The sequence below is a fragment of the Myodes glareolus genome, chromosome 3 (genome assembly GCF_982192425.1).
Source record: "Myodes glareolus chromosome 3, mMyoGla1.1, whole genome shotgun sequence".
Classification (NCBI taxonomy): Eukaryota; Metazoa; Chordata; class Mammalia; order Rodentia; family Cricetidae; genus Myodes; species Myodes glareolus.
Genome location: NC_142028.1, coordinates 61,191,911 through 61,262,600, shown reverse-complemented (window position 1 = coordinate 61,262,600; position 70,690 = coordinate 61,191,911). Strand labels below are relative to the sequence as shown.

Sequence of the window (70,690 nt, the reverse complement as noted above, 5' to 3'; positions counted from 1 at the left end):
TGTGTGGTATGTATGTATGTGTGTGTATGCTGTGATGGTGTGGTGTGTATATAAGTGTGGTATATTTGTGTAGTATGTGTGTGGTGTTATGTGGTGTGGCATGTGGTATATGTATGGTGTGCCTAATGTGTGCGCGTGTGGTATATTGTATAGAGTAGTATTTGTGGTGTAATGTATATGCGGAGTGTGTGTGTGTGCATGTGTGTGCGATGTATGAGTGTGTGGTGTGGTATATGTGTGTAGTGTGTGTCTATGTGTGTGTATGTGGTGTGTGATATATGTGTGTGGTGTGTGCCTGTGTGTGTGTGTGGCATGTGTGCAGTGGTGTGATGTTATGTGGTATGGCATGTAGTGTGTATGGTGTGTTTGATGTGTGGTATGTATATATATATAGTGTGTGGTGTGTGTACGTGTGTGTGATGTGTATGTGGTATGTGTATGTAGTGTGTGTGTGTGTGTGTATGTGGTGTGTGTGTGTATGTGGTGTGTGTGTGTATGTGGTGTGTGTGTATGTGGTGTGTGTGTGTGGGTGTATATGTGGTGTGTGTGTGTGTATGTGGTGTGTGTGTGGGGGTGTATATGTGGTGTGTGTGTATGTGGTGTGTGTATGTGGTGTGTGTGTGGTGTGTGTGTGTGTGTATGTGGTGTGTGTGTCTGTAGGTCAGACGACAACTTGGTGAAGTTGGCTCTCCCAGTCATCTTTACATGGGTTCTGGGGATCAACTCAGGCCATCCAGCTGCACAGCAAGTGACAAGTGACATCCTTAGCCACGTAGCTGACCACCCCATCCTACAGGGCCTTAAACTTGGTGTGGATGGGAGGCTGGCCCCGAACTACTGACCTTTTCCCTCTGCCTCCTACTGCCTCCTAACTGCTGAGTTTGTACACGTGGATCTTGCTTTTTTGTTGTTGTTTTTTAAGATTTATTTATTAAATATATAGTGTTCTGTCTGAAGAGGGCGCCAGATCTCTTTACAGATGGTTGTGGATTACAATCGCTGGGAATTGAACTCAGGACCTCTGCAAGAGCAGCCAATGCTCTTAACCTCTGAGCCATCTCTCCAGCCCAGATCTTGCTTTTTGTAACAATCCTGCCAAAATTTACATACATCTGTGCTATGGGATGGTCCTTCTAAACTCTGGGAATGTGTTGTTCTCATTAGTTGATAAATAAAGCTCCTTTGGCCTATGGCAGAGCCAGGTGTGGATACAGGAGAAGGGTGGAGTCTGAGAGACCCCAGCCAGCCACAGAGGAAGCAAGAAATGTAGAAAATAAGGTAATAAGCCACATGGTAAAGCTAGTAATAAGCTTGAGCCATCAGCCAAGCATTTATGATTAATACATAAGTCTCTGAGTGATTATTTAGAAACGGCTGCAGGATGGGGTAGAACGGAACGAAACCTCCGATTACACACCCTGGTGCATCTTAACATAGCTGCTTTGGGGAAAATAGTTGGCATTTTGTATTGAAATGATACGTCATTCATATACTGTGACCCAGGACTCCAAACCAGAAAAATGTCCTAGGAAATGTACAGTGTACCAAAGAATATCTACAAAACATTCAGAGCTGGCCTTGCTGGCTCACACCTCGAATCCCAGAGCTCAGGGTACAGAGGCAGGCACATCTCTATAAGTTCGAGGCCAACCTCATCTACACAGTGAATTCCAGGACAGCATAATGAGATCTTCTTACACACACACAGAATAATGATTTCAGAATAGACATATACTAGAAGCAATTTAAAAGTCTATCAAGGAGCAGGTGAGGTGGCTCAGTGGAAAAGGCACTTGCAGTTGGACCTGAGGACCTGCTTGGATCCCTGGAACCCACACAGTAGAAGAGGGCTGACTTCTTCGCGCTTGCTCTCTCTCTTTCTCTCTTTCTCTACACACGCACGCGCGCGCGCGCACACACACACACACACACACACACACACACGCCAAATTAAAATGTAAAAACAGCCAGGAAGTAGTGGCACACGCCTTTAATCTCATCACTTGGGAGGTAGAGGCAGGCAGATCTCTGTGAGTTTGAAGCCAGTCTGGTCTACAAGAACTAGTTCCAGGACAGGCTCCAAAGCTACAGAGAAACCCTGTCTTGAAAAACAAAAACAAAAACAAAAAAGTAAAAACAATAATCAGAACACCTACCCCTAGTAAAATGCATAGATTCATTTCTTTAAAAACTATTTACTTCATTCCTACCTATCTGTGTGTGTGTGTGTGGGGGGGTGTTGTGCCCATGAGAGCAGGCGCCCACAGAGTCCAGAGGGGATGTAAAAGCTGGAGCTACAGACTGTTGTGGGCTGCCCAGCACAGTGCTGAGGACTGAACTCAAGTCCTCTGCAGGAGTAGTACAAGCTCATAACCCGCAAGCCACCTCTCAGGCCCCAGGGGAGAGATTTTTTTTTTATATAAACAAATTTGTTTTCTGTGAACGTGAGCGCACGTGTGTAGGTCAGAGGACAGCTTTCACCCCTTTGTTTTCACCTTCCACCGTGCTTTACTCCAGGTTAGCTGGCCTGGCAGCTTCTAGAAAATTCTCTGGTCTCACCATAGCAGTCCTGGGATTACAGCTACATCAGCTTGTTGTTGTTGTTGTTGTTGTGGACATCAAGTTTAGGTCTTCAGCCCTGAATTGACTTTATAATTGTATCATGGAATATTAAGCAGTATGAGAACAGGTCAGCTATGCTTCCTGACAACACAGACTGATGAAAACTAACACAGAACAAACAAACAAACAAAAAAACCCAAAGCTTATCTGAGATGACCTAGTTACATAAAATTTAAAACCAGAAAAATCCAAATTATACTGTAGGACCTGAATGAACTAGGAAGAACCATGAAGCTATAACGGTAGGTAGAGAACACTGGAAGAAAATGCATGATTCTCCTCGGGAGAAACTGAGCCCTATGGCTGAGACACAGGGACACCCACGGTGCTGGCAGGGTGTCGGGTCTTGGTCTGGGTGAATACAGGGCAGGTGTCTGTCTCATAATTACAGATTATACCATATGTTTATGTCTAATGCATCTTTTCTGTGCATGGGTTCTACTTCATAGTCACATTTTTAAACATCTTTTTTTTTAAGATTTATTTATTATGTATACAACATTCTGCCTCCATGTATGCCCGCATGCCAGAGGAGGGCACCAGATCTCATTACAAATGGTTGTGAGCCACCATGTGGTTGCTGGGAATTGAACTCAGGACCTCTGGAAGAGCAGCCAGTGCTCTTAACCACTGAGCCATCTCTCCAGCCCCTTAAACATCTTTTTAGATGACGAGGGCTTATTCTGGAGCTCAGGTGTGGCACTCCCGCCTCAGCCTCTTGAGTGCTGGATTGCAGGTGTGCCCTGCCGTGTGGCACTGTATTAGTCGGCTTTCTGCTGCTGGGATAAGAACACTAGGACCCAAAGCACCTTATGGAAGCAAAGGTTTATTTGGGCTTATGGTGCTGGAGGGATAAGAGTCCCCGGTGGCGGGGAGCGTGGCAAGCGGCAGGCGTGGTGTCAGGAGCAGGAAGCTGCTTCAAGCTCAGGCACTACAGGGAGCAGGAAGAGTGAGACTATAGACACAGAAAGCCCCCCTCCTCCTCCAGTGACCCACTTCCTTCAGTAAGGTCCCAACTCCTAAGGGCTCCACAACCTTCCCAACAGCGCCACTCACTGGGAACCAACTGTTCAAACATCTAAGCCAACAGGGGACATTTCTCACTCCAATCAGAGACTCTTTTCTGATTCTTCCCCTAAAGAGACAACAGGACCAGACTCTTACAGATGTTGCAGCTCCCCTCCCCCACATGCAGGGAGGATATTCTCATTTACATTTTTGTTTGTTTAGTTGGTTTGGTTTTCCGAGACAGGGTTTTTCTGTGAGTTCCTGATGGTCCTGGAACTCACTCTGTAGACCAGACAGGCCTCAAACTCAGAGATCCACCTGCCTCTGCCTCCCAAGTGCTCGGATTAAAGGGGTGCACCATCACTGCTTGGCATACACTTAAAGAAAAAAAGTTGGTTGTGGTGGCGCACGCCGGTAGGGTTTGCTGAAGGAGGCAGAGGCAGGAGGATCACGAGTTCGAGGCCAGCCTGGGCTACACATTTAAAAAAGAAAAAAAAAGTTAGTGTCACAGAAGACGGACCTTGCACCTTCATCTGGGTAACACAGTAGAGCCGGCCCTGAGTGCCTGAGAGCAGGATTGGTCCCACTCCTGCTGCCTGCTGCAGTGGTGAGCTAGCCCTGGGAAGTCCTGGAGAGTCTGCCCTGGTGGTGTCGATGAGGGAAAGCTGACAGGCTGACCAACCCAGCCACCACCCAGCCCAGAACCAGGACCATGAGGTCCCGCCTCATCTGTGAACTGCTGGAGCATACGAAGGGGCTGGACCTGCAGATCCAGAGCTGTAGGAGCTCCGTGACACAGGGCAGCAGCAGGACATTCAAGAGGAGTCCCAGTGAGGGCCCAGTCTCAAGGGTGTAGCAGAAGCCAGAGGCTTAGAATCAGACCGAGGACTCGTTGCAATGGACACTTACGAGTAAAGGATGTGCGGACTGAAGGGCACACCGTGGGACTCACTGTCCCACACTACGGCTTCTTTTCATTTTCCTTTTTGTATGTAAGTTTGTTTCTGGTTTTCTGGTTTTCTTTTCAATTTTATTTCATTCTGCAGGAGAGGGGAAGATTGCAAGGGCAGATTTGAAGGGATGAAGAAATAAATGGGATCTGGATACATGAGGTGAAATCCACAAGGAAATAATAATAATAATAATAATAATAATATAGTTTTATATTGCAAACCAGGCTGGCTCATAGCCATTTGTATGTAACTCCAGTTCCAGGGGATCTGACACCCTCTTCTGGTCTCTGAAGGAACTAGATACACGCATGGTGCACATACACATGCCATCAAGTACTCATACACATTAAAACATAAAAGCAAGCTGCTTTACTCAGGCACACGCCCGTAATTCCAGCACACAGGAGGCAGAGGCAGGTGGACCTCTGGGTCTGATGCTAGCCTGGTCTACAGAGTTGTAGCAGGTAAGAGGTTCTTGGACACATAGATAAGCATTAGAGAAAGCAGAAAAAGTTAAACACAAATGCTTGTCTCTTCAAAGGAAGATGCTTACCTGTCTTCTGCTTGGAATGCTGGGAAAGAATGTGGTGATCTTTACTATGTGTAGGGCCAGGTTTCACCTGAATCCCCCAGTGTTAGTATTCAGGATCTGTACTGGACCTTCTTAGTCCTCCCCTGCAGTCACTAAGAACAGTCCCTGTGTACATTGGCTACGTTCCCTTTTAAAAGGCGGGCTTTGGGGACTGGAGAGATGGCTCAGTGGTTGGGAGCATTGCCTGCTCTTCCAAAGTTCCTGAGTTCAATTCCCAGCAACCACATGATGGCTCACAACCATCTGTAATGAGGTCTGGTGCCCTCTTCTGGTCTGCAGACATACACACAGAATATTGTATACATAATAAGTAAATAAATATTTTTTTAAAAAAGGCGGGCTTTGGGGCTGGTTTCTCGCCTTTTGGCCTCATTAACCCCTGGTACCAGGCAACCATGGCTCTCTCAGGCTCAGAGCCCTTGGTCCCTGCTCTGTGTTTGATAAATCACTGAGAAGCCTGTGCCATTTTGAAATCAACCCTCTCTGAATTCCTGGGGCACCAGGAATTACAGACTCTAGGGTCTCCTCCCTTATCTGCCTCACTCATGGGAACATTGGCATCATCTATACCTCCAGCTTTAGGACTCAGTGCCCCATATAAGGGCTTCTAAACTTGTCTTCACAGTCAGATCCGGTCCAAACACCCCTTAGATATTGCTTTCTGACCCGCTCTCTTCCACCTGCAACACATCTGCTTTCTCGTTCACTGAAGGCTTCGCCTTCCATTCAACACTGCAAATTGGGTCTCTGGCCAGGTTATTCGCCTCTGACCACTCCGCTGGATGTGAGGCTTCATTTCTCAAGCACAGTCCTCTCCTCGCCTTCTGGCTTTTCTTGATGTCTGGTACCAGGTGACTGTGTCTCTCTCGGTCTCAGAGCCTTGGGCCCCTATTCTAGCCCTGGGCTCCCAAATCAAATGCACCACACAGCGTGTACAGTGGGTCATGTTTTTAGCTACAGAAAGCAACCAGAGATGAATGTTAGCAAAGGGCTCAACCATAGCCATGAGGCTGTGGTTGGGGGCTGGAAGGAGAAAACTCACCACCGAATGTGTTGGTGTGTGTAGAGGTTGGTGTTCAGGCAGATAGAATGCAGAGCTGTTGTAGAGAAACCTACCTGGTTCTGGAGCCCAGGGTTCCATGTTTACTCAGCCAGCCCGCCCGTGGGAACATGGAGAGTCTGGCTGAGTCACAAGCACCAATGTTATGGTTTAAATAAAATGTCACAGGTCCCTGAGTGATGGCAGTGGGCAGTGGGCCATGAGACCACACCACAGGTCCACTGGGCGGCAGGCAGCAGGTCTCGAGACCACGCAAAGGCAGCTGGGTCCCAGGAAGGGGGCCCCCAAGTGGCCTGTGGGCCATGAGGGCCAGCCAGTCCTAGAAAGGGAGCCGTGTGGTAGGTGAGAGACCGAGATGGATAGGCACATCATGCAGAGTGAGGTTGGATATTTATTTAGTGGGTTATGGAAGGGAAGGGTAGAGGGAGGGAGAAGGGGGACGAGGAAAGAAATAGAAAGAGAGAGAGGTAGAGGGAGGGGGAGAGGAGAGGACCCATGGTAGCAGCTACATCTTTGGGAGAGAGATGGAAAGGAAGGGACTCAGGCTGCAGGCAGGAAGGAAGATCTGCCTGCCTCAGCGGTGGATGGGGAAGTGGGAGTGGGAAGGGCTTGTCTCTTAAAGGGACAGGACAGACCATTACCCCTATGGCATCATGGCCACAAGTCAGGATTTTAAGTTCTCTTTGGTTGCTTTCTGATGTGTCTAAAATTGATTTCTTTGTAAACTTAAAGTTCTTGTGAGCTCCAGGGAGTCGACTTGGATCCACCTTGAAGGGCATTTCCCAGGCCCAAGGGGCATTGAACAGTTTCACAGAGCCAGATACTCCAGGACTTGGGCAGCACCCCAGCTTTCTCAGGTCTCCCAAAGAAGATCAGTGCCCCCCCATCAGCAGGAAGCAGTCTCCTCATCCCCACCTCACCTGCTACCCCTTCCTAACGCCCCACCTTTCTTTTTTTTTAAAGATTTATTTATTATGTATACAGTATTCTACCTTCATGTATGCTTGATCTTATTACAGATGGTTGTGAGCCACCATGTGGTTGCTAAGAATTGAACTCAGACCTCTGGAAGAACAGTCAATGCTCTTAACCACTGAGCCATCTCTCCAGCCCAACGCCCCACCTTTCTATAATAAGCAATAAAGAGAGGAATGTTAGCATTCAGGCATCTGCACTGGTCTGCCCTGGGGGTCCTCACAAGATACATCCTCAGCTGTAGCCACTAAGAGCACCTCCTGTGCACATTCACTACGGTCCCTTTTAAAAGGTGGGCCTTGCCTCCCTCTCCCTTCCTCCCTCCCTCTCTCCCTCTCTCCCTTCCTCCTTTCCTCCCTCCCTCCCTCTTTCCCTCCCTCCCTCCCTCTCTCCCTCCCTCCCTCCCTCCCTCCCTCCCTCCCTCCCTCCCTCCCTCTCTCCCTCCCTCTCTCCCTCCCTCCCTCCCTCCCTCCCTCCCTCTCTCCCTCTTTCCCTTCCTCCTTTCCTCTCTCCCTCCCTTTCTCCCTCCCTCCCTCCCTCCCTCCCTCTCTTCCTCCCTCCCTCTCTCCCTGACACCACTCTTGTCCCAGGGACCGTCTCTGCCCCTGTCTCTGCCCCATCTCTGCCCCCATCTCTGCCCCCCGTCTCTGCCCCGTCTCTGCTCCTCTACCCCCTTCACTGTCCCCTTTTCTGCTCCTTCTCTCTCCTCTTCCAATAAACCTTCCAAGTGAGCCCTGTTGCGTGACATGACTTCTCTTCGTGGCATTTTTAAATAAATTACAACACCCAGGATATTGTGTTTGTTTAGCCCAGACCCCCCCACCCCAGATCTTTAACATTGGTTCTCAGCTCATAAAAACCATCCTTATGCGAAATGTCACTGTGTTTTACAACAGCCTAAGTGACTTCCATGTTATGTTAGGGCCAGGCCACTCCTGACTTCCACAGGCGTCAGGTTTACCTCAGACGCCCTCCTTAGGCCCTTATCCTGAGCACCGTTTCTAAGTCAACAGAGCCCAGCCCTATGAAAGAAGCCACCATTACTCTGTAAAGAGTTCACTGTAAGCTTTGCTTTACACACAGGGTGGGGTTAGTTGTCGTCAGGAAACTTTTCCAAAATTATGCTGTGCTGAAACATGGCTAAATTAAGCCAGTACTGGATAGCTAATGTTGGGCTGAACCAAGCTTCATTCTTGCCTCTTCTCGGATCAGTTCTCTGCTGGCCGTGATGCCTGCAAGGACCCCTCACACACAGTGAGCACAAGGCCAGCCAGGAGATGTGGAGTGAGATGCTTTTCCAAAAATACAAAACCAAAATAAATAAATAAAATAAAAGGAAAAACTCAGAACAACAGGACAGACAGGGCCCTGGAGTAGCTGCATCTCTTCTGAAGTTTGTACTGTCCTGCAATCAGAAAGGGGAAACCTCACCAAAAACAAAACAATAACAACAAAAAGCCGGGCGGTGGTGGTGCACGTCTTTAATCCCAACACTTGGGAGGCAGAGGCAGGCAGATCTCTGTGAGTACAAGGGCAACCTGGTCTACAGAGTGAGTTCCGGGGCAGCCAAGGCTGTTACACAGAAAAACTCTGTCTCAAAAGAAACAAAAAAAAGAAAGAAAGAAAGAAAAAAGAAAAGAAAGGGAAAACCTCCCTGAGGCTGAGACATTGCTTTGAATTTTGTCCTAAAAACAAAGAAAATAGATGGTGACATCACAGATGTTTCCTGAATTTTAAGTTTTCTGACTTATTTATTTGAGGCAAGGTCTTACTACATAGCCTTGGCTGGCCTAGCACTTGACACATAGACCAGGCTGGCCTTGAATTCACAGAGATCCTCCTGCCTCTGCCTTCCAAGTCCTAGCACTAAAGGTGTAGTCCTCCACACCCAGTTTTATTAATTTATTTTTGAGACAGGCCTTTATGTAATGTAAGCCTGCTTTTAACTCCCTGTGTAGGCAAGGGCCACCTTGGACTGCTGGTCCCCTAGCCTTCATCTCTCAAGTATTGGGGTTACAGGAATGCATCATCACACCCAGTTTTATGAAATACTGGGGATGAAACCCAGGACTTCCTACATGCTAGACCGGCACTCTACCAACCAAGCTACAGCCCCAGTCTGTTCCTAGCTCACTAGAAGCTTCTTGTCAGAGGCTGTACTTTGGTGAGCAGTCAAGGGGGGCAGACCTTCTTTTGTACACAATCCAGCCTACCCAGAGGAGGGAGTGGCAGTACCAACCTAGCATTCTCTTTCCCTTCCTCCCAGGCACTGCCCTGGGCAAGAGCAGAATTGCTGCAGGGCTGCAGGGCTGCCCCTCTCCCCTTCCACACGGAAACAGTCTCCTCACTGCCCTGGCCGAGCCCCTAGAGGCCTTCTTCTCTTCACTCAGGGAGACGCTGCAGGAGCATAGCAATTGCTTAGGGCTGGGGCTGACTGCTTGCGGGGGCCATCTGTTCACAGGCTGTGGGGAGGCACAGAGCTGTCTGAGAAATGACCTCGAAGGCTCATCCTTGGGTTGCTTGGCAACTAGCAAGCAGGGACTGGTGGTTTTCTGTCCCTCAAGCGGGTGGGGGTTGGGGGGCGGGGACAGCGCCTAAACAGATTTCCCTGGGATGAGGGTGTGAGGCAAGGTGGAGTGAAGGACCCAGGGCCACCTGTAGAGCTGACACTTCAATTGCTTGGCGTCACAAAATGCACCGTGCCCCGTGCTCCCGCTCTCCAGGTCATTCTGAAGAGCACAGGGACACTGCTCTCTGAAGATCCAGCCTCACGCAGAGATCCGACGCCAGTTAGTGCTTTTGCCTGTGAGTTCCAGAAGGCACGGAGAGATGCAGCTGGTTCCTGCTGAGCTGTGCGGTGTGTGCCCGCTCCAGTTCTCCAGCCTTAATCAATTAGGCCTGGAGATCAGGCTAACGTGCAGGTGGAGGAGGGGCAGCTGAAGGCTGCAGGAGGGACCCAAGGGAACGAGTCACCTGCTCAGCAGCTCCCTGAGCTTCTGTCCTCATCTTTGGTCCCTCAGACACAGGGTCTGCCAGACACACCTGACTTTGTGCCAAGGTCAAACAACACTCAGACCTCACGGGGTCCCAGGGGCCCCAGCAGGCTTCCAGTTGCTACTGGGGCCACCAATACGCAGAGGCTGATGGGCGTGGTGACACGCATCTTTAATTTCATAATTTGGGAGGCCTAAGCTAGCCTCAGCTGTGAGTTTGGGGCCAACCTGGGCTATGTGAGACCCTGTTTCAAACCAATCTGCATCTCGTCTTGAGAAATACTGGTCGAGTGTATGAGAGACAAGGAAACCCACATCCACATCTGGGTTCAGCTATGAATGGCGGAAATGTGGAATAACAGAGACCTCGATGAGGTAAAAAAACAAATGTCCATCCCTATTTAAATGTCTAGGAATGCAGGCTGGGTGTGGTGGTGCACGCCTTTAACTCCAGCATTCCTGAGGCAGAGACAGGCAGAGCTCTGTGAGATCGAGGCTAGCCTGGTCTACAGAGTGAGCCCCTATCTCAAAAATATAAAAAAATAAAGCAAAAGAAAAGCAAAGGAATTCAGTCCAGGAAGACATGACAACACCATCCTTAGGGACCTCCTCTGTCTTGCTCCCAAATGGTCCGTGTTTGCCTTCTGTCACGTGGTCCAAATTGGCTACTTCAGCTTCAGCATCGAGAAAACACTTCAGCCAGCGGGAAAGAAGGAAGAGAAAGAGAACGTGAATCTTCTTGTTAAGAGAAATTCCTGAATTACACTTTGCCTGCCACTCCATCTGCCAGAACTCAGTCATTTCAGTCAGATCTACCGCAGATCCATTGCAAGGGAGGAGTAACGTGGCGCGCGTGCGTGTGTGTGTGTGTGTGTGTGTGTTTGTTTTGTGGTGTGTGTGTGTGTGCGCACGGTATGTATGCTTTGTGTGTGTGTGTGTATGTGTGTGTGTATGATGTGTGTGTGTGTGTGTGCGCGGTATGTATGCTTTGTGTGTGTGTGTGTATGTGTGTGTGTGTGATGTGTGTGTGTGTGCGGTATGTGTGCTTTGTGGTGTGTGTGTGTGTGTGTGTGCGCGCGCAGTATGTGTGCTTTGTGTGATGTGTGTGTGGTATGTGTGCTTTGTGGTGTGTGTGTGTGATGTGTGTGTGTGTGCGGTATGTGTGCTTTGTGGTGTGTGTGTGTGTGTGTGTGTGTACGTAATGTATGTGTTTTTAGCTAGTAAATGATGATTTCAACACAGAGCATTCAAACAGCTGCACCAGTGAAAGGGAAAAGGTGAGAACCAAAGAGAATTTCTTTCCGGTCAGGCACAGGAAGCAGTTGTTGCTCTCAGGAGGCCAAGAGGTCAGTTCTTTCAAGGTCCCTGCAAGACCAGCTGGACTAGCCTTTGCTAGACCCAACAGATTGAAAGATGACCTTTGAAGTCAGGTGTGGGGAGCGCGTAGGTAAGCTCAGCACTCCAGGGGCTGAGATAGGGAAGCAGCAAGTTCAAGACCAGCCTTGGCTACATCAAGAGACCCTGACTCAAAAGAGCAAATAAAAGGAGTGAGGGAGATGGCTTAGTCAATAGAGTGTTTACTTTATAAACTCAGAGACCTGGTTAAGATCCCCAGAACCCACATGAAAAGCAGGGCATGTCTGCAATCCCAGTGTGAGGAGCCGGAGGCAGGGGCTATTCCTGGAGTTTGCCGCACAGTTAGCCTAACCAAACTGGCGAGCTCCAGGCTCAGCGAGAGACTGTCTCAGAAAACCAGCTGAAGTGCGGTTAAGAAAGGCACCCAAGGTTGACCTCCGACTTCCATATGTTTGTGCAAACACATGCACACATAATCACATGTATGTGTACACACAAAACACACAAAGACACAAAGAGGAAGATGCACAGAAGGTGCAGGCCTTGCTACAAATTCCAGAGCTGGCAGCGTCAGAGCCGAACTCCAAAGCTATACATTTGAAGTGCAAGGCTTAGATTCCCAACACCCTTCAGAAGCCGCTGGTCCCACCCAAGAGTCTGTGTGCTGAGAAGTGCAGAACCTGACCAAGCTGATGGCCCATGGCTAGCGTCACAAGGCCATGCTGTGTGGGCTCGAAGAACTCAACCAAGTGCTGAACACAGTTGTCCAGTGTGCTCTGGCCCCAGATCCCCAATGTACCCCTCTCCTCAGTGACCCTGCACAGCACAGAATAGAAGCCCTTATATCCAGAAGGAGCGAGAGAGTGATGGAAGAGGATGGAGGGCAGAGGTCCCAGGTTCAGTTCCCAGCACCCACATGGCAGTTCACAACTCTCTGTAACTCTAGTTCCAGGGGATTCAGCAGCCTCTCCTGACCTTCCCAGGTACCAGCCACACACATGGTGCGCATATATGCACGCAGAAAACTGAAATAAATAAAATAGATAAATACTTTTTAATTAAAAAAGAATGACATCAAGCTGGTGGTGGTGCACACCTTTAATCCAAGCACTTGGGAGGTGGAGGCAGGTGGGTCTCTGTGAATTTGATACCAGCCTGGTCTACAGAATGAGTTCCGGGACAACCAGGGCTACCCAGAGAAGCCCTGTCTTAAAATAATAATAATAATAATAATAATAATAATAATAATAATTATTATTAAAAAAAGAATGAAAGAAAAGCAAAGCATGAATGTGTGCCCTTGAGAGGGGGCTTCCAGATTGACTCTTCTCCTCCGTGTGTCCCTGGTCCAATGGGAACTGAAGAGCTGTGACGGTTATGGGAGCATGCCCACACTCATGCCAGCTGTGAGAACTATATAACCCTTTCGGGCACGGCTGACACAGTGGGCACCAGATGCCAGTGCCCAAGGGAAGACTGAACTCTACTGCTCGAACCTTTAGACAATGACAAAAGCCATTTTTTTCATTTTTATTGAGCTCTGCTCCCCTCTCTGCCTCCCCCTCCTCTTTAACCCTCTCCCAAGGTCCCCATGCTCCCAATTTACTCAGGAGATCTTGTCTTTTTCTACTTCCCATGTACATTAGATCTATGTAAGTCTCTCTTAGGGTTCTCATTGTTGTCTAGGTTCTCTAGGATTGTGATTTGTAGGCTGGTTTTCTTTGCCTTATGTTTAAAAAACACTTATGAGTGAGTACATGTGATAATTGTCTTTCTGGGTCTGGGCTACCTCACTCAAAATGATGTTTTCTAGCTCCAAGATGCTGTTATTTTTTTTCTGCTGTGTAGTACACTATTGTGTAAATGTACCACATTTTCTTTATTCACTCTTCGGTCGAGGGGCACTTAGGTTGTTTCCAAGTTCTGGCTATGACAAACAATGCTGCTATGAACATAGTTGAGCACATATCCTTGTGGCACGATCGAGCATCCTTTGGATATATACCCAAAAGTGGTATTGCTGGGTCTTGAGGAAGGTTGTTTCCTAATTTTCTGAGAAATCGCCACACTGACATTTAAAGGGGCTGTACCAGCTTGCATTCCCACCAGCAATGCAGAAGTGTTCTCTTTTCCCCACAACCTCTCCAGCATAAGTTGTCATCAGTGTTTTTGATCTTGGCCATTCTTACAGGTGTAAGATGGAATCTCAGAGTTGTTTTGATTTGCATTTCTCTGATGACTAAGGATATTGAACATTTCTTTGTGTCTTTCAGCCATTTTAGATTCCTCTGTTGAGAGTTCTCTGTTTAGGTCTGTATTCCATTTTTTATTGGATTATTTGTTCTTTTGATGACAAATATATTGAGTTCTTTGTGTATTTTGGAGATCAGACCTGTCTGATGTGGGGTTGGTGAAGATCTTTCCCCATTCTGTAGGCTGTCGTTTTGTCTTGTTGACCGTGTCCTTTGCTTTACAGAAGCTTTTCAGTTTCAGGAAGTCCCATTTATTAATTGCTTCTCTCAGTGTCTGTGCTGCTGGGGTTATATTTAGGAAGTGGTTCCCTGTGCCAATGTGTTCAAGTGTACTTACCACTTTGTCTTCTATGAGGTTCAGTGTGACTGGCTTTATGGTGAGGTCTTTGATCCATTTGGACTTGGGTTTTGTGCATGGTGATAGATATGGATCTATTTTCATTCTTCTACATGTTGATATCCAGTTATTCCAACACTATTTGTTAAATATGCTTTCTTTTTTCTATTTGATATTTTTTCTTTTTTCAAAAATCAGGTGTTCAAAGTGTGTGGATTAGGGGGCTGGAGAGATGGCTCAGTGGTTAAGAGCATTGCCTGCTCTTCCAAAGGTCTTGAGTTCAATTCCCAGCAATCATATGGTGGCTCACAACCATCTGTAATGAAATCTGGTGCCCTCTCTGGCCTGCAGGCACACATGTAGGCAGATATTGAATGCATAATAAATGAATAAATATTTTTAAAAAAAGTGTGTGGATTAATATCCAGATTTTCTATTTGGTTCCATTGGCCCTTCTAATGTTTTTATGCCAGTACCAGGCTGTTTTCAGTACTGTAGCTCTGTAGTAGAGTTTGAAGTCAGGGATTGTGATGTCTCCAGAAATTCTTGTATTGTCCAGGATTGTTTTGGCTATCCTGGGTGTGTTTTGAGTACCGTTCTTTTGAGGTCTGTGAAGAATTTTGCTGGGATTTTGTTGGGCATTGCATTGAATCTGTAGGTTGCTTTTGGTAAAATTACCATTTTTACTATTTTAATTCTACCTATCCAAGAGCATGGGACATCTTTCTACTTTCTGGTGTCTTCTTCAATTTCTTTCTTCAAAGATTTAAAGTTCTTATCATATAAGTCTCCCACTTCTTTGGTTAGAGTTACTCCAAATTTTTTTTTTTTTTTTGGTTTTTAGAGACAGGGGTTTCTGTGGCTTTGGAGCCTGTGCTGGAACTAGCTCTTATAGACCAGGCTAGCCTTGAACTCACAGAGATCTGCCTGTCTCTGCCTCCCGAGTGCTGGAATTAAAGGCATGTGCCACCACCGCCCAGCCATTTCTCTTTCTCAGCCCATTTTTCATCTGTGTACAGGAGGGCTACAGATTTTTTTGAGTTAATATTTTATCCTGCTACATTACTGAAAGTGTTTATGAGTTGTAGTAGTTCGTTGGTAGGATTTTTGGAGTCGTTTATGTAAACTATCATATCATCAGCAAACAGTGAGAGTTTGACTTCCTTTCTGATTTGTATCCTCTTGATCTCCTTTTGTTGTCTTATTGCTCTAGCTAGGACCTCAAGAACTATATTGAATAGATAAGGAGAGAGTGGACAGCCTTGTCTTGTTCCTGATTTCAGTGGAATCACTGGGAGTTTCTCTCCATTTAGTTTGATGTTGGCTGTTGGCTTGCTGTATACTGACTTTATTATATTTAGGTATGTTCCCTGTATCCCTGCTCTCTCCAAGGCCTTTATCATGAAGGGATGTTGTATTTTGTTGAAAGCTTTTTCATCATCTAATGAGATGATCATGTGGTTTTTATTTTTCAGTTTCTTTATATGGTGGATTATGTTGACAGATTTTTGTATGTTGAACCATCCTTGTGTCTCTGGAATGAAGTCAACTTGATCATGGTAGATGATGGTTCTGATGTGTTCTGTCCCCCTGACCTGGGTCTGAAACCTGGCCTCTATAAAAGTAGCTGTTTTCCTGGACAAGTTATTCAACTCTGTGACTCGGTTTCCTCCTCTGCAGAATGGGACTTTATGAGGGATGAGCGTGTTCAATGGGGTGTGTAATTGCCCAGGTTGAACATACACAGGCTGTGGTAAATGCTAGCCTGCTCTCACTACTATTTAGTCCTGTTTTCCCCTTCCTCTCTCCTTAGGACACACCCAGCAGCCTCCACTTCTCCACACATGTATCCTAGGCCTCTGCTTCTGACCCCAACACCCCCCACACACACACCCCACACCACACAGCTCCTGACAGCACCCAAAGGCAGACAGAGCAAAGCCTCCCCTCAGATCTTTCTTGTTTTATGAAGGGCTGTGCATGGAGGTTCTTTCTGGACTCCTTCTTCTGGCTCATCAGTTAAAATGGGTTTTATCTGCCCCAAATGAATGCCTGGTGGAAAAGCTGGGAACATCACAGTTACACAATAACCAAACAAAATTAGGCTTCCTCAGCAATGACGAGCAGTTCCCCAACCACACATGCATCAGAATTGCCTATGAGGCTAAAACCGAATGTGCTGGGCCCGACCCCACAACCCTGATGGAACAGGTCTGAGTGTGGACAAGAACTTCCATTTCATGGCTGGCGTGGTAACAGGCTTTTAATCTCAGCACTCAGGAGTCAGAAATAGGTGATCTCTGTGAGTTCAAGATTAGCCTGGTCTACATAGTGAGATACTGTCTCAAAATAATAAAAATATAGCCAGGTGGTGGTAGTGTAGGCCTTTAATCCCAGTATTTGGGAGGCAGAGATAGGAAGATCTCAATGACTTCAAGGCCAGCCTGGTCAACAAAGTGAGTTCCAGGACAGCCAGTACTGTTACATAGAGAAACCCTGTCACAAAAAAACCAAAATAAATAAATAAACTTATAAATAAATAAACATTATATTTCTTCCAAGTGTCCAGGTTCTGCTGCTGCTGGTGGTGGTCCAGGGATCACAGCTGGAGATTCTGGGGTGAAAGGGGTCAATGCTGTGGCATAAGCTGCAGGCTGTACCTGGAGACTGCGGGGCAAGATGCTGCAAATCCAGTTGTGGTCCCCACTCTCGGGGCTCACGTTCACAGGCCCCTCCTGTTCCTGATGCCACTGATGATGTCGCAAAGCCACTGCCTTCATTTCTGTCCTGGAATTGACAGAATTGAGTGAGAAGAGGGGGGAATATTTTTTCCTGACTGCGGCGCAACAGAAGACACTGAGCTGTAGCCTGAGATGCAGGAGAAACTGAGAGAGTTGAGGCGGGAGCTGAGGTGGGGCTGAGGTGGGGCTGAGGTGGGGCTGAGGTGGGGCTGAGGTGGGAGCTGAGGTGGGAACTGAGGTGGGGCCAAGGTGGGGCTGAGGTGGGGCTGAGGTGGAGCTGAGGTAGGGCTGAGGTGGGAGCTGAGGTGGAGCTGAGGTGGGAGCTGAGATGGAGCTGAGGTGGGAGCTGAGGTGACACATGTAGCGGCTAAGGCAGAGACTGACCTGGTAGCTGAGGCAGGATAGACTAATAGGGAAATGTAAATGGTTGGGAGGGAGTGTGGTCCTTACTCCCAGAGTCTGGTTGACCCCAACCAAGAATGCTCAAGTCTCCCTTATTAACTCTAAACCTACAATTTTCTAGAAATCTTGCCAGAAACCCCATTTACAGTAACAGGAGCCCCAGCCGCTCCACACAGCCTGAGTGTCTCCTGCCTCTATCTTTCCAGACAGTGACTCCAGTCGGCACCTGAATAGAGAATGGGAGGGGGGGCCTAGGAATCCATTAAACAGCACAATTCCAAACTTTCCTAAAGCTGGTGTCATTGTCAGTCATGAGAGGACAGAGCACAGGCCCAGCTCCCTGCTGTCACCCTCAGCAGCCTGAGGAATTCCGCTAGGCTTCTGGGGACCTCGACTCGGTTCAGAGCAGGATTTGTGACTTTGGTGCTGAGAGGAATTTGAGACTGAACAGTTTTTGAAGCAGAGTTAAAAGTTTTATTATAGATATTTTTATATAGGCTTCAGCACAAGGGGAAAGGGGAGGAGAGATGCCCAGGAGAAACTAAGACGTGACCAGGTCGGGGTATGTGCCTCTCAGAGGAGAACAAGGGGAAATTAAGCGTGCCGAGCATGGGTGCAGGCTTCTTCAGGGAGAGTTGCGACTGATTTTCTTAGTATCCACCATCTGCACCATTTGGTGGCTCTCACGCTACATCTCAAAGGGTTGCTGAGAAACTTTTCTGACTCTTTTAAGTGAGCTCAGTGAAGTCGCTCTGGAGAGGCCTTAGAGAGAATTGTAATCTGAGACAGGGAAACCAAGAGCCCCTAAGGTCACACAAGGAATTGAGAACTCTCTAGTGAGATTCTAGGGCAAACACAGGTTCCTAACTGGGAAGAGAGAAGGGACCTGGGCAGCTGGAATTCTTGCTGTCTGTTGGTAAAAAACTTCAATTGGATTCCAGGGGAAGGAGCTATCTCTCTCTCTCTCCTCATGTCTTCCGTCTTCCCTGTTTTCTGTCTTTCTCTCTTGTTCCTCGCTACCAAGATCCTGAAGCTTTTTTTTCCCCCTTTGAGAAACTGTATCCACACTTGGGTATGTCTTTTTTGGTTTTTCGAGACAGGGTTTCTCTGTAGCTTTGGTGCCTGTCCTGGAACTAACTCTTGTAGACCAGGCTGGCCTCGAACTCACAGAAATCCACTCGCCTCTGTCTCCCAAGTGGTAGGATTAAAGGCATGCGCCACAACCACCCTGTCATCTTTTTTTTTTCTTTTTAATTAGTCCTGTGTCTAATATCTTTCAGTGTGGGTCGCAGTGACAGGTGGGAGGCGGAGGCAAGCCAATCCCCATGAGCTTGAAGCCAGCCTGGTCTATGTAGCGAATTCCAAGACAGCAATGACTACGAAGTACATCTCTGTCTCAAAAAATTAAACAGATCTGTTGATAAGCTACAATCTGCTTCATACTGGCTTGTCCTGAACATCTCTTCTTTGGCAAAGCCAGCTTTATCTACCGCCCTTGGAGGCTCTTAGAAGAGATGGGAACTTCTCTGGCTGCCCTGGGAGACTGCCGTGGGATGCTGCCGTGGGAGGCCGCTGTGGGCAGCCTCTGTGCGCAGCCACCGTGGGCTGCACTATGAGCTCTGATGGAGGTTCAGGTGGAGTCTCCAGTGTAGTTGCTAATGCAATTAGCTTTCACCTCCTCGGGTTCTGGGGAGATAACTATTTCCCTGCGACTCTACCAAGGACTCTGAGGGGCCAGGTGCAGGAGGATGACCATCTCAGCTGTACTCCTTCTGAAGTTTGAATTCCCAGCATTTGCAGAGACATGCAGAGGGGATCTTTGTTTGTTAGGATCACAGCTTCCTTCTGAGCAGAGGAGATCTCAAAGGTCCCTTTGTTTTGAGGTCATGTTGGTCTTGGCAGCCTGGCTGGGAAGTGTCAGAGGAGAGAGAGGGGAAGAGAGAGAGGGGAAGAGAGAGAGGGGAGGAGAGAGAGGGGAGGAGAGAGAGGGACACAGGGAAAGGTGCAGGACTGGTATCTCCTATGGGAGCTGGGAGGCTGTGGAAGGGGCAGACAGGGCTGCCTGATGGTGCTGTGTGCCCCAAGGATGTCCCTGTGCTGCTGTGTGCTAAACAGTTTTTGCTCATCAGAGTTTCCAATGAAATTCTGCTCACGGAGGCTTCTCGGGAGAAGACACTGCTGCATTGTATGTGTGATTCCAAGGCTGGAGCCATGGGAACGGCTGCTGGAATTCAGCAGAAGCCGGAGAGAGCCCCGCACTGCAAAGCCTGAGCAACTGCGGAAGTCAAGGACGGGGACAAGGCCAGCTTGCAATGCCCTCGGTGGGCGGGCAGGCTGTGGCTAATCCTGGGTTCCCGTCATGCTATAAGTGCAGGCAATGGCCATGATCCCCTCATAAAACAAGTCTCTTTTGAGGACTACATGTCAACCTATCCGGGTCAGATGACCAGCCAAAGGTCACTACTCTTGGTCCCGAGTTACTGTCCAGCCAATGAGATAGAAGCAAGAGTCAGTGGGGGCTTCTGGGAAGGATTCTCTGTCCTAATGAAAAGAGACATTTTGGGATAAGAGCTGTACCCCAGCCTTCCCTTCTGGGGAGACTGCCTCAGAACACAGATGAGCAATTCACACCGGAGGGTTCCCAGCCAGACTCTGGGTTAAAGGATGATTCTGCCTCTCCTGACAATGCGGGGTCTTCCGCGGGGTTCCCGACCTTTCTGAGTCTCGCCTCCCTCATTTGGTTGTTCTGCAGATCCAATGGGCGAACATGGATGAACGGCTGCTCAATTCAGGGGCGCGGCTTGCTCAGAGTTGCTGTTATAGCTTTGATCATTTGGGGATGTGATACCAGGAGATTTCATCATGATCTCTCATTCATGAAGGGTGGGAAGGCAGGACCTGGGGATGTAACTCTGAGGTACATCATTTTCTTCATCAGGCCCCAAGTTCCTTCTCAGCACTGGAAGAGGAGAGGGGAGACGAGAAAGAAAGGGAGAGCCCGAGGAGAGGAAGGATATCAAGAAGGCCTCCTCAAGACCTCTGTAGAGAGTGAAATCCCCTCCCTAAGGCAACCCGTAGTTGAGAATTCTGTCTCGTGCAGCCTAATGGGTCCGAGCTAATTTCATACTTATCTGATTTCCACTGCTGTTTTACAGTAGAAATAATATGACTGACTCCATTGTCTTAGGATTTCTCCTGCTGAAACACTATGTTCAAAAGCAAGCTGGGGAGGAAAGGTTTTATTTCATCTTACAACATATAAGTACAGCACAGAAGAGAGCCCGGGCAAGAGCTCAAGGGCCGGAACCTGGAGACAGGAGCTGATGCAGAGGCCAAGGAGAAACATTGCTCACTGGCTTAGATCCCACGGCATGCTCAGTCTGCTTTCTCAGTACACTCAGGGCCAGCAGCCCAGGGGTGGCATTGCCAACAGTGAACTCAGCCTTCCACATCCGTCAAGACAATACATCTCAGACTTGCCCTTGGGCCAGTCTAGTGGGAGTTCATGCTGTTGAGGGCCAGAACACTGGTCCTTTCCTTCCTGAATCTTAGATCTTCAGCTTCTTGTGACGCTCTCTGTCATCCCACCACTAAATCCTTCAGGTCCTTTGTCGCTGACCTCCAGGTGAACGGCACCAGGCTGGCAGCAGGAGATGGGAGCAGTTGGTGGATTTGTAATAGCTGTGATACCTCGGTGGTAGCTGGAACTCCCTGCCTGACACAGAGAGTAAAGACTGGGGCTTGGGGAGGGGCGAAAGAAGGGAACTGTTGGATATTGACAGCTTCATCCTTCTTCAGATGTCCTAGTTGGGAGCAGACACGGATGAGGTTGCTCAGATGGTTCCAGAGGTATAAAAACACGACGTATGAGTTCTTATTCCTAATGGTTTGCATGAAAGTTAGAGTGGTACCCAGGCTGCAAGAAGGCTCCAGCAACCCCTCACCATGCCCTCCCCATTACATAGAAATGATATGGTTGGCCGGTAAGATACAGCTGAAGCGCTGGATGGTGGTGGCATATGCCTTTAATCCCGGCACTTGGGAGGCAGAGACAGGCGGATCTCTGTGAGTTCGAGGCCAGCCTGGTCTACATGAGCTAGTTCCAGGACAGTCTCCAAAGCTACCGAGAAACCCTGTCACAAGAAACAAAACAAAAAGATACAGTGGGAGTGGCAGCACATTAATATAGTCAAGGCTATATTATGAAGGAAAGTCTGGCTTCAACCTCCCTGCCTTGGACAACTGCCTTTCAGAGAAGCCAGGTATCTCATAAGGGCACATAGCCATCATGAGGTGAGGAATTGAGGCTACCTGCTCAGCACCAACCTGCCAACCCTGAGAGTGGGCTGTCTTCTGGGCAGATCTTCAGCACCAGTCAAGCCTTCCGGCGACAAGCAAGCCAGCTGACATCTTGATCACAACTTCATGAGGGATCCTGAGTTGGAAGCACGCAGCTAAGGCTCCCCTAGAGCTCCACAGAACCAGACGGGGAAGCAACGTGTCACGTTCTCGGCGCACAGTGTGGGATCGTTTGAGCCCTGGATATAGACGGCTAATAGAGCAGAGGCTCACACGGTGCTGGAGTCGCGGTCACGGATGGGATGATGGGATGAGGTGTGGCTCAGCCTTGTCTCAGCGGGACTTCAGGGACCAAGTCTAACCACACAGAATCCACAGTTTCTGCACTGGGGAGAAGCAGGCAAGTCCCTCTGCATGCCAAGGGAAGAGGTCCAAAGCACTGAGAACAAATCCTGGCTTCCTCCTTCTCTGCTGCTGTGTCCTGCTTCATCCTTACAAGATCCAGAAAAAATCAGCAACCCTGTAATAGTCAAGCTACCCGGATTTCTGTCGTCGCCTACACTGATGGCAAGAGCTCTGCTGGCCTCCAGAGAGGCCGTCCAATGGAGCCTTTCCAAGCAAAGACAGAATCCAGGAGAAAAAGATCTCATCTAGACCCTGAAGGACCCAGATAAGATCAGAACCCAAACCAGAGCCCAACCTAGAGTCCAAACCAGAACCCAGACTAGAACAGAAACCAGAGCCCAGACCAGAACCTCCAGTGGTTTCTTAGAGCATTTTTGAAGAAATGAAATAATATCTTTGCAAAACTCCCAGAGACTCTCCACTCTTCTGCTGGGTGTCTGAGGTAGGACTGGGATGCAGCCCAGTGGCAGAACACTTGCTTAGCATGCATGAGGTCCTGGGTTCATTCCCCAGTGCTGCAAACAAAAACAAGCCCCAAAGGAGCACAAAGCACTGGCCCAGAGCTGTCCTCCGGCCCTTATCAGGAGGCGTGCCTTTCATAGAAGGAAGCAGAAAGCCAGCTTCAGGCTGGGCTCACCATGTGGGCACTTATGGACCAGCGCCATTTCCCACAGAGAAAGGCAAGCATGGAGAATTTCATGGTTCTTTGTCTCCTGCCTGCCTCTTAATCCTCCGTAAGTCTTTTGGTTCTGGTGTGTGTGTGTGGGGGGGGGGGTGTTTAGACAAGATCTCAGTCTGTAGTCCAGCCTGAAACTCATTATGTAGCCTAGATTGGCCTCAGACTTATAGCAATTCTCCTGCCTCAGCCTCCTGAGTGCTTGGATTATAGACATGAACCTTCCCTTCACTCCCTCACCCGCTGTTTCCACCGGGCCTTACTTCCTCAGGCTCTTAGGGATGGTGCCTCCCTCCAGCCTGGATTTTCCTTCCCAGATACCCCACTCTGCTTTTCCTCAGATATTCTCTTTTGGGGGAATTCCTGAGACTTGGCCACAGCCCTGTGGGGACCACTGTCCTGCTGTTGCGGTCATTGGGTGCGGGACTCTCACCCTAACTTACTCCACTCCTATGGTGGCAGGAAGATTTTCTTCCCCTATGTCCCACAGTCCAGCATTTAGGGAAGGACCAAGAAGTTGGCGGAAGCCCTGTCCAGTCCCATCCTCTAGAGACCCCATTCCACAGTTGCCCTCTGACCCTGTGATTACCCCAGCACAGAACTCAGTCTATGATGACTGCCCACTACCTCTATTGGCACCGTCCCTGGGTTGGCTCAGGGGATGTATATTCACTCCGGCACTCTCTGCCTGCTGAACCGAGGTGGACTAGTTTGACTAACTCTGCAGCCTTCTGGAGAGCGAACTGACCCTGGGGTGTGGGCAAAGTTTTCTGTCTAGACTGCTGATCAGTTCTGTCCTGCCAGTCGCTCACCAAATAACCAACATGGAAATTCAACATTAATTACAAATGCTTGGCCAATAGCTCAGGCTTATTACTAACTAGCTCTTATATCTTAAGTTAACCCATTTCTATTCATCTCTGTGCTGCCACATAGCTTGTGGCTTTACCTGTCCTCCAGCATGTCTTGGTCCCTCTGTGTCTCCTGGTGACTCTTCTGACTCAGCCCCTTTCCCCAGAATTTTCCTAGTCTGGGTCATTCTGCCCAACTTCAACCAATGAGATTAATACATATTTATCATGTACAAGGATTGCTCTATGGCACTAGAGAGCTATTATTCATTCTGTGGGGCTAAGAGGAAGTTCAGGGCCAGGCTGGGGCAGACAAATGGTGAGACACACGGAACATTCCAGCCTTTGGCCTCAGGTGTGCTGGTTCATGCTGACAATCTCGGCATTCAGAAAGCTAGTTAGGAGGATTGCTGTGAGTTCGAGACCATCAAGTTGGAGACCAATGTCTGTGTAGCCGAGGGGTGGCATCTCTCACAGTCCAGACAGCCTGCGGGAGAGAGGAAGAGTGTACTTGGCACCTGTGATGTCTGGGTGACAAGACCTTGAGGGAGGTTACAGATGTAATGTCTTTTAGTCAGTCTCCAGGAGGAGAATGTTCCAGAAAGAGGGACACGAGGAGGCAGGCAGAGGTTGAGTGAGCAACACCACAAGATGGCAGAAGTCAGCAAGTGAGGACCTGCATCTCTGGGGCAAGCGCAGATGGGAGCAGGCAGGCATCTTGAGGAAAACTCACGAGTGTGAGGTGCCACTCAAAAGAATGACTGGATCTGCGACCAGCCAGATTTGTAGCCCTGGGTCGTCCTGCAGGTCAGCAAGGGTCAAAAATTGGGCAGGCCGGCTAGGTGTCTGCCCATGAATTCTCTCATGTGCAGCTGAGCATTTGCCACAGCGCCATCTGCTGGCTGGCACTGACTGGCCAGAATTGGAAGTTGTTGCCCGAATGGGGAAGGAGTTGCTGGGAGAAGGGGATTCCCTTGAGATGACCTGCCCCCCTGAGAAAAGGCTAGTGCCTGATTCATCCTGATTGGGCTGGCTGAAAGGGACAAAGCACTGGGCATTGTGGTGCATGCTTGTAATCCCACCGCTTGGGAAGTGAAACCTCACTTAGAAAGCTAATGAACTCAAGGCCAGCCTGGGCTACAGAGTGAGGCTATTCATAATGCAAAAATAAAACAAATCTGTACCTTGGAACAGGAAAAGAGGTTTCTGATTGTGTCCTCCTGGAGAAGGACTGGGTATCATCCAGGTAACTTTCAGTACTTTTTTGTTTGTTTGTTTTCTTTTTGTTTGTTTGGTTTTGAGACAAGGTTTCTCTGTGGGACTGTCCTGGCTGTCCTGGAACTCACTTTGTAGACCAGTTGGCCTCAAACTCACTGACACACACACACACAAATAATAAAAAAGCCTTTTTTAAAATTTATAATGCAGGGCTGGAGAGATGGCTCAGAAATTAAGAGCACTGGCTGCTCTTCCAGAGGTCCTGAGTTCAATTTCCAGCAACTACATGGTGGCTCACAACCATCTATAATGAGATCTAGGGCCCTCTTCTGGTGTACAGGCCGAACATTGTACACATAATAAATAAGTCTTAAGTCTACATAGAGAGTTCCAGAATAGCCAGGTCTACACATAAAAACTTTGTCTTTTTTGTTTTTTATTACTTTTGGTTTTTCTAGACAGGGTTTCTCCGTGTAGCTTTGGAGCCTGTCCTGGAACTCGCTCTTGTAGAACAGACTGGCCTCGAACTCACAGAGATCCCCCTGCCTCTGCTTCCCGAGTGCTGGGATTAAAGGTGTGTGCCACCACCACCCTACTGAAAAACCTTGTCTTAAAAAAAAAACAAAAAAACCAACAAAAACAAACAAACAAACAGCACCAGGCAAATGACCCCTTCCCAGGAGATCACAGATCCGAAGGAGCAAATTCTCATTTTAAATTGTTTTACTGTCTTGCTGGTTCCTTACTAATCAGCAAGTTCACAAAAGTGTTCTGCCTCAGTTCACCGCTTTATCTGTATAAGGGTTGTGGTTTGACCTTTTTGAAAATGATGTTTGTTTTGAAACATGCGGCGACACAACACCTGTAATCCCTTGGAAGCTGAAGGCAGGAGGGTCAGGAGGTCATAGGCATCCTCGGCTACGCAGCAGATTTGAGACTAGCATGGGCTATGCAATGTCTGTCTCACAAAGTGAAAAGAAAGAAAGAGGGGCCTGGAAAGATGGCTGAGCAGTTAGCAACGCCGGCCGCTCCTGCAGCGTTTGTTTCCCACGCCCATGTGGCAGCTCACAGCCATCTGCAACTCCAATTCCAGTTGTTCCCATGATGCCTTCTGACCTCCATGGGCACCAGGCACACACGTGGTGCCCAGACATACATGCTGGAGAAACACTCAGATACATAAAATAATCTTTAGAAAGATTAATAAAAGAACCGAAGTTAGTTTATGCTTGCGTTACTTGCTGAGACCCTCGGTCCTGAAGAAATCTGCGGCGTGATCCACATCTCCCTGTCCCCAGTCTGTTCAGATGGGACAATCATCATCTCTGCTCTAACCCAGCCCAACCGTGCAGGCAGCCAGCCCCTGAGAGAAGGGCTAGGCGCTGGTAGAGCTCCGTGGGTGGCTGGATCAAGCCTCACTACGGACAGCGGCCGGCTAGACAAGAAGCACAGTTAATGTGCGCAGTATAGCACTTCTGAGCCTTAACTCTCCGTTTCTGTGGAATGTCATGTGCCGGACATCCAGATGGAAAGAAGTCTTACTTTGCAGCTGAAGCGGATTTCCATCTTGCGATCCTCTTGCCTCAGACACACGCACACTAGGCACGGAAGGAAGAATTATGTAACTTGAGCATATTTTCCATTTCTCTCCTTAACTTTCTGTTCTCATTTCTCACCCCATCCTCACGACACCAAGAAGAGAACGCAGGTCATTTTCTCTATCCCCAGAGTCAGAAAGGAATCATTAAATCCGCATACCTGGCTCATGAGTGAGAAGAGAGGAAAAGTGTCTCGAGGGGCAGAAAATGGTTCCCAACCCTGGAGGACTGAAAAGTAAGTCAGGGGACTGGAGGAGGGAAGCTGGAATGACTGGACGTCCTTCTGACTCCAGAGTGACACACCCCTGCCTGGACCAGACTACCTGCTTATTAGGCCTCTGCTTCTGAACTAAACACTTCCTCAGCTAATAATTACATACGAAACCCACAGCAGCCGGGATCTTGGCACCACCTTGTGGCTATTTCTGAAACTGCGCGTTCAGATTGAAAAGCTGGAGATCCCAGGGCAAGCGAGCGAGTGCGCGCCAGGACAATTGCACCTTCCTTGTGCCCGTTTTCTTTTTTTCCCCTCATCTCCCATTCTCCCTTTCTTTTTACCTATGGCCCTAGGTACGAAAATCGGACTCTTCACTTGCCAGACAAGCGCTCCGTCCCGAGCCATACTGCCATCCAGCCTTTTTTCCCGTTCATTGAGCACTGACCGTATGCTAGGCTCTGTGCACACATTTTACTTTACAGCAGCCTTGGGTGGGGAGAAAGAACAGCCTTTAAAGGTCATTGATGCTCCCACTTCACAGATGCAGAAAATGAGAAAGATGGGTTTTCCCAAGCGCATGCAAAAGCATTTTCTGTGCTGGAGAGAGACAGTGGTCCTGCATATCTGGAGCTTGGGGTGGCTTGGCGCAAACCCAAGTGTTTGAAGTGCGTATGAGACCCTGAACTGGACACTAGAAGGTCCTGCCATCGGTCTCAGACTCTGGCAATCCCCTCAATGTATGTCTGTCCCTGACTCAGGACTCTAGGCTTCCTGAGAGCCCAAGGTTGATCTGTTTCCTTCAAAGCTGTGTCCCCAAAACTCAAAATGGATTTCAGGACACATAGTATGTTCTCTAAGATAAATGAAGACAGGATGAAGAGTAGGCTTGTCCTCACCCAAGAGACCTTCACAATCTAGAAAAAGACAGATTGGTGAAGGGCACCAAACACCCACATAACCCAGAATGCTTCACAAGAGAAAGCACAGGAGTTTTGGGAACCCAGCAGAGGCATGATGGGGTGCAGGACCTTCAGGGCAGGCTTGCTGAAGGACACCAGAGTGGAGCAGAGCCTCTCCTCAGAGGTAGAAGGTAGAAAGCAGGGAGATGGCTCAGGTGGTAATGTGCTTGCCACACAAGCAGGAGGACCTGAGTTCGGGTCCTCAGCACCCCTGGAAATAGCCAGGGCAGTTGTATGCACCTGTGACCCACCTGTGACCCACATGCTGGGGAGGCAGAGACAGGGGGAGGATGTTCAGTAAGAGACCCTGCCTCCAAAAAAAAAAAAAATAAGGTGGAGCACGTTTGAGGAAAGGCACCCGACGCCACCTTCTAGCCTGCACATGCGTGTACGCTGGATGAGTTACTTTTCTATGGCTGTGATAAAACATTGTGGCCAAGGTGACTTCTAGAAGGAAGTTTTTATTTAAGGTTTCAGAGGGATCAGAGTCCGTCATGGTGGCAACTGTGGCAGGAGGAGGCAGACACTGGTGCAGGAACGTGACAGCTCCCAGGTGAACTGTAAGCAGGGAGCAGAACAAGCAAACTGGGAATGGTGTGAGCGTTTAAACTCCAAACCAGCTTCTAGTGACACTTCCAACAAAGCCACACTTCCTATGGCAGCCCGAACAGCACCAAATGGGAACCAAAGTATTCAAACACCACCACATACACATACATGTGTGTGCACCAGCACACATGTGTGCATTCAAGAACACACACGCTCAAAGGAAGATAAGAGAGAAGCTAAAAACAGCCCGGTGGGTAAAAACACACACCTGATAACATGAACTCAGTCCCAGAATGCTGAATACACTGGTACATGCTCTCAATTACGGCACTCCTATGGCGGATGGGTTCAGCGGCAGGAGAATCAGTCAGCAGCACACAGCATTGTTGCGGTGCAGGTGTGGGTTCGTGTGGGTCCATGGAAAGGAGACTCAGAGGCACCTTAAGAAGGAATTTAGAGCTGGGCGGTGGTGGGGCATGCCTTTAATCCCAGCACTTGGGAGGGAGAGGCAGGCGGATCTTTGTGAGTTCGAGGCCAGCCTGGTCTACAAGAGCTAGTTCCAGGACAGGCTTCAAAGCTAGAGAGAAACCCTGTCTCGAAAAACAAAACAAACAAACAAAAAAGAAAGAAAGAAAGAAAGAAAGGAAGAAAGAAAGAAGAAGGAATTTAGAGCCAGGCAGTGGTGACACTTGCTTTAATCCCAGCTCTCAGGAGGCAGAGGCAGGAGGATCTCTGTGAGTTCAAAGCCAGCCTGGTCTACAAGAGCTAGTTCCAGGACAGCCAGGACTGTTACACAGAGAATCCCTGTCTCAACAACAACAACAACAAAAACAAAACAAAAAAACAAAAACAAAAAAAGAAGAAAAAAGAAAAGAAAAGAAAAAGGGAAAAGAAGAAAGAAAGAGAAAGAGAAAAGATAGCCTTTTTCGGCTGTAGAGTGGATCTGTCTCTAAGGACTGAACCTTTACCTCCTGAAAAGGCCAATTTGGTGTCATAATTCTGCTGTAATTATAGTCACATGACCCTGTATCCAGAACACCTTCAATTACAATGCCATTTATATGAACCCTAAGCTTCAGTCTTTGATCATTACAGAAATCTGCCAAAATATGTGTTTTATGTTTTTTCCTGGAACTAAAAATATGGAATAATTCATGAATTTGCATGTCATTCTTGGCAGGGGCCAAGCTAATCTCTGCATTGCTCCAGTTTTAGTATATGTGCCACTGAAAAGCTGGGAAGAGTGGTGCATGCCTATAGTCCCAGCTGCTTGGGAGGCTGAGACAGGAGGATCATGAGTTCGAGGCTTGCTCCTGCTCAGACCACCCAAGAGAGAGAACTCATAATCCCCTCCTCCTTTTTACTTGGTCATGTATCCAAAGAAAACCATGCCCATAGGACTAACCACCCCAAATGTTACTAGATAAGTGGATCAAGTTTTCACAACACAGCACAGTAACAGAAACAGCAAGAGACTCTGTCTCACAAACAGAAATAGAGCTGGGTGGTGGTGGTGCACACCTTTAATCCCAGTACTCAGGAGGCGGAGGCAGGTGGATCTCTGGGAGTTTGAGGCCAGCCTGGTCTACACAGAGAGTTCCAGGACAGGCTCCAAAAGCTACACAGAGAAACCCTGTCTCGAAACAAATCCAAGGAGGAAGGTGAGAACTGCCTCCCAGAAACTGTCCTCTGACTATCACGTATGCACGTATGCACGTCTGCACACAGGCACACACACACCTGCACACATATACATACTCAGAAACACATACACAAGACACTATAGTTTGAGATTTTTTTAAAAAATTTTATTTTATGTTTAAGGATGTTTGTCTGCATGTACGTCCGTGTACCATGTGCATGCCTAGTCCTGCAGAGGCCAGAATCGGGCAACAGATATCCCGGAACTGGAGTCCATTGGGTTCTAGGAAGTAAACCTGAGTCCTCTAGCAGAACAGCAACACTCTTAACTGAGTCATCTCTAGCCACGTTTGTTTTGTTGTTGCATTTTTTTAAATTGGTTTTTCGAGACAGGGTTTCTCTGTGCAACAGCCCTACCTGTCCTGGAACTAGCTCTTGTAGACCAGGCTGACCTCGAACTCACAGAGATCCACCTGCCGAGTGCTGGGATTAAAGGCGTGCGCCACCACCACACAGCCACATTTGTTTCGTTTTTTACTCTGTGTTTTGGTATGTGGATATATGCAGGTGCGCCAAGAGGCCAGAAGAGGGCGCCAGAGTTCCCGGAACTGGAGTGGTACTAGCAATAAACTCTCGGTTTGATTTTTGTTTTGTTTTGATTTGTTTGGGCTTGTTTTGGTTTTCTGAAATAGCATTTCTCTATGTATCTCTGACTGTTCTGGAACTCGCTCTGTAGACCAGGCTGGCCTTGAACTCCCAGAGATTCACCTGTCTCTGCTTCCCAAGTGCTGGGATTAAACGTGTGCACCGCCACCACACCCGATTTTGCGGTGCACACCCTTAAAACTGCTGAGCCATTTCTCCACACATATACTCACCCCACACACACATGCGTCCACACAACACGAACAATAGATGAAATAAAATTAAGAAGAAAAGTAGGGGGACCCCAGGGAAAGGCCAGAGCCCGGAGGGGAGACGTCCATCGTGTTTCCCGAGTCAAGGTAGACAAAAGGGGAAGGAAGACAAGCAGGTACTGATCCAGAAAGTCACAAAAAACAAACTCTTCCCCCGACAGTGCCGGGACGACTCCTGTCCAGTAAGAATGCTGCGTGGGTGAGATTCTCTGTTGCACCGAAAACCTGAGACCTGAGCACAGAAACCGAATGCATTTCCACGGTATGGCCACCAGGGGTCAGTAGAGGGCCCCAGGGAAAGGCACTGAAACTTTTGCTAATGTGTAGCTCATTCTTTTCCCCTGCAAGCGCATCTTAAGCACCTACTATGCGCTCACAGTCAGGAGCACAGGAGACACAGATGAAAACCGAACCGTGTGCATATGTGGGCACGCCCACTCATTCTGTTTGTAACGTATGAATTCCAGACATGTTCTTTTTTTGAAAAAAAAATGCAACCTGATATTTTATTTATTTTTAATTGCATTTTATTTACTTTCTTTGGGCATGCGGAGGAGAGAGGCATGTGTGCCACTCACTGGTGTGGAGGCCACACGACAACTTTCTGGAGTTGGCGCTGTCTTTCCATTCTGCAAGTTGTGGGACTCGAACTCAGATTGTTAGGCTTGGAGGCAAACATCTTGACCCAATGGGCCAGCCTGCTTGTCTGCATTTCTGACAGATTCTTAAAGATGGGGGAGGACCATCTGGATAAAACAAGTTTGATGCCTGGGCTTCATATCAGGAGCTTGTGTGTGTTTGGAGGGGGGGGTTGGGGTACTAGTAAGGCTGTCTCTGTCGGGGTCAGTAGCAGCCCGGTCCATAAATTATTTCTCTCTACCAGACCCCAACATAGACTATCCCTCTCTGGACCAGCGTGGAGGCACGAGAATAGACACACTCACATGGCTTTATCGGGAGGGAGATTCTCAGTGGTCCCTCATGAAGTCCTGAGTTCACATCCTGAAGAAATTCCTCATCTATTCTCCAAACAGTCTTTATGCCAAAACTTAACTCAGGGGGAAATACATTAGCGTTCTGTCTCCTAAGTAACCAGGTGAATGGTGTTTTGTCGCGTCCGCATCAGCTGTGTATGCTAACTGTCAGGTAGGCTTGAATCTCTATCAGGCATCCTCCAATTTACAAAGAAAGGAGCAACCACATCCTGACCCTCTGTTAGGGCAGTGACAGCCTGTCTGCAGGGCTCCGTGACCACCTCAGGTGGGGCCTATGGCTTCAAAGCCTGGCTGCCGCACCACATAGAAATATGGGCCTACATGTCTCAAAGCAAGAAAGAAAGGAAAGGAAAAGGGGACGAGCAAACAGTTTGCCATTCCAAATAGGGTCGCATGACTGACATATTGCAAAATGACCTTTGTTTTTTGTGTGAGAGACACACACCTACAGGCAGACAGATCTCTGTAAGCTTTAGGCTAGCCTGGTCTACATAACAAGTTCCAGAACAGCCTGGGCTACACAGTGAAGTCTTGTCTCAAAGAAAGAAAGAGAGAGAGGGCCTTTGACTAGAAAGGGAAGGGGGGCAGGCATGAGGACCCCTGAGGAAGGGGTGTCTCAAGTAGAGAGGACACAGGCACAAAGGCCCCGTGGCTGAGTCTCTGAGTGGGTGGGGGTCAGCAGAGCGAGCTGTGGACGGCCAGTGGTGTCGGGAAGAAGCTGTGGCACTAGTGGCAAAGACACCCGAGAAAGAAGAAGCACGGGAGCGCCTGCTGCCGGCTTTGCACTCCGTCCCATCACCCGACCACACCTCCCGCGGTACAGAGGAATTAATATTTTCTATAAATCCTGTAATTACCCTGTGAATAGCACAATTATGCTGCATTACATTCCGTGCCCGTACAAAGCCTTCATTTGTTACATGTAAACATTTAAAATGCTCTGGGTTCTCTACAGTCTTTTTACTTCCGTATTTAATACGACAGAAACAAAATGAGAAGCAGTGGGGGTTTTTCTTGACCTCCAAGAGGCCTGGAGGGGAGGGCTGGCACTCACACCCACACACAAGCACTTAGCCTCCCGGCCCTTGCACCGACCCTCACTCAAGCACAGAGCCCAGCCAGAGCTGAGGGCTGAGACCCTGGCCCCCTGTGAGTTACAACATCCTTCCCACTTTCTCGCTCTTCCAGCCTTTGACACTTTTACACAACTCATTTGACATTCATGATCTTTCACTGCCTAATGGCCAGAGGTTAGTGTGCCCATTTCACAGACAGGCAAACTGAGACTCTGAGAGGTATCTGCTCAAAGCTGCTGAGCAGGGAGTGTAAAGGAGACAGGGTAGGGGTCAGGAAGCTTCTATGGCTTAAAGGAGGACAGGAAGGTGGTGAGGGGGTGACTTGGTGGTGTAAAGCTTGTGGGGCCCCGGGTTCCATCCTCAGTAACACAAGAAAATGAAGCAGAGGAGAGACTATTGCTGACACCAGCTCTCCGGGGCACGGAGACCTCAGGCCAGCCTGGTGTTAAGTCCCCACACCGCATTTATTTATCTTGGCTCAAGGACAGAACCTGGAGCCTGGGCGCAGTGTCCAGAGTCAGGGTGATGCTGGCTCCTGCCCTGTGATTTCTACAGTGCCGAGAGGCTCAGGGAAACCGCTGCCCTGGTCGTTGTTAGTATTTTTCAGTCTCGTGATCCTGGAGAGGGGCAGACAGGATGGGAGGAGGCCCCTCGGGTGAGACCAGCCTGGCCACACCCGGCTATGGGGACAGTGGTTATTTCGCTGCCCCTCCTGCCTGCTCATCCCCACTCCTTCAGGTGTTGTCCCCATTAGGTTTGGTTCTCTGTTCTGGAAGCAGAGTCCCAGGCTGTCCTGAAACTGGCTTTGTAGACAGTGAACTTGAATTCCTGACCCTGTTGCCTCCTTCCCGGCAGGTGCTAGGGTTACAGGTGTGTACGTCCATGCTTGGAGGGTGTGCATACCAGGCAAGCGCTGTATGAACTGAGCTGCAGCCACACCACCCTGCGGTCATCTACAAAGCCTAAATTCGCTCACCCTCCACTCCCCAAGGCCTCCTGAGCGAAGACAGCATGGCGCTGGGTTCCCATGCTCCCCTTGAGAGCATAGCAGGCCCTGTCCCCGCAACAGAGCGCTGATAGGCACACAAAACGCAAAGAAATCAGGCAAAGAACTGGGTGGTGGTGGTGTTCAGTGTGATCCCAGCACTTTGGAGGCAGCAGCAGGTGGCTCTCTGAGTTCGAGGCCAACCTGGTCTACGGCGTGACTTCCAGGACAGCCATGGCTACACAGAGAAACCCTATCTCATCCCTCCCCGCCAAAAAAGAAATTAGGCAAAGGCCCAGTGGAGAAAACCAGAGACAGTCCCAAAGAGATGCTCTGTAGGAGTCCAAGTTTAATCTTGGCTAGCCTGCCAGGTAGCAGCCTTGGAGAACCTTCACCCCACTGCAGTTTTTGGAGACCCCAGATCTCACACTGGCCAGGCTCCTGCCTGAAGTCCTTGGTGGGCTGAGATGAGGGGCCCTGGTCGCTGCCAAGTTGGGCCCAGGAGAAGAGCTCACTCTATCAGAGATCCCATCAATTGCCCTCCAGAATGGTCTTGGAGTTCTGTGTCCCCTTCTTTAATGGCTCCTGGAGATGGGGCAGGGTGTACTGTAACCTCCCATGGGCACCAAGTTGGGCACCCACGCCTACCTTTGCCCTCAGCCCATTGCTGCTCTAAGTTTCGTCTCCCCCGGGATCCAGACTCTGCAGCAGCAGGCGACCATAGCTTCACCCAGAGCGGTGGCCCCTTGCCTCCCTGTGCTAATGGGTACAAGTCTGAACACAGGAGGTGTCCCGTAAAGGTGACTGAAAAAGCAAATGAAGGCGGTGCTGAGGGAAGAGCTGTGGAGGGCAGGACAGGAAGCCCCTGGGACAGACAGCGGCCTCCACTGCTGAGTGCAAGGTTCTTATCGGTTGTCTGAAGAGCTAGGCAGCCCTCTAGAGCTGACCCAAAGACAAGGCATGAGACCGATGAGACTCCCCACTTACCAGCCGTATTGTCTTTAGGGAAGAGGGCTTGCCCTTGTCTCTGAGAAAGGGACACTGAGCTGAAATCTAAGGGATGAGAGCCTTGCGTGTAGAGGGGACATGTGGGGGAGGGAGGGCTGGGGATGGCAGAGACAGAGGTGACAGAAAGCAGCTGAGAAGGGCCAGGAAACAGGGGTTGGGAGCCTAGTTTATTCTCAGATCAATTCAAAGCATTGAGGGGCTTCCTTTGGGAGGGGTGCCATCAGCTTGGCATCCCCAGGAAAGAAGGGCTGTGGAGACTGAGAGATAAGGCTCTTACTGTGTGTGTGTGTGAGGCCTGGAGCTCAGGTTCCCAGAATTCACAGAGGGACAGACACTGTGGTACACACCTGCGATCTCAGCACTCCCAAGGTTGGATGGGAGACAGGCGGGAGAATTCCTGGGAACTCAAGGCCCAGCTAGCCTCCTGTAAGCAGTGGTGGACCAGAGACCCTCGTCTTGAACAAAGTGGAAGTTGGGGACCAACACCTGAGGTGGTCAGTTCTGACCTCCTCATGCACGCCATGACATGTATGTATCAAATATGAACAATCACAAATATGTCTGCATGAAAGTTACACACATATTTTATTTCATTTTGAGACAGGGGCTCACCACATAGTCCTGGTTGGCCTCGAACTCACAGAGATCCATCTGCCCTGCCTCCCAAGTGCTGGGATTAAAGGCATGCGACCCCACACCTGACTGACAAGCACACACTTTTATTTCCAAATGGGAGAAGAGCTGGGCTGAGGCGAGAGGGGAGAGACCACGAAAGGGGAGAGACCACGAGACGGGAGAGACCACGAGAGGGGAGAGACCATGAGAGGGGAGAGACCACGAGAGGGGAGAGACCACGAGAGGGGAGAGACCACAAGAGGGGAGAGATCACGAGAGGGGAGACACTACAGCGAAGCTTGGGAGGTTTGGCCGCAGGATGGAGTGTGTGGCCTGAGGTACTGGCTGAGGAAATGAATGGGAAGAAGCAGGAAGTTGGAACCTCGAGGAATCTTTAACCAGTGTCAAGCCAGGTCCTCTACACATCAAAATGCAGTTCCGGACCCACAGGGGCCAGACATTCCTACAGAGCCTGTGCCCAGGGATCCCTACAGGGAGGGTGAGACTGGAGAAGATCCCCCACAGAGGGAGCGATGAGGCTGAAGGAGCCATAAGGAGTGACCCCAATGGAGATGCGGAAGCCAGGCCTACAGGGAGGAGGGACAGTCTTTTCAAATCATGACAAGCTATTGTTGTGTACAAATGGTTTAGGACATGTGCATAGCCATCCTTGGACATATATGGCCCCAGGGCCTCATGTTGGACACATTCTGTAGACTTACAGTGAAGCTGTGTATGTGCGTGTGTGTTGGGGGGGGGGTGTTTGCGGGACGGTCATGGAAATCATACATGTCAAGGACCCGCCCTGGTCAGTCTCCGCCGTGCATGCTACGCAGCCTGGCACACAGTGAGCATCCAGTCAATGTCAGTAGCCTGGGGCCCGGGCAGTCGGACCAGTCTCGGGAAACTCTTCTTCCTTTGCGGTTGTGGCCCTTGGCCAAGATGGAGACCAGGTTAGAGAGAGAAGATGAGGTAGGTAGGCTTGAGGCATGCCCAGGCCAGGGTCTAGTGACATCTCCCAAAGAGTCTCCGGGACCAGGGGAAAGAGGTCAAAGAGCAGAGTGGGGGGACAACAGGAAGGACTTCCTGACAGGGAGAGGCAGGAGGCCTGGACAAGGTAAACTGCTCCCAGGAAAGGAAGTGAGTGCCTTGACTTCTGAAGGCTCACCTGTACATACCCTGGGCCAGAAGAACCAAGGCTCCGCCTGGGAGGACAGGAAGGGCCAGGTCACAGGCTAGAGAGGAGATAGGCACCTGCTGGCAAATGTTAAGAGTCAGAGTCTAAGCCAGGTGGTGGTGGTGCACACCTTTAATTCTCAGCACTTGGGAGGCAGAAGCAGGCTAATGCCCATGAGTTTTAGGCCAGCCTGCTCTACAGAGCGAGTTTCAGAACAACTAGGGCTCTTACACAGAGAAACCCCGTCTTGAAAGAATAAAAAACAATTAATCAAAATAAAATTTAATCTGCATAGTGGCATGCTTCTTTAGTCCCAAAATGGGAGGCAGAAGCAGGATGATCTCTGTGAGTTCCAGGCCAGCCTGGTCTACAGAGTGAGTTCCAGGACAGGCAGGGCTACGAAGTAAATTCCAGGATAACTAGGGCTACAATGTGAAACTTTGTTTCAAAAACAAAAGAAACCAAAAGTCTAAATGTTTGACAAAAGAAAGAAAAGCTACAGAAACAGACTCTACCTGAGGGCTTCTTGGCACCAGACATGGCCCCGCTCTTCACTTTTTTGTTTGTTTGTTTGTTTTTCAAGACAGGGTTTCTCTGTGGTTTTGATGCTTGACCTGGAACTAGCTGTTGTAGACCAGGTTGGCCTCTAACTCATAGAGATCCGCCTGCCTCTGCCTCCCGAGTGCTGGGATTAAAGGTGTGTGCCACCACTGCCTGACCTCTATGGCTAACCAGTGGCTAGCTCCGCACTCTGATCTTCTGGCAAGCTTCATTTGTTACAGCAGAAACAAAATATCACCACACCTGGGGGCTCTCGGGATCCTTGAAGTCATAGCTACAGCCACTCAGCTCAGACCTGTGAAGATTTCCACAGAGCACAGGTCAGTAACATGCTAGGGCACAGCCATCCTATTAAGCAATTACATGTGAGTGCCACAGCCAGCAAGTGACCTCACTGCCAGCTGGATACCACCACATAATGGGAACAAGGAGGGGGACGTCAACAGTGACACGGTCCAGTGATGGAAACAGTGACGGCTCTCAGATCTGCTGTCAGTAGAAGGGACAGAGCTGGTAATGGGTGGGTGGAGGTTCTGGTGATGATAAACGGTGGTGGCACGTTCTAGCCTTGGTGACGTGGAACAGGCACCTTGGCTCAGCGTTTAACACTCCTCCGAAACCCTTGGGCGACAACTCCATCTCCTCCCTTGCAGTGGCTCAAGCAGGAAGCAGAGGGTAGAAGTGGGGCGCTAGCTTTTGGGAACTTTCTTTGCTCTAAGGTAGGAAAAGCTGGGTATTAGGGGTCTAGACAGCTTGCCTGGACATGCACGCAGCCTTGGACTCCAGCCCCAGCCCAGCAGAGAACATGAGTAACAATCCTGTCACTCAGAAGGTGGAGGCAGAAGGACCAGTTCAAGGCCATCTTCAACTACATAGAGTGTTTGAGGCCAGCCTCAAAAATAAATCAACAGAATGAGGGTGGCCATTAAGCGGGACCAGCTCCTAGAAAGTCCTGTCACTCTTGGCTGCTGTTGCCATGGGGATTTTCTATCATTTCCCGCCTCCCTCCAGCTGTTTAACCAGACAGCAAGTGTAAGCTTTTCGGCAGAGACACCCAACGACTAGTGGTGGCATTAGGTTCCCCATGTCCTGCCTGCCCAACTCCAGCTACAGTGGGCGTTCCAGAGTCCCAGCTTTCAGGACCCTGGAGTGAGGTTTCTAGGTCAGCTCGTAGCTTAGGTGTTGTTTGTGGCTCTCTTGGTAGGTCAGTACTGTGTGGTCTAGAGCTCACTGCTGACGGTCTGGTTCATTCAACCTCTCTGGCTAATGTGTGAATTCCTACTTCTTTATATTAAATATCTGTCTACCAGCTGGGCCTGGAATTGCAGCTCTTCAGAAAGCTGAGGCAGGAGGATCAGAAGCTGGAGGTCAGCCTGGGCTATAGAGGTAGATCTTGTCTCCAAATCAGTGACAAAGAAACTGTGGACCAGACAAAGTGACAGGGACAGGAAGTGATGCTGAGCCAGCAGTAATTGAAGTGGCCCCAGGGGATGTGGGGGTAGGGGTGAGGGGTTGGTTGGGGGGAAGTGTTTGGGAGCCCTGTGGAGAGGGGAGGGTTGGAAAGGCCTCTCTAAGCTAAGGTTGAGAGACTGAGGAACTAGACAGGTGGGTACACAGTGGGCAGGTGGCTCTCAAAGTTCCCAGAGCAGGAGCAAGCTTCCTGTATTTGCAGATCGAAAGCACGGCGGTAGAATCCAGAAAGCACGGCGGTAGAATCCAGAAAGCATGGCGGTAGAATCCAGAATATAAAGAGCAGAGAGCAGGGAGGATAGAAAGACCGCCAGGGAAAGACCTAGCATTCTGTTCCTGTCCATAGAAGCCAGAAGGGTGTCCTTTGATAAAACAAAGGACACATACTCAGGAATGACAAAGGACCGGGTAAGAACAAGGTAGAAACAGGGAACATGGATTCGAGGGGAGCAGACTGAGGTGGGCTCCTGCCACACACGGATGGGCTGCTGTCTCAGCACAGAGTGAGGCCAGCACATCACTACACAGAGCAGGAGGGGAGACATATATATCACTAGGGTCATATCAGGCCAAGCGTCTTATCTGGAGACACCGATGGGTCCTAAGTGACTTGGCTTTCAATTGACCTTTATGCTCCTGGACATTGTGGGTTGGTGACAGAGACACTCCCTGTCCCTGAGACCAGAAAGGAGAGCCTCAAGTACCACAGCCATACGAACAACCAAAGCCCCAGTGAAGTGATTATAGCTACCTTCCCACTAATAAGCACAGAGCAAGAGCACCCTGACCAGGCAGGTCACCAAGGGAGCCAGCCTCTCCCAGAGTTGTTCTTGGGACACAACAGGGGGCATGCTGGGGAGGTGATGGCAGAAATCAACTATGGTAGTGACTTTCAGTTACTGTCTTCAACCAGTGGTTTCTCAGGATTGCACGCCTTGGAACAGAGTCCTGCAGACTGTGGCAGAACTGATCCACACTCGTCCAGCTGTCCCTAGACCAAGCCGGAGCGCTGTCACCGGCTTCTGTAAGCGCAACCGCACACCTGAATCCTGGCAGGTATGTTCTGGGGTAGATGCTTGTAGAGAGGAAGAGATTCCTAACCCTCAACTGGTACCGAATTCCCCCTTCCCAGCTGCCCTCCAGCTCAGTCACCAAGAGCTTGTCCAGCCCAGGAGCCTAAGGCTATGAGCTCCAAGCCATTGCCCGACTCAATTTTCTGAAGCAGGAATCCTGGACTGACTCTGGGCTGGGAGGGACCAAGCAAGATTGAATCTTCCTGTTCCTTTATCTGAGGAGGAGTCCTGACGTTGGTCTCTGAGCCTGACCGTGTTAGCAGGGATCGGTCGAGGCTCAGACATAGCCCCTTTTGTTTCAGGCTGGGATGGGTTTGTTTCAGACCTGATGGGTCTTGAGAAAATGTTCCTACTTCCATCTGAGCCCAAAGCATGCCCCAGCTCAACTCTAAAATCATGACAAAGCCTGGCCCATGAGTCCAAACAAGCTCCAAGGGTGGCTGGCTCAGCATCTCTCACCTCTGCAGTTCAGGCCCGAGTCTCCTGTCTGGGACACCAAACACGGAGAACTAAAGCTCATTAAAACCATGCGTGGTGCCATACACCTGTACTCCAGCACCGTGGAGAGGGGGCAGGGGAATTAGTAGTTAGAGACCAGCCTGAGCTACACAGTAAACCTAAGTCTGAGAAAGAACAAGGGGTGGGGGTATGGTCTAGTGGCCAAGTACTTGCCTGCCTAGCATGTTACGGCCCTGGCTTTGATCGCCAGCACCGCAAAACAGACAAACAAATAAGGACCGATTAATCCCCTCACATCTCCTTCTGACTTTGTGATATATCTTTGTCTTAGGAAATAAAGCCTGAAGGCTAAGCACATTTTCTGAGACATTAGATCTCCTTCCCTCCCTGTCAGGTTCCTCTTTTGATCTGGAGAACTCTTACCCTGCCCTCCTGCCCTCCTGTACCTAAACTGCCCCCTGAGAGTTGGTAGGAGACAGGCAGAGACATAAGACTGTCTGAGAGCCTAGGGAGCGGGGTGTGGCGCCTCACCTGCCCAGCATTTCGCTCTCGGCTCTTCAAAGCTGAAGATCTCGTTGTATCAGAATCTCAAATCAAGCACAACAAGGGTTTGGACTTCCTGAACGTGGCAGGTCCAGGACACCAGGCAATATCTTGGTACAGTCCAGCATCTACGGTTCAAATCCTGGACCCACTCCCTAGTTGAGATTCTGTGTGCTTGCAACTTGGTGTCTCTGGGCCCCAGTTTTGTTGTCTGTCACAAAATATTTGTGAAGACAAAATGTGAAGTAGCAAGAAAGCCCTTTGGGACCAACAAAATGGCTCAGTGGGGTCAAGTATGAGGCTATACGACCCCAAGGGTACAAGTTCTACGGCCGAAAGTCAAGTAAAAGGCAGAAGTGGAGCCTAACTACACAGTCACCCTCCGACCGCCATATGCTGTCGTGCAGGTGTTTGCCCGCCATGCACACACACCATTTTCTTTTTCTAAAAAGATTTATTATTATTATTACTATCCTTTATTATCTTTTTATTGTTTGTTTATTTATTTAGTTTTTTGAGACAGGGTTTCTCTGTGTAGCCCTGGCTGTCCTGGAATTCACTCCACAGACTAGGCTGGCCTCGAACTCAGAGATCCATCTGCCTCTGCCCCCTAAACTGAGATTAAAGGTGTGCATCACTCCCTGGCTCAGGCACACAATTTAAAAAACAAAGTATTTTAAATAAAAAATTTCAAAGATGGTTTTTATCTTTCAAATTATACATATTTGTGTTGAGAGTGTGACTGTTTGCAGGTATGTGCAGATACCTTCAAAGGATTTGGATTCCTTGGATCTAGAGTTAAAGATGGTTGTGAGTCGCTTATTGTGGATACTGAACTCAGGTCCTTTGAAAGAACAATAGGTGCTCTAACCACTAGGTCATCTCTCTAGCCCCCTTGAAATTTTTTAAATTAAAACAAGCCAGGCGGTGGTGCATACCATTAATCCCAGCACTCAGGAGGCAGAAGTAGGCAGGTCTCTGAGTTGGAGGCCAGCCTGGTCTACTAAGCGAGTTCTAGGACAGCCAGGACTGTTCCACAGAGAAATCCTGTCTTCAAAAAACAAAACGAAACAAAAAAAGCACTTTATAGAACTATAGAGTGTAATCCTCCTGGCAGGGATCCAACAGTAGAGCTCAGGACAGGGATCTTCTGACTCATTCACTGCCTCCCCAAGATGTACCCGTCCCTCCCAGGACCAGCACCAGCTCTCCGCGGCCTCCTTCCTGCAGGGAGATCAGGAGTGGGACAGCTGGGTCTCCTCGGGCTCCCCACTGCAGGGGACTAGACCAGACAGTGTAGAGGATGGTGAGAGAGAATGGAACCAAGGGAATTCACGCCAACACTGGGATTTAGGGACCCACGCTGGGACCCGGCAGAGGGTGGAGAGGTTGGGTGTGGCGCTGAGGCCCCGCCTCTCTGACGTCAATGCCCGGGCCTCCCTCCATTGCCTGCGGTGCGTTTCTAGGACCCACGAATCCCGTGGGAACTGCTGTGTCTGCAGCTGGTGCCCAGCCTTATAGGTGCGGGGAATGAGAGGCTGGAGAGGCAGGGCGGGCCCAGGACAACATTGCTCCTCAGTCTGGGAGCGGACGGTTCTGGCCCTCGGACCTTACAGGGGACAGGAGGCCCTGAGCTGCAGCAGGGGTGGGGAATAAGACGAGGGGAGGGGGGACGGACGAGGTGAGTGGGTGAGGGGGCTCTGCCTCCAGTCGGACAGCCGCGAGTGAAAATGTGCTCTTAACTTCCTCCACAGGCTGATAACTTCAGAATCTGCATCAATCGTCCCCATGTGACTGTCAGCCTGAGTACATACAGGTCTGAGACAGAGACACTAATTACTTTGCAGTATTTTTTTACATTTCAGTTAAGACATCGATTTCTCCTCATCCACCCTCTTCTCCTCTCCTCCTATGGAGCCTGGGGTGGTAACACAAGCCTGAGACCCTAGTAGTTGGGAAGTGGAGGCAGAAGGATCAGAGTTGTTGGACCACCTGAGACCCTGCCTCCTCCAACCCCACACCCCAAATTGGGAGTATATCCATAGGCTGTTCTGTACGAATTGAGTTCTATTTGTGAAAGACGGGTTGCAGCGTTACCTGTTAGAGGGGCGGTGGAGCCGGGTTGGTGGCAGGCCTTTTATCCCAGCACTCCGGAAGCCGAGGCCTGGTCCACAAAGCAAGTTCCAAGACATCAAGGGCTGTCACACAGAGAAACTCTGGGGAGAGAGAGAGAGAGAGAGAGAGAGAGAGAGAGAGAGAGAGAGAGAGAGAGAGAGAGAGAGAGAAGAGGGGCGATGGGGTCACCAGACTGGGAAACCTCTTCCTGAGCACTGGGTCCTGTTTTCAGTCCAGACACCCAGACACCCAGGCCCAGAGGGGACAGAAGTGAGTGCTCTCAGCCCTTGCGCCCAATCCAGACTAGCAGGTGGGGTGGGGGTGGGGTGTGAGGTAGGTGCAAATTGCCACCTTACCCAGTCTCTACCTGCCTCCTCTCTGATTGGATGGCCTGAGAAGAGCTCATGGGAAGGTTGGCCATCACTAGCTACCCAGCCAAGGGAAGTGAGGTCAGACTCCTTCCTGTTCTCGGCGCAGCCAACCCCCTCTATCTTTTTATTTTTTTTATTTTTTTATTTTTGCCAACCCCTCTATCTTCACGTCCTTCGCCATCCGGTATTCAGTTCTCTTTTGCTCCTTCAGGGCCCTGACTTTCTCATCTCCCTGTCCCTACTTTCTCCTCTTCTCCTCCACCAAAATGAACAGACACTCCACACCAGTCTGAACTTGGCCCAGATTTCCAAACTGGTGCTGTCTGGAGATTGTGGGCAGGTCTTGAGAGCTGATACATGGGTGTCCCATGAGGCGTCAGCACCCCATGTTTAATACAGCACTGTTCAAAGAGCCAACCCCAGAATGGATAAAGAAAAGTCAGTTACACACCCAGTAAAATATCACGGAAGGGTGAAATCCTGTCTTTGTAACTACATGGATAGACAAAGCCACATGATCTGCTGCAGAATATGGAACTGAAGTGCTGGTCTGGGGTGAGAGGCCTCAGCAGGGCAGAGCCCAGCCTCAGGTTCTGGAAGACCTGAATTCACATTAGCTAGTTCACACCTTCCTTGTAATTGCTCACTCTAGGGCATCCAGCACCCTCTTCTGGCCTCCTTGGGTACCATGTGCACACACACACACACACACACACACACACACGCACGCACATACAAACACACAAACACATACATTTTAAAAATTAAATAAATCTTTAATCCTAGCACTTGTGAGGCAGAGGAAGGGGGAATCACTGTGAGTTCCAGACCATCCTGGTCTACAGAGTGAGTTCCAGGCCAACCAGGACTACAAAGAGAAACCTGGTCTTGAAAAACCAAAAATAAATTAGAAAGTAAAAATTAAATAAATCTTTTTTTTTAAAGAGAGTTGTTCTCAGAGAAGCAGAAACTAGAACCATAGTCTCTAAAGATTAGGAGAAGCAGAAGGAGAGAGGAGAGATCATAGGCAGTGGGTACAAAAGCTAACAGCTGCAGGCATATTACGCTCTGGTGTTCTATTTACACAGGTACGGACCACAGTTAACAGATTATGTTTCTGTCATAGATTATTATGTATTATGATTATGTTTTTGTTTTGTTGTTGTTGGTGTTTGGTTTGGTTTGAGGTTGGGTTTCTCTGTGGAGCCTCGGCTGTCCTGGAACTCACTCTGTGCACCAGGCTGGCCTCGAACTCAGAGATCCACCTGCCTCTGCCTCCCAAGTGCTGACAGTAAAGGGGTGCACCACCACCGCCCTGTTACATCATGTAATAGCTATTTCCAAATAGCTAAGAGGAGGATTTCAGCAAAAAGAAATAAGAAATGTTGCATGTGAAATATATGCTAACGACCCTGATTTTATCAACACATCATATATACATATATTAAAGTACAACCTGTACCCCATAAATATGTACCATTATATGCTGATAAAACTGTTAAGAAGAGAGCAGACTTGGTGGCACATACCGACAATTCCAGCACTCTGTAGAAGTGGAAGCAGGAGGGTCAGGAGCTGAGAGCAAGTACTGGTTACTTAGTTAGTTCAAGGCCAGCCTGGGATATACAACTCATAATATATGAGTTATATATATATATATATATAGATAGATATAGATAGATAGAGAGAGAGAGAGAGAGAGAGAGATGGTTTAGTGGGTAAGAGTGCCTGCTGCACAATCATGAAAACCTGAGTTCAAATCCCCAGAGCCCAGGCAAGAAGCTAGACCTGTAAACCTAGCAGTGTGGGAGGCAGAGATGGGAGGAGTTTGTTGATCACAAGAAAACAGAAAAGAAGCAAAGAGTCTAAAGACATTCCCTTAAAAGCCACAGATGACTAGTGGGCACTTGAAAAGACATTATCAGCTTCAGAAAAAATCGAAATCAAAATAATCATAAAGGCGGGTGAGATGGCTGGGAGGGCAGAGACACACGGCATCAAGTCTGACCACCTAAGTATGATCCCCAGGTTCTATATGATGGAAGGAGAGAACCAAGTCGGACAAGCTGTCCTGTAGGCTCCACATGCAAAATCTTTCTCCCCTCGGTACACAAATTTAATAATTAAAAAGACCCAATGAGGTACCACCTCACAGGACTCAGATGGCTATAATGGAAAAGGGCCTACAGTAGCAAGGCTACCAAGGAGGGGGAGAAATTAGAGCCATTGTATACCGGTAATGGGAAGGTAAAACCGAGTGGTTGCTCTTGGAAGACAGTCTGGCAGTTTCTCAAAAGACTTAACAAAAACCTCCTCAGCAGTTCTACCTCTGAGATCACACCCAAAAGAAATAAAAACATGTAACACAAAAGCGCATAGAGAAATGGCTCTGCAGTTAGAAGCACTGACTGTTCTTCCAGAGGACCGAGGATCAACTCCCAGCACCCACATGGCAGCTCACAACTGTAACTCCAGTTCCAGGGCATCGGACACCCTCACACAGACACATCATACAAACAATACACATAAAATAAAAATAATTAAAATCATTTTTAAAGAAAGAATTAAAAAAAACATATCAATGCCTTCTCAGCATTCTTCAAAATGATCAGGAAGTGGAACCAACCCAAATGTCCATCAACAGCTGAATGGGTAAATAAGACACAGATTATCATGGACCTATAGAATACACTTGCCAGTAAAGGAAAATAGAACCAGGGTGTAGTTCAGTGGCAGAACACATGCTCAGTATGTGTGTGAGAGGGAAGATAGAGGAGGGATTCAATCACCTGTACTAGAAACAAGGTCCGGCTATGGGCTACATTAGAGGTGATTTTTTTTTTGCAATGTCGTGGTTTTGCTCTATTCTGCATTTACATATGAATCCAATACGTGATTTTTTTTTTTTGTCCCGTGACTTTTTCTTCTAATGTGTATGGCAGCAGAGACTGCTCCTGCCAGCAACAAAGACAGGTCAACGCTCACGTGGCACACCAGGCTCTCACGTGTGGCCATTCCAATTCACTACACCCATATCTGTCTATGCCGGGTTCCTGCCCGTTCTCTGTCACTCATAAGCTGCTCCTAGGCCAGGAATGCCAGTAGGCACCACATGATGTACCAACCTGAACACATAGTTTCGAGGCCCTGGATTGAGGATTTGTGAAGCTTGCTCATGCCTGGGTCCCATTTGTAAGAACTGTGAACAGGGCCGGATGTGGTGGCGCATGCTTTTAGTCCCCGCACTCGGAAGGCTGAGGCAGGCAAATCTCTGTGAGTTCAAGGCCAGTCTGGTTTAGGAAGAGAGTTCCAGGACAGCCAGGACTCTTATACAGAGAAACTCTTGCTTCTTGTCTCAAAAAACCAAAAACAGTGAGTTCAAAGCCAGCATGGTCTACAGAGTGAGTTCCAGGACAGCTAGAGGTACACAGAGAAATCCTGTCTTGGAAAAAAAAATGGAAAAAAAGAACTATGATTAGTCAGGCAGTGGTGGCACATGCCTTTTATCCCAGCATTCGGGAAGAGAAACCCTATTCTGAAAAACCAAAAGAAAGAAAGAAAGAGCTGGTAGTGGTGGCATTCGCCTGTAATCCCAGCATTTGGAAGTCAGAGGCAGGCAGAAATCTGTGAGTCTGAGGTCAGTCTGATCTTATAAATCAGACTGGAATTCCAGGACAGCCAGGACTGTTGCACAGAGAAACCCCTTCTGGAAACACCACCCCCTCCCCGCAAAAAAAAAAAGTAAGGAAGGAAAACTTTGATCAATTGGCAATGCCTGCCTTGGCTGACTTGTAGTAGCATACTGATGGGAAAGCCTGTCTCAAGACCTGTGCTCTACCCTCACCTTAAGGGTGGCCATGCTACTGCCCACGCTGTGTCGTCACACTGCCAGGAGGCTGAAGAGCACTGACAGTCACTTCTGTGGGGATTGGATGGAAGAGCACCCCCAGTCTCAGGGTAAAGGAGTTCATCCCTTTAAAAGGGTCATCCCACAGATGCTCTGGCAGGGCTGTGTGCTGCAGGCCCGGGTGGCAGGAGCATCTGTGTCATCGGCTGGACTCTGCCATGTTATCTGGATGAAGACAGCTTGGCTGGCCTTGGTGTGTGAGATGGCAACTCAAGACATCACTCACACAGAAATGTCCCTGAGATGAATCCAGAACGTGGCAGTCCAAACTATCCAGTGCTATCCAGAAGCCAGGATCGAGTAAAAGGACAATCTTCTTTTGTGGAGTTTTTCTGTTGTTCGTTTCAGGTCTGTTTTTTGTTTCTTTAAACAAGCCTATCTGGCCTAGCACTCACTATATAGACAAGACTGGCCTTGAACTCACAAAGATTCACCTGTCTCTACCTCTTGAGTGCTGGGATTAAAGACATGCACCACGATCCCTGGTGCAATTTTAAAAAGTACACTCTTAGCAGAAGACACACGAGCATGTGTCGTGAAGTGTTGCTAGAAAACGCCAACGTGGCCAGAGGAGACCCAGACTTTGCCCCTGCTTCCCCTGATCCCGTCCCACAGCTGAAGCTAAGAGGAGCAACGTAAGCTGATAATCAGGTCCCCATGGCTTGGAATGTGGTATTGCTCCATGAGGGGTCCAGGTGTCTGTTGACATCCTCCAATCTGTGCTTGCGGGTTCCGGATGCGTTCTTCAGCATCCTTCCCTCTTGCTACCACTGTATCCTGATGTCCGCCCAGGCCCTTTTTGTTCTTTACATCACTTTGGGGGTTTTGACTTGTTCTTTTTCTTCTGCACTGGAAAAAAAAAACAGTAACATGAAAGAAACAAGAAAGGGAGAAGAAAGAAAGGTAAAAAGAAGAAAGGGCTAGGTAGTGGTGGTACAGACCTTTAATCCCAGCACTCAGGAGGCAGAGCCCAGCAGATCTCTGAGTTTGAGGCCAGTCTGATCTAAAGAGCAAGTTCCAGGACAGTCAGAGATATACAGAGAAATCCTATCTCGAAGAACTGAAAAGAAGAAGAAAAAAAGGTAAGGAAAAAAAAACCCTGAGGATTAGATTTAGCAATGTGACCTTAATCCTGACCAAGGCAGTTTAGGTGAAAGGGTGGAACCAAGTATCTCCCTTGTGCTAGGCTCACAGGCATATACCACCACACCCTACCTTTTTGGAAATTATGGTTTGATGCAGATTAGAACAATCCAGTCAGTGAGTGAGGGAAAGTCCAAGGAGGAAAGTCCTGTCAGAGGGACAGGATGCTCAAGGGAGCTGGGACACTCAAGGGAGGAGCAAACAGACACATCCCTGCAGCAGGAAGGGAGGCTGAGCCCAAGCACAGAGGCTGGAATGCGTGGAGCAGGCGTTGAGGGTGGAAGAGAATGTCCTTCGGATGGGTCTGTTTCCCAGGGAAGCGAGAAGCAAGCTCGTCCCTCGAGAAGAGGACACAGGCGGAGAAGCTGGAGTTGAGGAGAAGCGGAAAGCCTGACCCTCCTCGCTAGGACTGGAGAGAGGGTAATGGCTGAGACACATGGTAGGTGGTGGGCATGATGTTAAAGTGAGATCAGCAGGCTGTGTCCCTCCTGCACCCCAGTCAACTGCGGAGGACCACTCAGGGTGTGGTTTGGCCAGGTGGAGGCAATTAAATGATGGGGAGAAAGAAGGGGGCTGAGGGTGTAGGCAAGGAAGTAATTACAGCGATGGTGTGGACTCTGAACTGGGTAAGGGGGAAAATCAAGGATGTGAGAGAGTCCAGGAACAGGGAGAGAAAGGAGGAGCAAAGGATTAAAGGACCTGGCGGGTGAAGAAGCTAATGGAGTTGGGGTTGTCTGCATAAGTAGAAGAGATGAGAGGTGAGGTTGATATCAACGGTATGCAGGGTAGGGGCACAATTACTGGTAATGACAACATCCATTACCTTGGCCATGAGGACATGAAGTAGGCTGGAGGCCAAGAGTCACAGGAAGAGGGGATGGGTGAGCCGCCGCTGGGAAGGAGCACCTGTGTGTAATTTGGCTTCCCAAAATCACCCGGGAGCTCCTCATTAGGACTTAGGCCTGGGGTTCAGACAGATCTAGGTATGAAGTCTCTTTTTACAACTTTGTGGCCCCACACAAATGACTTCATTTCTCTGGCCTTGTTTTCCCCTCCCGCACAGTGAATGATGGCTCTTGTGTCATGAGATTATGTTCTGAAATCTGGTGAGGCGTGGAAAAGATCATAAGGAAAAGAGCATGCTCTGTGGGGTGAGTTTATCAGCTGGGTGGTGGAGGCGTAGGCCTTTAGTTCCAGCACTTGGTGGCGGGGAGCGGGGGACAGAAGCAGGTGGATCTCTGTGAGTTCAAAGCCAGCCTAGTATATGAAGCCAGTTCCAGGACAGCCAGAACTGTTACACAGAGAAACCCCGTCTCAAAAAAACAACAAAACAAAACAAAAAGTAGCCACTCATCAGTTCCCAGAATGCTTTCTTCTGGGGCCCCAGAGCTGATATGCCAATGTAGCAATCCAGCCTCTCTCTTCTGGTCCTCAAATCAGGTAGTATGAATGGGAGCGCTTCCCCTATTCCACTCCCATCTTAAAGAACAAGAAGCTGGGGTCCAGCAGGCAGAGACTGTTCCCTGTCACGACAATTCTATTATCATAGAGAACAAGCTCCCTTTTAAAATCAGCTGGAGTCATCGCTGAGACGGGAAATGTGACCAGGTGCCTGGCAGAGGCACACCTATGCCACCCTGAAGCCAACTGGCCTCCAGATGCACCCAAGTGCATTCCCACCATCCATTGGGATACTCCAGTGTCGGCTTTAATGGAAACAGAAGATCTTACTGGGCACGCCTGTGTTCTCTGTCTTGGCTTCCTACGTTCCCCAAGTCACCCCTAGCCCCGCTGGGCAAACATGGAAGGCGTGAGCTTTGCGAATGGACGTGTTGACAGAGGATGATTCAGAGTACATGCGTTGTCTAATTGCTCTCCCTAACCCAGACAGAAGGAGACAGACAAAGAGATTTGAAGTTCCTTAGCAAAGTGTGTAAGGGGGACACTGCTTGGACTTGTCCCTCAATGGCTGTCAGCCTAGCTGGTCCACCTGGGGCAAATCCCTCCTGCTCGCTATACCCCACTTTATTTATAAACTGAGAAGACGAAGACAGGAACTGCCCATGGCCCCGCTTAGCTGGAGCCTTCAGGCTTCTATGACTATGTGGTCTGCTAGCTCTCTGGCTTCCTTGGCTATTCAGGGACAAACACAGAGAGATAGGGCAGAAGGGGATCTGACAGAGATTCACCACACCAAGAAGCTGACCCTGGCCAAGCATCTCAGGTCCCTGCCCTCCTTTCAGTTACTCTTTCCAGTGGCCCTATTTTATTATCTGAGCCACCACCTGAAACAGCTCGTTTCTTTCTCCATTGTCTCTCTGCAGTCAAAAGCCCTAGAAGGACAAGAACTTTGCCTGTCCTGTCCCAGGGTTCAGCCTCACACTTGGTACCTAGTCAGTTCCCTAAGTACATATGTTGACTAAAGAGTGAATAAAGGGATGGACGGGTGTCGTGGGTGGTGCCAGGGCTGTACCAAGCGTGACCCTCTGACCTGTGCCAACTTCTAAGGGGAGGGCTGGAAATACAGTCAGGAGGCCTGAATTCAAGCTCTATACTGCCAATTAGTGGTGTCTGACTTTGGGTACATCATTTGACCTCTGGAGCCTTGGTTTCCTCATCTGCATATCTAGAGAAATGATCTCACCTGCTGAGGCATATTTTCAGGAATGAATGATCGCATACGTAATATGATTTGGTGATCCTTAGAGGTTTAAGAAATGTTAGTTTCAGCCGAGCGGTGGTGGTGCACACCTTTAATCCCAGCACTAGGGAGGCAGAGGCAGACAGGTCTCATAGTTCGAGGCCAGCCTGGTCTATAGAGGGAGTTACAGGACAGTCAGGTTACACAGAGAAACTGTCTCAAAAATCCAAAAAAGAAAAAAGAAAGAAAGAAAGAAAGAGAAGAAAGAAAAAGGACAGAGGAAGGAAGGGAGAAGGAGAGGAGAAGAAGAAAGAAAGAAAGAAAAGAAAGAAGGATGGAGGACGGAAGGGAGAATTAGAGGAGAAGAAGAAAGAAAGAAAGGAGACAGGGTCTCGCTCATTATGTAGCCCTGGCTGACCCAGAACTCAATATGTATGACCTTGAATTTCTGACCCTCTCTGGGAGGCTGGGATTGCATGCCTGGTTTATATAGTTCAGAAATCAAACTCAGGACTTCATACATGCTAGGTAAGACCTATACCAATCCAGTCACACCCATTCCTTTGTGTCCATCAAAAGTCTATATAACAAAATAGTGGATTGTCAAGGTGGCTCAGGGAGCCAGGTGGTGGTGGCATACACCTTCATTCCAGCATTTGGGGAGGCAGAGGCAGATGGATCTCTGTGAGTTCCAGGTAAGCCTGGTCTGTAGAGAGTTCCAGGCTAGCTAGAGCTACACAGAGAAACTGTGTCTCAAAAAACCAAACAAACAAACAAACAAAATTGGCTCAGGAAGTAAAAGATCTTGACATCAAAGCTGAGAACTTAAATTTGATTCCTGGATTACCCACCTCCCATGCACACACATGCAGTAAATAAATGTAAGGAACGGCGAAGGTGTGCACCTTTAATTCCAGCACTTGAAAGGCAGAGGCAAGCAGGTGTCTGAGTTTAAGGCCAGCCTGATCTGCATAGTGAGTTACAGGCCAGCTAATGAGACCCTTTCTCCCAAATATAAAATAACAAAAAGTAAAAGAATAAATAAATATTAAAAAACCAACTTCACTGGGGAGAATACAGGGGCGTTGCTCAGGCTCACCGGGCCGAGCACATGGCGCCTTCTCTCAGGGGTTCCAGGACAGGGAAACAAGGGCAGCATGTCGCTGGGGCTGGCTTCCGGGAAGAAATGTGTGTTCTGGTCGGAGGCAGGCCAAGCTGTGTCCTGTCAGACCCTGGGAAGTAGTAGCTGCCTCTAAATCCTGATCCCTCCTTCACTATCATGAAGGCTTCTCCTTAGCCTGCCTTGTAGGAGAAAGGTTGGTTATGGGATTTGTTATATCATTAGAATGAGAGGAAAAAGCACTGCAGTTATGAATCAGGATGTCTCAATTACGATTCTTCCTCCTCCTCAAGACACACATATTTAAAATCTAAAAATCAAAGTGGACAAATTCAAAAGTAGCAATAAGTCTCAGCCTCTATGATCTGTAAAAGAGGGAGAAAAGCCCTGGGTCGGCCCAGACAGGGCGGAGAGAGGAAGCTGCTTAGATTTTTACACCTCCATCAGGACCATAACGGGCACCCACAGGCTATGTGATGATTGGTAATAACGCCCTCTCTTTGAGCAGATTTCACCTCACCTAAAATGGAACATGTTCGTCAGGCACGCTGTGGTTCGAAGGGCCAATCGGGAATAAATTAGAAAGCGGCCGGCTCGTTAAACACCGAAACATTACAGAGACCGCCCTCCCTCCTTCTTGACGCTGGAGGGCGCTGTCCCTCTAAGTCCCGGCAGGCTCGGGCCAATCACGTGCTGTAGAAGTTCTTTAAAGCCCAAAGGAGGGAATTCAACCCGAGAGTGGGGGCGGGGAAGGGGAGTGCCTTTCAACCAATCGAAATCCCTGGGAGCCGGCACTCCGGTGCAAAACTCTGTTGGCCAATGGTAGGAGTGGGACGAGAGGCGGGGCGGCTCCCACTGTGTGACAGCTGCTTCGACCAATGGGGATGCGGCCCGCGGCCTATAAGAGTCAGCCGGGTCCCAGCCACCTGGCTCTAAGGTCTGTTAGTCCTAGCCGCCCTCGGAGGTGTCCCCTGGGTTTGCCTCGCCGCCGCCGGGTCCCCGCACCCCGCCCCCAGCTTCGGCCGGTGCGCATCCACTCTCACCGCTCTCCTCGCCTTAACTATTCCCGGGTTTCTGCCGTCGGGGCGCCGGGGCCGGGCGAATGATGCCGTCGGAGAGTGGAGTTGAGAGCCTGGAGCGGCCAGCTGGACAGGTGGGGACGGATGCAGCCTCGGTAGAGGCCACGGTTGGGGCGGCCGGCGGCGGCCCGGACCCAGAGGCCTCCTCGGCTCCTCTGGGACGGCACCAGAACCGGCTGAGCTGGCCACAGGTGAAGCGGCTGGACGCGCTGCTGAGAGAGCCGATCCCCATTCACGGGCGAGGCAACTTCCCCACGCTGAGCGTGCAGCCCCGGCAGATCGTGCAGGTGAGGGGACGCTGGCAGGGGCAGAGGGCTGGGGCGGTGCTCTGCCGCAAGACACCTGGAGTCTACGATTGACTAGGCAACTAGGGAAACTAAGGAACGGGGACCAGGGCTACTACCAGCTCTGCTCTTCTGCACCCTATTGAGCTTTCCTGTCCACAGTCTTGGGGAGCCCTTATTCCCTGGGAACCACTCACCAAGATCCTCGCTGGGAGATGAGGAAGGCACTAGATGGGGCATCGTCCCATCTGCAAGCAAAGGCAAAAAAGGTACGGGCAGCCGCCAACTAGGAATGTGTGTGTTTGATTCCAAAATAGCTTTCTTCCTCAACTTCACATCCTTGGACCTCCTGCTCCCTCCTGCTCCAGGGGCACTCTGTCCTTGTGTTCCCACAGCCCTTGGCTCAAGAAACCTTGGCTAGGTGAAACAACTCAGAAATCTTTGGGAAGACTCCCTGCCTCCCACGTGCTTCGGCCAAACCGGAGACCCCACCCCTGAAGATAGTATCAAATTTCCATTTTAGGTCTTCCTCCTCCCTTAAGACTGAAAATGAAGGCCAGTCAAGGTTCAGACCCCAAAACACCACCCCCTTCCTGAGGATCAGGAGAGGGAAGGTTCTAGCAGCTGTTTCCTCTATCAAACTCCATCTTCCCTTTTACTTAACCCTGTATGACCTCAAACTTACTCTTTGGGGTTCTAGCCCGAGCACTCCCGTATTCTGAAATACCAGAGGATGCCAGTTCTCATCCCCCATTCTAGCTGAGACCTCAGGTGGGACCCTCAGCTACCTAAGGCTACCCCATGAGGTGGAGATCAAGCTCAGGGAATCCCGGAGCTCACAGGGAGCAGATGGTACAGGTTCTACTGTTTCCCACCACTCCCCCTGGCTCCGAAGCTCGACATCTAGATCTTAAGGGAGTGTGATAATGGACTAGAAAAGTCTAGCGATGTTTTCTGTGTGTCACAGCCAATCATGGGCTTTACCCACAAACCAGGTAAAGCTGGACATAATATCCACCCCGCCCCCCACAGATACTATAGCCTCCAACAGCAAGGGAGGGTGGCCGCTGAGGGATGGTCTTACCCTCCCTTCCTAGGAACACAGATTGAGATGGAGGGGGCGGGGACAGATTCTCCTGGGCTGACTCACTGGCTGTCCCAGTGGAGCTGGCTAAGGCATTCCTTGCTTGCCCGCCGTCGTCGTCGTCTGGATTATTAGTAAACCCACTTCGGCTTGTTTTTTTTTTTTTGTTTTGTTTTGTTGTTTTTTTTTTTTTTTTTTTTTGAAATAGGGTCTTCCTGTGTTTTGGGCTCCTCTTAAACTTATAGACTCTAGCGATCCTCCTGCCCCAGGGTCCTGAGTATCTGGTGTAGCCACCACTCTGCCAGTTTTTACTCTTGAGGAAATACCATAAGCCCAGGCATGAAGGGACGGAAAGGTGGTCCTCAGCATGATCATGCCTCTGCAGGAACACGTATCTCTACTGACACTACGGGCACATATGCGGCTGGGTACCGTCCTCTGTCTCCTAGTCATGTGAGGGAGACTGAGTGAATGGGAGCCAAGTTCATGGTCTGGTCCTTCTAAACTAGGGACATCCCAGAGCAGGGAACTGTGGTGGGCTGTGGAGTGGGGAGGTGACGGGCTTCAGGACTAGACTGAGAAGTCGCGTGTCTGGGTTCATGGCTTATTCCCTCTGCTGGGCTTCACGGCCCCATCTGTGCAATGGAAGTGGATTCCACTACTCAGCAATATCCTTTCTGGTTCCAGACTCCCAAGGGAACACGTGCCTTCACCTGCCCCTGCAGCCAGTCTCCTGGTGGGGATCCACAGCTAGAAGCTTTAAAAGCTGTTGGGATATTAGGGGTGGGGGGAGGGAGGCAGAGGGGAGGGAGGAAAGAGCTTTCTGGGCTCCTCCCAGTGCTAAGTTGTCTCACGGTTCAAGAATGGAAGCCTCTATCTCGGTGCCCAACAAAGACTTCTCTACAGCCTCAATCCGAGCAGCTAGGGAAATCCATCCTTGTTTGTGCCTGGCTAAAGGGACCCACCTTCTTGTAGAAGCCCTTCTCTATCTAGCTCTGGAGACCAGGTTCTAGTTCAACTCTGCCACTTACTGTCTTTGTGACCTTGAACAGGGCAATGGCTTTCTCGGGGCCCAGAGAATTGAACTAAACAATCTGGATCTCTCCAGCTGCAGCCAGAGGGCTTGCTCATGCAAGCTTTGCAAGTCTTCAGTCTTCCTAAGGTCTCAGCAGAAGCCCTGGACAGAGCAAGCAGTTTGGGGAATTGGGTACCTCAGCACAGGAGAAAGGAAGCCATAGTCGCTGCCTGTTCCAAGCCTGGAAAGTCTGATTTGGGAGGCTGTGAGCTGCCTTGCTCTCCTTGGGTGTGGCAGTATCTGGGGACTGCCTGTCAAACTGGCAAGATTCATACCTGGGAGAGGGACAACAGCCGATGGTTGGCTGACACAGCTGGCCTCATGGCCCTGACGCAGGGGACATAATGAGGGGATTGCTACCTACTCACTCACCTGGCCAGATGCCATGCCCTGGAGTGGGCATCAGCTGAGGAGCAGGAGTTGGCACTAAGGCCCAATCAGCTCACCTGAGACTCAGGGTGGGGGATGGCCTCTCATTGGCTACCTGGGGGGTAGTTGCCAAAGTGTGCAATTGAAGGATCCCCATGCTGGCTGCAAAAACTAGCCCTGTTTGGCTAACGACATTCCCAGGCCCCACCTTCCCACCACCAACTATCAGTGATTTGAGGTTCATCCTCATTTTGAAAAAAAATGGTGTGGTGGTGCACCTGCCATTCCGTCACTTAGCTGGAGTTAGGGAGATTAGAAGTTCAAAGACAACCTCAGCTAGTTTGAAGCCGGCTTGGGCTACTGAGACTCTGTCTCAAAATATATATAGAGAGACAGGTAGATAGATAGATGTGGGAAATTGGTTTAATTTTGACACCTGGTCTTGCTATGTATCCCAGATTGGTCTCCAACTCTCAGTGATCCTCCTGCCTCAGCCTCCCAAGTGCTAGGGATTCAGGCATTCTCCTCCATGCCCAGCTAACGTTTTGGAAGGGTAGGATTAGAACACAAGTATATAGTCTGCTTCTTCTGAAGCCTGGGCCTGGATGTGGTAGCGAGGGAGTAGGCTATGCTGGGGGTAGGAGCCAGCTGCAGAGAGTGGGCTTAGCATCCGTGACCTCCAGGTTCAGTCCTCACTCAACAGCAAAACAAAAAGACAGGCTTGGAATTGGCCATACCTGGGTTTGATCTCGAGGGTGTGACTCCATTCCTGTGAACCTAAGTTTCCCCATCTATGACATGGAGATGAAGATCTATCCCCATGGGTTCTTGTTTGGTTGATTGGTTACTTGGGTTAGGTTTTGGTGCTGGGGATGGAGCGCAGAGCTTTCCACGTTAAGCATGTCCTCTGCAGCTGAGCCACACCCAGGTTCCGTCCCCCACCATAGATTCTGCTGAGGTCCTGCATCTGATGCTTACTAAATACCTAACCATGGTACTCCTCCCTTTCCCACCCCTGGCTGAATGTTCTGAGGGCCAGTTCTTTCCTTCCCACCCCCATTACCATGACAACTCCTTCCGGAAGTCTTCCTGGAGGGAGCCGCCCGCCTCAGATTGCCCCACTGCGGCTTGCTTCCTCAGCATTTACCTGCATTCTTTGCAGTAATTCCCTGGGAGGCTGGAGAACAACCTGCCCCAGAGCCCGCGCTGACTTGGCAACGAGGTGGGGTTGCAGTCACTGAGGGCAGGAATGCTGCCTGGTCACTTTCAGGACACCGTGCGAAGGGCTTGGGGTTGCTAGGAAACCAAATGTCTGTGTTCACCCCCAGCTTCACTCCTCTCCCACGAGAGCCAATGCCCAGAAGACTTACAGGTGTTCCCTGTCGTGTTCCCATGCATCAACCCTGGGGCTCCAGGTGGGGTCCCCCATATCCTCCTGCCTCAGCCTTCTAAGTGGCTGGGATTACAGGCCTGCTCTGCCACGCCCAGCTCAGTCCTGTCATTTCTGAATGGCTTCTGCCCATGTAGCATTTGCTTCCCTGGCTCCTTTTGAGGGCAGAAGAAAAAAAAATGTATGTGTCATAGTCAAAAGAAAGAATGGGGCTGGAGAAAAGCTCAGCAGTTAAGAGCACTGGCTGCTCTTGCAGAGGACTGGCTTCTCTTCCTGGCACCCACAGGATGGCCCACAACCACCTGTAATCCCAGTTCCAAGGGTCTGTAGCCCTCTTCTGGCCTCCATGGATGGAGCACATGTGTAAACACACAGGGAAAACACACATATACATAAAACAAAAATAAAATCTTTTAAAAACTGAAAATAGCCAAGCGGTGGTGGCACACCCCTTTATTCCCAACACTCAGAAAGCAGAGGCAGGTGGGTCTCTTGAGTTTGAGGACAGCCTGGTCTACAGAATAAGTTCCAGAACAGCCAGAGAGAGCTACATAGTGAGACCCTGCCTCTAAATAAATAAATTCACAATTCAAAAGAACTTACATAGACTTGTGAATCTAGTCAACGTGGAAGTGCATTTTCACACCCTTTTATTGGCTGACTAGAACAGTAGTCCTCAAAAAGGATTGCCATGGGAGTTTATGTGCGAGGCCATGTGGGTGCAGCCCATCACACAGTGCCTGGCACGATACCAAGCATTTGCCTTGCTCTGTTAGGAAGGTCAGGCAGCATGGTGGGAAGATCTAGGCCCCAAACTGAATGCCCGGCTCCCGGCTGTGTGACTTTGGACAGCTCTCGGGCTACTCTGTGCTTCTGTTTCCCAACCTGTGAAGCAGGACTATACCTTGCCTCATCAGGTTATTAGGAAGATTAAGTGAGGTTGTATTTTAATATAAAGTGCTTAGTAAGTTCTCGGCTTGCATTTGTTATTTTTATTGCTCTTCTGAGTCATTCCTTTCAACTGGGCCCTTCTCCAGATTGGCAAATCAAGGCTTTGTAAGTTACAAGACTTTGCAAAGACACAGAAACCGGTAAGAGGCCAGCAGTGGCGGGTAGGTAGGGCGATTAATCCTGGAAGCCCCGGGTGCAGACCTGAGAGGCCCAGGCATCTGACCCTTCTCTCCTCCCCACTACCCCCTATAGGTGGTCCGCAGCAGCCTGGAAGAACAGGGACTGCATGTACACAGCGTTCGACTGCACGGCTCGGCCGCCAGCCACGTGCTGCACCCCGAGAGTGGCCTAGGCTACAAGGACCTGGACCTGGTGTTCCAGATGGACCTGCAGAGTGAGGCGTCCTTCCAGCTGACCAAGACAGTGGTCCTGGCTTGTCTGCTGGACTTCCTGCCGGTGGGTGTGAGCCGGGCCAAGATCACGCCACTGACCCTCAAGGAGGCCTACGTGCAGAAGCTGGTGAAAGTGTGCACGGAGCTGGACCGCTGGAGCCTCATCTCGCTGTCCAACAAGAGCGGTAAGAACGTGGAACTCAAATTCGTGGACTCCGTGAGGCGCCAGTTCGAATTCAGCATCGACTCCTTCCAGATCATCCTGGACTCGCTGCTGCTCTTTGGCCAGTGCTCATCCACACCAATGTCGGAGGACTTTCACCCAACTGTGACAGGCGAGAGCCTATATGGGGACTTTGCTGAGGCCTTGGAGCATCTGCAGCACCGTGTCATTGCCACCCGCAGCCCTGAGGAGATCCGTGGCGGTGGCCTCCTCAAGTACTGCCACCTCTTGGTGCGGGGCTTCCGGCCAAGGCCCAGCACTGACGTTCGTGCCCTACAGCGATACATGTGTTCCCGTTTCTTCATCGACTTTCCGGACCCGGTGGAGCAGAGACGCATTCTGGAACGCTACCTGGAGGCCCACTTTGGTGGAGCAGATGCAGCCCGCCGGTATGCTTGCCTTGTGACACTGCACCAGGTGGTCAACGAGAGCACAGTGTGCCTCATGAGCCACGAGCGCCGCCAGACCCTGGACCTTATCACCATGCTAGCCCTCCAGGCGCTAGCTGAGCAGGGCCCTGCTGCCGCCGCTGCCCTGGCCTGGAGACGTCCAGGCTCTGATGGAGTTGTGCCAGCCACTGTTAATTACTATGTGACCCCCATGCAGCCGCTGCTGCCCCGGGCTCACTCCTATCCCACCTGGCTGCCTTGCAACTGACTGATCCTGGCTAGAAGGGAATGAGCTTCATGGGGGTGGGGCAGGGTCATCAGGTATGTGCAGAGGATATGGCCAGACACGGGCCGCCTGTGCCAGCTGGCCTGGTACTAGAGGGTTGGGCTTTTGAACAGACCAGACTTTTCCTGCATGAGGTTCCTATGGGCCAAGTCAGGTTCTTGACAGGAGGACCCTATGGTCATCGTACCACACTCTTGGACCTGCATGACTTGGGTCACAGAGACTAACTTGTTGAAAAGACAAAGTCAGCTGGGGTGGCACTCTTAGTACCGACACCTTGGGTCGATTTCCATGGCCTAGATGGGGTCAGCCCACAAGGACCCAGAAGCTCCTACACTGGCTACAATATGACATCACTGGCAGGAATGCTCACTTTGGGGTCTATATGAATGACTCTCAGAGCCGGGTGGTCCAACCTCGCTGACCATTAAGAAGAGGTAAACTAAGGCATGAGGCAGCTCTCTGTGTTTCAGGCTCCTGAAACCCATGTGGACTTCTTGAGGTGCTGAGGTATCCAGTGGGCAGGTAAACAGCCACGACAGGATGCCACCCTCTCCCTTCCCTTGTGCCTCCCAGGAGCCCTGCTGTCTGGGCACTAATGCTGGGGGCTGCCGGGTTCAAAGCTGCCACAGTCAGCTACTCCCACCCCACAGCTCGGTTATGGGATTTTCACGTGGCGGGCGGGCGGGAGGGAGGCATACCCCATCTCCTTTCCCATTCCTCTGAGCTTGCCACTGTGGTGCACTCTCCCACCAATAAAAGAGTCTACACCTGGCATCACCGTATGCTTTCTCCTGGGGTAAGGATCTCTCTGGCACAGGGTTGGCCCTACCTCTCCAGGCTGTTTGACTTGTGATGTGGGAGGAGGAGCCAAGGAGCGGCTGTGGCGTGTCCCTCCTGTCCATAGCTTGACAGCTGTGAACTGGGAGTCTGGCGGGTCTCCATGTTGGCTCAGCAAGTCTAGGCCTCTCGTGTTAAAGGGGTATATACCCTGGAATCCCAGAGGCCCAAACCTGGCCTTTGGTGAGCAGGTCTGCCCACTCTGCCCAGGCAATAAGCAGGGTGAATCTGAACTGGAATGAAAGCTGAGGCTAGGGGACTTGCAGCGGTCCCCCAGAGTCCAGGTATGGTCTTCCAAGCAAGTGGACACGGGCATGCTCTAGCTCATTGTGAACATGTCCCCTAGAGATTGGCTGGGTCTCTCTGAACCTAGCTGGGGCCAGCCAAGTGGTCCAGCAGTGCCAGCTTTTGGGGAGCTAATCCCTCAGGGCATCAGTCACTCACTTCTGGACGCTGCCTGCTGTTTACCCCGCCTCTTTGATCTGGGGGATCGCAAAGCTTTTAACATACTCAGCCTCATTAGGCCCCTCTGAAGTGGTGACTTTGATGGTTCCAGTCAGATGGGAAAGAATAAAGCAGCAAAGGAGGCCCCAGGTCATCAGAGGGGAGTCTTCACCTGCGCTGTGGGTTTGGCCAGGTGCCTCAGTTCCTTCTGCTCCTAGCTCTAAATGGCTGGAAAGACAATTGAAAAGGATCTCCCAGGCCCGACCTTGCTGGCACACACCTTTAATCCCAGCACCCCGGAGGCAGAGGCGTGCAGATCTCTGAGTTTGGTGCCAGCCTGGTCTACAGAGTGAGTTCCAAGACAGGCTCCAAAAGCTACACAGAGAAACACAGTCTCGAAAAAGAAAAACCGGGGTGGGGTAGTAGGGGCTCTCCTATCCTACCCATCTGTGGCCACCTAATTAAGGTGCTCAGAGAGACATAACTTCTTCTACCTCCTGATTTGGTCATGTGAGCCTAAACCTGAGCTGGGAGCAGTATAAACACAGCAGGCTCAATGGGTTGGGATGCGGGTTCACCTGGACATGCTTGGTTCAGATGAGAAACCCAGTTCTGTTTTCATGTGTATACACCGAACTCAACCATATGCCTGTTATGGTTCTGGGTTTAGGATCCTTACCCTTGTGACAGTTATACCCTAATAAGGTAAACAGTGTGATCTTAGGTCAGCAATGCATAAAAATGTATGTAACAAGGAACTTAAATCCACACAGGGTGCCCCTCATTGAAAGACGGCATTGGATTGAACAAAGACTGATAGGTTCTAGGAAGTGAGCCACATAGCTGTCTAGAGAAAGTGTTCTGGGCCAAGGGAGCTTGTCTGTGAATGTACATGTGCCCTGGCAGGCATGTCTGAAGGAGGGCACGTGTGCCTAAGGATGTCTGGCTGGTCCTGTGTGGGTGTGGGTACTCTCTAGAGCCGGCACGCACACGTGCATGGATGTGACGAGGTGGGGGGAGTGGCAGACATTCACAGCAACAGCTTTTGAGCGTGATTTATTCTAGGCCCGATGCCATGCTTAGGTATGCCCAAGCATTGGAGTTGCATCTAGAGAATAGTGTTAGTTCCATTTTAGAGACAAAAGCGCAGGCCAAAGTGGTGGAAGAGGTTTGTCAGACTCGACGCTGCATCTGCCCCTGCACTGTAGTTCCACACGGATGACAGTGACAAGCCTGTCTCCTAGGCACTTGTGGCAAGGCTCGGGCTACTTTCTGTATGACTGGCAGCGTGTAGCAGTGTGCCAAGACATACATTTTCTTGATGTATCTGTGCCAGTAGTCATGGCTTGGGGTGACTGTCTGGGACCTGTCGTGGCAACAGCACACCTGAGAGCTATGGGTGTGGTACATTGTTTCCGGGTGTGAGGAAAACACTCTGTGCCTGGCATTGTCCTTGTGGATCATCCCTGTCGCTACCTAGGAATGCCAGGATGTGCAGGCATCAGGACAGCTGAGGGGGGAGAGTCCTGTCCTTCACCTTCTAACCGCTGTACCAACAACAACCCACCCACCCCTTCCTATCAGTCTGTAAGTCAGGGGGCCAGAGCCACAGTGGGCACCTCCGGGCAGGTACATGGTATGCTGGCCCGTCAGTATCCACTATCCACCCATCTGCTCAGGGCCCTGGGGAGGCTGTTGGGTGGCATCAATGGCTCCCTTGTTTCCCAGTTTCCTGCTGCTCTTGACACTTAGGCCCCAGCAGGAGCCTGAAAGGAGAGGGTGTTTACTCTTCTCCCTCCCTCCCAGACTGTCATGGTTCACACCCCTCACGCAATGGCAGCAGGCTTTAACACTTACCTCCCAATGTGAGTTATTCTCATGAGCTCTCTGGAACCCAGGGCCTTCCACATTCTAGGCAAACACCCTATTACTGAAGTTACAGCTCCAGATTTTTTCTTGATTTTCTTTTCTTTTTTTTTAAGACGCAGTATTCTTGTGTAGCCCAGGCTAGTCTTAAATTCTCCTGTCTTCCTGCCTCCATCTCCTGAGTGCTAGGATTACAGACGTGTGCCACCCGTTCTGGCTCCCCTTTATTAGTTTCTTAGCTACATCCCACACCTAAGTTTGTTTTTTGAGACAGGGTTTCTCTGTGTATCTCTGACTGTCCTGGAACTTGTTCTGTAGACCAGGCTGGCCTTGAACTCGCAGAGATCCACCTGCCTCTGCCTCCCTGAGTGCTGGGATTAAAGGCGTGCACCACCACTGCCCGGCTCCCATACTTTTTCTATAGTCCCCTTTAAAAACTCTCCCCAGTTTAAATGCACCTGTCACCTGAGACCCCAAGGGACAGTCACCCACAACACTATACCACAAACGCTGACATCCACTGCCACAGTCTCTCAGCCTCTGCATGTGTCACTTGGTCTCACATATTTCTATCTGGGCGTCCTTGTCACACCACTGTTAACCAAGGGTCAGCTCTGAGCCAAGTCAAGGGAAAACCGCTCTGTAAGCCAGTCTCTGACCCAGACTGCCAAACCAAACAGAAGCTGTACCCACCAGACGGAAGGTGCAACGTGAGCCACAACACTGCACAGTTCAGCCTCGCATCACTGAGCTTTATTCTTCCTGTGTGTATATAGTTGGGGACTGAGTCGATATACAGAAGCCTCTAAGTTCCGAGCGGTGTGTGAGTACATGTGCCTCCTTCCCTTGTCATAAAGAAATGGATTTCCTCTGTGCATTGAACTTTGCTTGGAAGTTTGATGTTGCCACCACCTCATCCTAAGAAAGAGGTATCCCTCTAGGAGGCAGCAGCTGATTGTCTGCAAGAAGCCACAGGGATGTCCTCACTCACGTGGGGAGGACAAGGACAGTGGCTGAAGGAAAATGGGTGTTTCCTACACCAGTGATTTGCCTCAAATAGGCCTCCTGGAGCTACTGGACATAGAAGTGACAATAGGGACCCCAGCTGCACTGTGACTCCAGCTACACTGTGACCTGTTTAAGAGGGAGGAGTCTATCTTTAAAGGAAATCCTTCTCGTGGTCACAGTGGCCATGTTTGCCGCATTCTCAGCTAATTGACAGCATCTCAGGTCCCTGTATAAGCAAAGTTAAATGCAGTGTATGGAAAGCAACAGTTCAGAGTATAGCAAGTTCCCAGGCCCCAGTCCCTTGCCACTGGAAGGGCTCCTGGGAGGAGGGTGCTGAGACTGGGTACAGTCAATCCTGGAAGTCTTCCTGAGGGCGGTATCCAGAGCAGGAGTGGAATGCAGAAGTCCAGACCCATAAAGTGGAGGCTCCAAGGAGCTGGAAGAACAACGCCAAGAGCCTTAATTACCTTTTCCAGAGGCTGTCCCACCCCACCCCAAACCTTCCACAGCTGTTTCCTTGAGGGCTCTCATGGGGAGGCAGGGCAAGAGGGTTTGCTATGGAAAGGGGCTCGGAGAAGCAGAGGTTCCCTCTTTGTCCTTGGCTGGGATCCCCACAAGTCTGAGCAGCTGGAATGGAATGTTCCTGGAATGAAGAGCCCGCCCCTCCCCCACTCCTCTCCTTCCTGAGCTCCCCAGGGCTGTTCCAGAGATTCCCAATATGGTGATGCTCTAGAGCCACGGCTCTCAACCTTCCTACCCCCGTTACCCTTTAAATCAGGTCCTCACACTGTGGTGACCCCCGGCCATAAAACTATTGTCATTACTACTTCATGACTATAATTTTGCTACTGTTAGGATCGTCTCTGTGTTTTCTGATGGTCTTAGGCAACCCCTATAGGAGTGGAGACCCACAGGCTGAGAACCCCTGCTCTAGGGCCACCAAGGCTTGCATTGTTCCCCTGATGGAACAACCCATCTTTATCCATCTTCCGCATTGTCTCCCGTCCTAGGCAGAGTGGTTCCACCATCACAGGGCCCCACCACGAGACACTCAGTAGGACTTCTTACACCCAGATGTCAGCCCTTCGCTAGTGTTCCTGGAGCTGGGGAGATGGCTGGGAGGTTAAGAGTATGTCCTTCTCTTGTATAGGTCACAAGTTCGGCTCCCAGCACCCACACCAAACAGCTTTACAAATGCCTGTAACGTAACTTCAGTTCCGGGGGTCCCACACTTGTGTTCTCCAAGGGCACCTGCACACACACATACACCTAATTTTTTTTTTGTTTTGTTTTTTTGAGACAGGGTTTCGCTGTAGCTTTGGAGCCTGTCCTAAAACTAGCTCTTGTAGACCAGGCTGGCCTCGAACTCACAGAGATCCGCCTGCCTCTGCCTCCCAAGTGCTGGGATTAATGGCGTGCGCCACCACCACCTGGCTCACATACATATAATTTAAAATAAAAATAAATCTAAATAAAAAGAGAAAAGATTTAAAAGCAGGAGGTAGTCATGTACACCTTTAACCCTGGCACTCAGGAGGCAGAGGCAGGTGATTCTCTGAGTTGAAGGCCAGCCTGATCTATAGTGTAACTTCTAAGGCTGCACAGAGAAATTCTATCTCAAAAAACCAAAACAAGGCCGGGCGGTGGTGGCACACGCCTTTAATCCCAGCACTCGGGAGGCAGAGGCGGGCGGATCTTTGTGAGTTCGAGGCCAGCCTGGTCTACAAGAGCTAGGTCCAGGACAGGCACCAAAGCTACAGAGAAACCCTGTCTCGAAAAACCAAAAAAAAAAAAAAAAAAAATTAAAAACGGAAAGTCACTGCGCCAAGCTGAGACAATTCAGTTCACCCCAAGACCAAATTTCAGGTTTGTTTTGTTCTATTTTGAGCCCTTGCGCCTGCCATAGAACATGTTCTCCTCCTCTCCTGCTACCCAGGCTTTTCGCTCCCTTGGCACCAAACATCCCTGCCCAGGGAGGGGAGACAGCTGGAGTAAGCCTTGGCTGTGCTGTGCATCCAGCCCTGAACATCTTTGGCCCACCCTTGCCATAAGCCAGGTATGTTGAGTCAGCTTGACTCACCCCTAGAACCCAGACAACCAGCAAGGGTGTGTCCAGTCCTGGGGGGCTGGGTGCAAGACATACTTGGCCGCCCCTGCAGCATCTCATACCTCCCTCCCAGGACTGGACCCACTAAAAATGAGAACTCGGAAATCTCCCCAAAATGGTGCTGTCGTTAGCCCACTGAGCTTACAGGTTTACACCTTTGAGGAGACCATCTGCACACCTCAGTCTGACTCATAGGTGGCCATGGGGCTAAGAGCCTTGCATGTTGAGTGTTTGAGAGAATGTGAACGATAGGTGCTTAGTGTGGTGTCCAGTGTGAAGGAAGTGGTCCATTTATTCCAGAACTAAGGGTTCTCGTCTCTCATCACTTCTGGCCAGGGTGTAGTCAAGGAATAATGGGAGAAGAAACAGGCTGGGAATTTCCCAGCTTTCCTAAATAACTTCCTCCCCCGCCTAGACTCTCCAACTCGGAGATGCCAGGGCACCTGAGTGCCTGGTTCTCAAGGAATCAAGCTGTCAGCACAAGACACTGCCCACTGCAGGTCTGGAACACCTTCATCTGGATCTGTCAGTCGCTTCAGCCTCACGTCTAGGAACCACCTTGATCGTTAGGTGGTGGCAGAACCAAGTGCTGTCATCAGCGGAACAAATGGGTGAACACAGAACTGACTCGGGTGCCGGCAGTCAACAGTGAAAGCCTCTTCCCAAGAAGTCTTTCCTACTGGAATCTCTCTTTGAAGGCAGGGTCCCCTCTGCACCTCTTCTCGAGTTGTGCTCCCAGGGGTGGTGGATGCAGAGCAGAACCCCAGCCTACTGACGCTAGAAGCCATCACTAGAACCACTCCGTCAGTAACAGGCCTCGGGAACAGCCACCACCGCTTATTTCGCAGACCCTTACAGCCCAAAGTCAGCAAGCCCCAAGACCACGGAGGAGATAGCTGAGGGCTGGGCCACCCGGAACAGAACCGCCCCAGGCCACGCCCCCAACTCTCACGAAGCAGCTCCACACTGTCCTCTGGTGGCAATGCTAAGTTAACTGCTGGGACCAGCCTAAAAGCAAAGGGGCTTCTGCTTCTCCAGATTCACTGTTTGACACAGTGTCCTCATTGCACAAATGCCCAGGGTCCCTGAACTCGCCCAGTCTGCAGACTAGGGGCCATCAAGAAAGTATTCAGCCAGAGCTACACAGTGAGACCCTGTCTCAAAAACAAACAAAAGTGTTCAGGAAGTCATGTGGGAAGAGTGCTTTCTGATCAGGGGTAGAGTAATATAAGCCAAAGTCTGAAACATAACTTCCAGGGGCTGGAGATGTAGCTCAGTTGGTAGAGTGCCTGACCAGCATGGACCAGACCCTGGGTCCAAGACCAGACTACATAAACACAGCATGGTGGGCTTTGCACCCGAAACCCCATCATTTGGAAGGGGGAGGCAAGAGACCAGAAGTCCACAGTTGGGACCAGACAGGTAGTTCAGTAGGTAAACATGCCTCTGCCGGGCCTGACCACCTGAGCTCAACCTCTGGGACCCACTCAGTGGAAGAGAGATTGGATTCCTGCAAGTTTTCCTCTGACCTCCGCACAGGGCTCTGGTACATGCATGCCCCTCACCCACCCACAAATAAGGCATGTTTTGAAAAAAAAAAAAAAGTTCAAAATCATCCTCAGCTATTTATGGAGGTTAAGGCAAACTGTCTCAAAAAATAAAATTGAAAAATAACCTGGGTTCCAATTAGGTCTCCTGGGATAGTGACATCCAGGGAAGGCTACCTGGAAGAGGTCTAAGAGCAAACCCTTCACAGTGGAGATCGTCTGGTACATGTTTCTCCTGAAACCCATGGAGTAAACGGAAACCCGGGTCTGCTTGGTGAGGAGAGACTGGAGCCACACCTGGGGACTCTTCACAGGGTGCTACGAGGCTCAGACAGGGTGGGAAGGTGACTTTCACTTGGTTGAAAGGTGCACACAGACTAACTATATAACCTGAGGTTTGAGTCAGTGAGTTCTGTGTGCCTTGGCCCAGGCTTCTTTTTTGGGGTGGGGGCAGCCTGGCAACTGGAAGGGAAGGGAGTGGAGGGAGGGACCATCGCTGCCTATCCCCCCCACACCTGGCCACCCACTCTTCTCCAGCAAGTGTCATCTCTATGTATCCACCCACCCCACCTCTAAATCAGGTCAAAGCTGATTACAGCGAATCCCAAAGACAGTCCTAACTGTGATGGCAGGGAGCATTCTATGCCATTAGCTAAAAGCAGCTGCAGAGCCACTGCCTTCCTGCAGACCAGCAATCAGGTGGTCCTGGCATAAGCCCAGCACTGCAGCCAGCAATGTCACCTCCAAGAAGTCCTGTGCTCTCTGGGCCTCAGTACCCCGGATAAAACTGAAAGGACTCAGTAAGTCCACCCTATCCGGGGAAGCCAGGACATGCCAGAGTCCCCACGACACTGGTCCCAGGGCTTTCTCAGAAGCTCTGAGTGTTCCAGCTAAGGCGGCTTCAAGAAGGCCTTCTGAGAACCCAGCCGCTAAGTCGGTTACGTGTGGAGAGGAAGGCCTGATGGGGGTAGGGTCAGCAGATGACTCCTGCCTACCGCAATCTACTTGACTCCATTACTGATGTGACTCTGGCATCTTCCTCTTCCTCCTTCACTCCCTTCTCAGGTCTGACAGGAGGAACAACCATATTCAGAGAAGCTGTGACTCGGAGAGGGGACAGTACTGTTTTGGGTCACTGCGGACAGGGTCCAGAGGTCAGCTCTTCCTAACTGAAATACAGTGAAAAGGGCACACAGCCTAGGATCGGGTTCTCTCTCTCTCTCTCTCTCTCTCTCTCTCTCTCTCTCTCTCTCTCTCTCTCTCATGTGACCTTGAGAAATTACTTTTCCATTTTATAAAATGAGAACTTCAAATTAGCTCCTGGTTCCTGAGACAAGGTAGCACCGGTCTCTAGGTGTGATTTAAGTGAGTAAAATATCCTACCACAGCTTACAGTGAAAAAAAGAATCCTATGCCCCATTTTGGCTTCCCCATAGCCCTCCAGAGAGGCAGATATACCAACTTTACCACTGACAAGTGGGCTGTCATCAATCAGATGCAGGGAGCAAGCCAGGGGCCAGGCTACTGAGTGCAGACAGAGGAATGGGGCCTGAAGGGCATCTTGTCAGGAAGAGAAGCAGGTGGTATTTCCAGTCTGGCCCTTTAAGGCCCGCCTTTCTGGAAGCTGATGCCATGCCTGCCCCCTTGGGGCTGTTAAAGAGTGTCACCTGGCTCTGTCCTTGGCAGAGCCATCTTAAAGATACCTTGGGGAGGGCTGATGGTTGAGCAGGTGATAAACCTCCTATTCTGGTATTCTCCATCAGGCTACAAACACAGGTGACAAAACTATTAGGAATATGAGAAAAGCTGACTCCTAGAAGCAGCAAGGCCTAACTAAACACGCTGGGGGCAAATCTTCAACTTCTATGGGATTCTGTCTCCTTCAATGGGAAAGGGGCTCTGAGGAGGACAATCCCATCACACAGCCCCAAGGCAGCGCTCCTTCCATCCTGGGGTCTTACTCTTCCCTCCCTGAGAGATGGAGCCCCGCTGTGTAGAAACCGAAGGGCAGGACTTTACTTACCGTCCCAGGGGACCCAGGAGAGACCACACAAGAGCAGGTGAGGGTGGCAGATGCTGCAGTATCGCAGCAGGCTCCAGCTGGTTAAAGTTTGCCACCAAACCCTTCCTGAAGCCCAGCACCCTCCACTAGTTCAGCTCTGTAACGGGACAATAGCGCTGACACCTAACCCAACACGAGAGAAGTCACGAAAAGCGGACAGCTCCCTTAGGGCCTCAAAGATGCCAGACACCCCAGAGATGGGAGATCCCGACTACTGTACCCCAGAAAGCACCAGTTAACAAAACCTCACCTTAGTCTCATTTTCAGGGTCCCCTGGCCCCCGCCTGTCTCCTCCGCAGAGATGACGCCGTCCATCTAGCCAGCACTCGGACCCGTCCGTCCATCCGTCCGTCCTTCCGCCTGTCTCCGTAGCCCAGGGGTCGCGGGTTCTGAGGTCAGCGCTGCGGGGAGGCGGGGCCGCGGGGCGGGCTGCGGCGGAACGGCGAGTCGGGCTCGGGGCAGTGGCCGCGCCGCAGCCGCCCGGCGCCCCAGGGCACGCAGCTCCCCAGGCCCAACGCCGAGGCCAGCAGCGCGGGGGGGACGACCCCGGCGGCCGCGGCGCGCACCCTTCTTGAGACGCGACCCGTGCGCCGCCAGGTAGAGCTCGGCCTGGGCCACGCCGCCGCTCAGGCGACTCAGGCTCTCGGCGCGGTGCGCCAGGCGCAGCTCCGCAGCCAGGAAGACTCGGTGCAGCTGCAGCACCCGGCTCTCCAGCTCCGACACCAGGCGCCGGCGGCCCTCCACTTCCAGCAGCCGCCGCCGCGCTTCGGCCAGCTCCAGCGCGCGGCCCCCCCGCCCCTGCCGCCGCACCCGCACCCCCGCCCGCGCCCCCCGCCGGGCCCGCGCCCCCTGGACCCCCACTAGCACCCTGGCGCCAGCGCTGCAGCTCCTGGCCCTCCGCCGGTGTCTCCGCCGCCTCGGGCAAGGGCGGTGACTGAGTGGGTGTCGGGGTCGAGGTCGGTGATGGGGGTGGGGGCTGAAGGGACGGCAGGGGCTCCCGGGGTGGCGGCGGGGGGGACCCCGGTTCTGCCGTCCCTTCCTGGGCCCCTGGGCCACAGGCGCTGATGCGGCAGCCCGGCATCCCCCGCCCCGCGGCGGTCCCCGGCTGTCGGTACGCTGGGAGGAGAGATGCTGGGTATGAGAGGAGGAAGAGGCGGCCGCAGAACCCACACCCAGGCCGCACGCGCCGCCCCGCAACTTATAGCACATGGGGCGGAGCGATGGGCCGGACAGCCAATCCGAGACTTGCAGGTCCTCAATCGGCCCTGCCCTCCACCAAGAAGCGTGTCCGCAAGCGCCTCAGGTTCCCGGTCCTTCTCCCTGGTTAGCCCGGGATCACCCCAAATTTTGGGTGGAAAGTAGCGGTCACTTTCCTCGCCTGGACTCTCACAGCGGTAAAGGGATGCTTTAAAGT

At 50.4% G+C, this 70,690-nt stretch overlaps 2 protein-coding genes and 1 non-coding gene across 3 annotated transcripts; 1 reads left to right on the top strand and 2 right to left on the bottom strand.

Annotated features, from left to right (window-relative positions):
• Nucleotides 1-29,199: 29,199 nt before the first annotated feature.
• On the bottom strand, nt 29,200-29,304 carry LOC125400532 (U6 spliceosomal RNA). The gene has a single exon (XR_015001091.1). It is a non-coding gene; the product is annotated as a U6 spliceosomal RNA (small nuclear RNA).
• Nucleotides 29,305-52,806: 23,502 nt separating this feature from the next.
• On the top strand, nt 52,807-60,177 carry Tent5b (terminal nucleotidyltransferase 5B). The gene is made up of 2 exons (XM_048434097.3): nt 52,807-53,246; nt 58,365-60,177. The coding sequence occupies exons 1-2, from the start codon at nt 52,983-52,985 to the stop codon at nt 59,382-59,384; spliced, it is 1,284 nt and encodes a 427-aa protein (XP_048290054.1). The 5' UTR covers nt 52,807-52,982; the 3' UTR covers nt 59,385-60,177.
• A 9,355-nt stretch (nt 60,178-69,532) lies between these two features.
• On the bottom strand, nt 69,533-70,445 carry Trnp1 (TMF1 regulated nuclear protein 1). Its single transcript, XM_085686725.2, is given in 3 exon segments — nt 69,533-69,815; nt 69,817-70,068; nt 70,070-70,445. Coding segments are annotated over 3 exon segments (684 nt in total). The 5' UTR covers nt 70,358-70,445; the 3' UTR covers nt 69,533-69,671.
• Between the last annotated feature and the right edge of the window lie 245 nt (nt 70,446-70,690).

Excerpts from the sequence above, each read along its gene's own strand:
- Tent5b (XM_048434097.3), top strand. The coding sequence starts at position 52,983 with ATGATGCCGTCGGAGAGTGGAGTTGAGAGCCTGGAGCGGCCAGCTGGA. Across the intron at positions 53,247-58,364 it reads AGCCCCGGCAGATCGTGCAG|GTGGTCCGCAGCAGCCTGGA; the intron begins GTGAGGGGACGC and ends TACCCCCTATAG.